The following is a 61,263-nucleotide window of genomic DNA, read 5'->3' on the forward strand; positions in this document are numbered from 1 at the left end:
GAAGAAATACTTAGATAATAATTATCTGATACTTGGTGACTTCAATCTAGCTCTTTCTACCCTCGATAGGTCTTCTAAGCACAACATCTCCAAAGAAACGAGAGCTTTAAATGATACACTGGACCAGATGGATTTCACAGATATATACAGAACCTTACATCCAAACTCAACTGAATACACATTCTTCTCAGGTGCACATGGAACTTTCTCCAGAATAGACCACATACTGGGTCACAAATAGGGTCTGAACCAATAACAAAGGATTGGGATCATCCCCTGCATATTCTCAGTCCATAATGCCTTGAAATTAGAACTAAATAACAACAAGAAGTTTGGAAGGACCTCAAACACTTCGAGGTGAAGGATCATCCTGCTAAAAGACGAAAGGGTCAACCAGGAAATTAAGGAAGAATTAAAAAGATTCATGGAAACTAATGAGAATGAACATACAAGCATTCAAAATCTTTGGGATCAGCAAAAGCAGCCTTAAGGTGGAAATACATCACAATACAAGCATCCATTCAAAAACGGGAAGCTACTCAAATACAAAAGCTAACGTTACACATAAAGGAGCTAGAGAAAATACAGCAGATAGATCCTACACCCAACAGAAGAATAGAGTTAATTAACATTCGAGCAGAACACAAAGAAATCAAGACCAGAGGAACTGTGGAACAGATCAACAGAACGAGGAGTTGGGTCTTTGAACGAATTAATAAGATAGATAAACCATTAGCCAACCTTATTAAAAAGAAGAGAGAGAATATTCAAATTAATAAAATCATGAATCAGAAAGGAGTGGTCACTACCAACACCAAGGAAATAGAACGATTTTTAAAACATACTATTGGCTATAATATTATTATATTATTGGCTATGATTATTATTATATTATTGGGTATACACCAATAAATTAGGCATTCTAGAAGAAATGGACACATTCCTGGAAAGCCAGAAACTACCAAAGAATGGAACAGGAAGAAAGAGAAAAAATGAACAGGCCAATAACCAGGGAGGAAATTGAAGCAATCATCCAAAACCTCCCAAGACACAAGAGTCCAGGGCCAAATGGCTTCCCAGGGGAATTCTATCAACCGTTTAAAGAAGAATTCATACCTATTCTACTAAAGCTGTTTGGAAAGATAGAAAGAGATGGAGTACTACCAAATTCATTCCATGAAGCCAGCATCACCTTCATTTCAAAACCAGACAAAGACCCTGCCAAAAAGGAGAATTACAGACCAATATCGCTGATGAATATGGATGCAAAAATTCTCAACAAGATCCTAGCCAATAGGATCCAACAATACATTAAGAAAATTATTCACCATGACCAAGTAGGACTTATCCCCAGGACACAAGGCTGGTTCAACACTCATAAAACAATCAATGTGATTCATCATATCGGCAAGAGAAAAACCAAGAACCATATGATCCTCTCATTAGATGTAGAGAAAGTATTTGACAAAATAGAGCATCCATTCCTGATCAAAATACTTCAGAGTGTAGGGATGGAGGGAACATTCCTCGACATCTTACAAGCCATCTACAACAAGCCCACAGCAAATATCATGCTCAATGGGGAAGCACTGGAAGCCTTTCCCCTAAGATGAGGAACAAGACAGGGATGTCCATTCTCACCACTGCTATTCAACATAGTACTGGAAGTCCTAGCCTCAGCAATCAGACAACAAAAAGACATTCAGGGCATTCAAATTGGCAAAGAAGAAGTCAAATTCTCCCTCTTCGCCGATGACATGATACTGTACCTAGAAAACCCAAAAGCCTCCACCCCAAGATTGCTACAACTCATACAGAATTTGGTAGCATTGCAGGATACAAAATCAATTGCCAGAAATCAATGGCATTTCTATACACTAACAATGAGACTGAAGAAAGAGAAATTAAGGAGTCAATCTCATTTACAATTGCACCCAAAAGCATAAGATACCTAGGAATAACTCTAACTAAGGAGGTAAATGATCTATACCCTAAAAACTATAGAACACTTCTGAAAGAAATTGAGGAAGACACAAAGAGATGGAAAAATATTCCATGCTCATGGAATGGCAGAATTAACATTGTGAAAATGTCAATGTTACCAAGGCAATGTACAGGTTTAATGCAAACCCTATCAAAATACCATGGACTTTCTTCAGAGATTTAGAACAAATTATTTTAAGATTTGTGAGGAATCGGGATCCCTGGGTGGTGCATCGGTTTGGCGCCTGCCTTTGGCCCAGGGCACGATCCTGGAGACCTGGGTTTGAATCCCATGTCAGGCTCCCGGTACATGGAGCCTGCTTCTCGCTTTGCTTGTGTCCCTGCCTCTCTCTCTCTCTCTCTCTCTCTGTGACTGTCATAAAAAAAAGACTTGTGTGGAATCAGAAAAGACCCTGAATAGCCAGGGAAATTTTAAAAAAGACAACCATATCTGGGGGCATCACAATGCCAGATTTCAGGGTGTACTACAAAGCTGTGGTTCAAGACAGTGTGGTACTGGCACAAAAACAGACAAATAGATGAGTGGAACAGAAAAAAGACCCCAGGATTGGACCCTGAACTTTATGGTCAACTAATATTCGATAAGGGGTAAAGACTATCCATTGGAAGAAAGACAGTCTCTTCAATACATGGTGCAGGGATAATGGACATCCACATGCAGAAGAATGAAACTAGACTACTCTCTTTCACCATAAACAAAGATAAACTCAAAATGGATGAAAGATCTAAATGTGAGACAAGAGTCCATCAAAATCCTAGAGGAGATCAGAGGCAACATCCTTTTTGAACTTGGCCACAGTAACTTCTTGCAAGATACATCCACGAAGGCAAAAGAAACAAAAGCAAAAATGAACTATTGTGATTTCATCAAGATAAGAAGCTTTTGCACAGCAAAGGATACAGTCAACCAAACTAAAAGACAACCTACAGAATGGGAGAAGATATTTGCAAATGACGTATCAGATAAAGGGCTAGTTTCAAAGATCTATAAAGAACATCTTAAAATCAACACCAAGAGACAAACAATGCAATCATGAAATGGGCAAAAGACATGAAGAGAAATCTCACAGAGGAAGACATTGACATGGCCAACATGAACATGGAAAAATGCTCTGCATTACTTGCCATCAGGGAAATACAAATCAAAACCACAATGAGAACCACCTCACACCACTGAATGGGGATAATTAACAAGGCAAGAAACAACAAATGTTGGAGAGGATGCGCAGAAAAGGGAAGACTCTTACACTGTTGGTGGGAATGTGAACTGGTGCAGCCACTGTGGAAAACTGTGTGGAGGTTCCTCAAAGAGTTAAAAATAGACCTGCCCTACGACCCAGCAATTGCACTGTTGGGGATTTACCTCAAAGATTCAGATGCAATAAAACGCTGGGACACCTGCACCCTGATGTGTATAGCAGCAATGTCCACAATAGCGAAACTGTGGACGGAGCCATGGTGTCCATCGAAAGATGAATGGATAAAGAAGATGTGGTTTATGTATACAATGGAATATTACTCAGCCATTAGAAACGACAAATACCCACCATTTGCTTCAATGTGGATGGAACTGGAGGGTATTATGCTGAGTGAAGTAAGTCAATCAGAGAAGGACAAACGTATGTTGTCATTCAATGCGTTAATATAAATAATAGTGAAAAGGAATATAAGGGAATGGAGAAGTAATGTGTGGGAAATATCAGAAATGGAGAAAGAACATAAAGACTCCTAACTCTGAGAAAGTAACTAGGGATGCTGGGAGGGGAGGAGGACAGGGAGTGTGGGTGAATGGGTGACGGGCACTGAGGGGGGCACTTGACGGGATGAGCACTGGGTGTTATTCTGTATGTTGGCGACATGAACACCAATAAAAAATAAAATTATTATTAAAAGAAGAAAGAAAGAAAGAAAGAAAGAAAAAAGAAAGAAGAAGAAGGAAGGAAGGAAGGAAGGAAGGAAGGAAGGAAGGAAGGAAGGAAGGAAGGAAGGAAAGAAGAGTGGCACCTGTGTGGCTCAGTTAGTTAAGCTTCTGGCTTAGGCTCAGATCATGATCCAGGTACCAAGGCTGGCTATCTGTCCAGCAGGAAACCTGTTTCTCCCTCTCCCTCTGCCCCTCTCACTCATGCTTCTTCTCTCCACTCTCTCTCAAATAAATAAAAAATATATTTGAAAAAGAAACAAACCCACAAGGAAGAGAAATCTCCCATGTAGAAGTATTTCAAACAATTTTTGCAGACATTCCACCATCAAGTTCATGAGCATAGCTTCCCACTCTTATGTGTGGAATACACATAGTAACTTCCTTCTACAAAATATAATGTGAAAAACTTAAAATAATATTGATAATATAATAATAATAATTAATAATAATAATAAAGGATCAGTTTACTGAGGAGAAAGGTGACAAAAACTACCTCAGCAAGATCATCAGATTGATACCAAGACTGATAAATCATGTTGATAGTATCTATCCTTTATATGATATAATGAAAATAGCAGTATATCTCTGTATATAATCCACCAAAACTGTTCAATCATGAGATAAATGAGACATGTCCCAACTGAGGGAAATTTTACAAAATACTCTACTTCTCAAAGTGTTCCAGTTCAACAACAACAAGGAAAGGCTGAAAGACTGTCACAATCCAGAGGAGCCTAAGAAAACAGGAGGACAAATGGAATGTGATATGAGGGATGGTAACTTAGCAAAAACTAAGGAAATCTGAATAAAGTATGGTCTTTAGTTATTGTGACTATTTTAATATTGATTCATTAGCTAATATTTGTACCGTACTAATATAAGATATCAATAATTGGAGAAATTGAGTGCAAGTGCATGTGAATGCACTGTAGTATCTTCTCAATTTCCCTATAAATCTTTGTTTTTTTCCTAATAAATAAGATTTATTTTGAAAATTGACTTAAATGAATCAGGCTCCAAGTGTGAAGACATTTTAAGAATAGTTGAATTAACTTTGCCTTATTCTTAAAGAGTTCCTTTGATGGAAACATAGTAAGAATTTTAGATCAGAAGGAAAGAAAAACACTTATGAACACGTATAATGCCTCCTCAACCTGAAAAGCAGTAAAGGATAATAAATAGCAAAAATCAGATAAAAATACTTCTAGTACAATAGACACCATATTGCAAGTGCATTTAAAATTAGCAATGCATAACATTTATTTCCTTGACATTTGTCTTCAAAAGAGTTCACAGTGTTTCAGTGTCAGTTGAAACAGGGGAAGAATCTCAGGGAAGAATCCTTCACATAATAATAGGACCATTGGTAATAATGTCTCTCAGTACTTTCCAAATCCATAAAGATGCATTTTCTAATGAGTGACTGAGCTGTGAAGAAAGAGATGAGAAACCCTCATCCCTCTGAACTACTTGTGTCAGAATATTTTAACCATAGTACTACGGATAGTAAATTATCCTTATTAACAGGAAATACGTCTCACATTGGAATCTGAGCAATCAGATGGGCAGAGAAAAAACACTTTGACCCGCTCCTCATCTTTTAAAGACAAAGGAGAGTTTTTCTATGTACGAAGTCAGTTGTCAAGATAGCCTTAGGGAATAAGAGTCAGCAGCATCGAATCCTGCTGCACAGCTGGGACACCCACACACCAGGTCTTCCTGATCACAATCACTGGGCCTGTCCCCCCAACACAGGATGCCATGCTGAGGTCATTTGCAATTGCTCTCTTAGGAGCTCTTGGGAAGGGGGAAGGAACTAGATAGGATGGGACAGGACACATGGAGGCCGAGAAAATTAAGGCCATTCCAATTTAAATTCAGCATTCGCACACGCCCAGCCATCCCAGGCCCCTGTGAAGAAGAGATGAAATTTACATTACTTCAGTTACAGGAAAAAAACAAAAGTTTACAGCTTAATGTCCTAGAAAGCCCCACAATAGAATCAAAACAGAGCCCAGGCCAAGGGCAGGAAGCCCCTATTAGAATGAGAGCAGAGCTCAATGCCCTTGAAGGCCCCATATCAAAATGTAAACAGAACTTGAGGAATTGCTCCAGCCCTTCTGGAGGTCCCTGAGACCAGCCCTTAAAACTAAGCTAAAACCCAACTCCGGGTCCTAGTCCCTGCTCCGCTGTGTTGGGTGTACTGGGACGCAAACTCGAGTTTGGAATTCAACCCTTGTGTGTTTGCATCGGTGTCAGCTCCTTAGTGGTTTCTCGGATACGCAATCTTGGGCACAATACCCCCATGTCCCCTCCCACCTTGGCTGAACCCCTATCCCCTCCCAACCAGGCTGACACTCCGTCACCTCCCCGCCCACAACAACTGGGCACAGGCCCTCACAAAGGTCCCACGGGCATGGTGGGGACTCCCCCCATCCCTGGCATCCCAGAGGAAGGAAGGAGGTTTTGGCAGGACACACTCCCATGGTGACCACAGGGCTCCCTGCCCAGCACGGCAGCTCGTGACAGGTCGGGGTCTGTCCCTGACGCCTGCTCCTCCTCCCCGGTTTTCCCACAGGAAATGAAGGAGGAGGCCCTGGTCTCCTCCAGGGACATCACGCAGGTAGACCTGGACGTCAACAGGACGTTCGGCAGCCACATCATATATTAGGACTGCTAGGGGTCGGGTGAGGCTGCTGGGCCAGGGGGCTTTGGGGCCCCGGGGGCTTCTGTGTAGGGAAAACGGGGCCTCTGACACCAGGGGGAGCAACAGCAGCCAACAACACACCACTCCATGGTAGGGTGATTGGGATGACCACCGTGCCCACCCCTCTGGGCCTCAGGGATGAGGAGGCCACTAGGATGGGGCCTCCAGGGGTTGCCATGGGAGCTGAACACCAAAGGGGAGAGGGACGGCCCCATGAGAAGCAGGGGATGGGGTGGGGGATGTGGGGGGCAGGAACCGGACCTGGGGGCCAGGTGGCATGGCCGCGGCTGGAGCAGGATACACATCGATCCCATGAGGGTTGGACGGGTCAGAGTGACACCCACTCTCGGTGCTTTATATATTTCTAAATTCTATGCATTTAATTTGAGACAATTTGCAATTTGAAAGCATGCATATTATGATGACCCCCAGATAATGCCCCCGGTCCAGCCACGGCCCTGCACTGACCACACCGCGCCCCAGGGGCAGGTGTCACAACAAACCCCAGACTGGGGTCGCCTTTAACTGTAGATGTCTCCTTGTGCATCTTAGGGGAAGGAGATACCCTGTGTGCGCAGGCCCCCCACGACATCCCCCTCATTCCCCACTCCCACTCCATCCCCCTACATCATCATCCCCAAAGGCATCCCACCTAAATGATCCCCCTCACACCCACACAGCCCCACACAATCCCCACCCACACTATACCCCAACACCATCCCCCCTACACCATCCCCCACACTCCACCACAATCATACCCCTGCTCCCACAGGATCCACCCCCACACCATTTATCCCTAACAACGACCTGGTGCAGATGCCCCCTGTGGGACATGCTCAGCCTCCCCGAGTTTCTCTGTATACCCTGATCCCATCAGAAGCCCGGGTGTCCCATAGAGTACCCAGGGGTTGCAGGGAGCTGGAAAGACAGGGAGCCCCCGACAGGGTGGGTGCAGGTGAGTGGTGCAGAGGATCCACCGTGTCCTGCCTCCGCCCACTGTCCCTCCTGGAGGGCGGCACACCCTGCACAGGACACCAGCCCCTAACCCATAGGAACCTGGGCTGACCTGGCCCCGGGCTCTGTGGGGGCTGAGTTGATTTGAGCCCCCCCAGGCCTAACACAAAGACTAATGGGATCCAGCCCCCCATGGCCCTGGCCAGCCCTGGATTCTGGCCCCGGGCTGAGCAAGCCGTCTCACAGCTGGATGTGGCCTCTTGGGCCCTGGGCGTACCCCACCGATCCAGGTCGCTGACCTAGGGCGCCCTTTGGATCCTGGGACACCCCAGGGTGGGGAGAGCAGGGGTAGGCCGGTGGGCCCCACCCATACTCACACCAGGAGGCAGGCTGCTCCAGGTGCTGGGGTACCTGGGAGCCCGAGGCCGGGGTCCAGCTGCCCTGCGGGGACCCAGCACAGGAGCCCATGAGCTGCAGGTCCAGGTCAGCTCTGCTCTCCTCAGAACCGTCTCTCAGGCTGAAACCTCAGGACACACGCCCCCACCCGGATTCCACACATGCTCCCAGGTGGGGGACTCCAGCACCCGCCCCCCCAACCCGTGTCATTCTTGCCCTCCCCTAAAGGACAGAAAGCTCTCCGTCCCTAGGGGAAGGCGTGCACCCTCGGCTCTGAGGCCATTTGCTGTAGAAAGTCAATAAAGTGTTGTGGTGCGAAAATGCACAGCCAGCCCTTTTCTGTGTCTCCCAGAACACTGCACGGGGCTTGGAGAGACCCCCAGGGAGGAGGAGGGGGCACCACCCAGGCCCCACCAGCCCCTGCAGGGGCGCCACCATCCACACCCAGCTGACCTCCCCATGTGACTTCCAGGGGCGGCCGGATGCCAGGTTCAGGACCTGACAGACTTTACTGGGACTCAGGCTGTGCCCCGCGGGCCAGGAGGGGCTGGGACAGAGTGACAGCCAGGAAGCCTCAGGTCACCAGTTTCTGTGCAAAGCCACCCAGATGTCTGTGCTCCCTCTGTCAAGGGGGCCGGGGCAGGCCGTGTTCCGGGGCCCCTCCTCCGCCCATCATCCCCGTGCCTGTATGCCTGGGGATCCCAGGACCGAGTCCCACATCGGCCTCCATTTGGGGAGCCTGCCTGTACTTCTGCCTATATTTCTGCCTCTGCTTCTCTGTGTATCTCTCATGAATAACTAAATAAAATATTTACATTTCAAAAAAGAAAGAACAAATACTGTAACAAGCGATGAAGAAGGGCATTATTTCATAATTAAAAAGACTCTCTATCAAGATCAAACAACTATATATTTATGCTGCCAAAATGGCAGTACCTAAATATAGAAACCAATTAACAACAAACTGTACAGGAACTCACTGATAATAATACAATGACAGCGGATTTTAACACCCACTTATGGCAATGGACCGATCGTCTATACAGAAAATCAACAAGGGAAAAATAGCCTTGACACACTGGACCACAGGGACTCAACAGATATAGTCTGAACATTTCTTCCTAAAGCAGAATACACATTCCTTTCAATTGCACATGGGAAATTCTCCAGAACAGGTCATATCATGGCCCACAAATCAGCCCTCAACAGGTACAACAGGTACAAGAAGGTTGATATCACACCCTGTACATTTTCGGACCACGACGCTATGAAACTCGAAGTCAACAGTAAGAAAAAATTTGGACAGACCAAAAATACGTGGAGATTATGAACATCCTACTAGAGAATGAATGGAGCAACCAGGAAATTAAAGAGGAAATTTAAAACAAATGAAAATGAAAACATGTTTCTCCAAACCTCTGGGATGTAGCAAAGGCAGTCGTACGAGGGAAGTACATAGCAATACAGGCCTACCTCAAGAAACAAGAAGTCTCCAATACACAGCCTAACCCTACACCTTAAGAAGCTGGAAAATGATTAGTAAACAAAGCCTAAAGCCTATAGAAGAGGGGGAAAATAAAGATGAGAGCACAAATAAACAATACATAAACAACAAAGCAGTAGAATGGAATAACGAAACAAAGAGATGGTTCTTCAAAATAATTAAGAAAATGGATCAAGCCCTAGCCAGCCTTATCAACGAGAAAAGAGAAAAGACCTAAATAAATAAAATCACAAATGAGAGAAGAGAGATCACAATCAACACCAGAAAAATAAGACAATTATAAGGGAATACTATGAAAGATTATACGCTAACATACTGGGAGACCTGGAGGAAATGGACAAATGCCTAGAAATGTGCAAACGAGCAAAACTGAAATAGGAAGAAATAAAAAATGTGAACAGACCCATAACTAGCAAAGGATTTGAATCAGCAAGGCACCTGGGTGCCTCAGTGGTTGAGCATCTGCTTTGGCTCATCCAGGGGTCTTAGGGAATCAAGTCCCACATCAGGCTCCCCTCATGGAGCCTCAATTTCCCTGTGTCTATGCCTCTGCCTCTCTGTGTCTCTCATGAAATCATAAATAAATCCTTAAAAAAGAAAAAAGATAAAAAGTTGAAAGGACCCAAATAAAATCTCAAATGAGAAAAGAGATATTACAACCAACACTAGAGAAATACAAACGATTATAAGAGAACATTATGAAAAATTATATGCCAGCAACCTAGAACCTGGAAGAAATAGATCAATTCCTGGAAATATATAACATAGCAAAAATGAAAAAGGAAGAAATAAGAAACTTGAACAGACAGATAACCAGCAAAGAAATTGAATCAGTAATCAAGGATCTCCCAACAGGAGATGCTTAGATCAATAGAACAGAATGGAAATCCGAAACAAGATACAAACCTGTAACTCTATGATCCATTAATCGACAACAAGGCAGGAAGGAATATCCAAAGCACAAAGACAGTCTCTTCAACAAACCCTAACCCTGACCCCAGGATAAGAACAAATGGTATTGGGAAAACCAGGCAGCCAAATGCAGAAGAATGAAACTGGACCACTTTCTTACACCATATATATAAAAAATAAATTCAAAATGGATGAAAGACCTAAATGTGAGACTTGAAACCATACAAAGAAGAAAAGATAGGCAGCAACGTCTTTGACATTGGCCATTGGATCTTCTTTATATATATATATATATATATATATATATATATATATATATATAAATTTGTTTTTTTAATTTTTATTTATTTATGATAGTCACACACACACAGAGAGAGAAAGAGACATAGGCAGAGACAGAAGCAGGCTCCATGCAGGGAGCCTGACGTGGGACTCGATCCCAGGTCTCCAGGATCGGGCCCTGGGCCAAAGGCAGGCGCTAAACCGCTGCGCCACCCAGAGATCCCTGGATCTTCTTTCTAGATATGCCTCTGAGGTGAGGAAACAAAAGCAAAAATACTGTTGGGAATTCATCAAATTGAAAAGCTTTCGCAAAGTGAAGGAAAAAAACCAAAGCTAAAAGGCAACATACAAAATGAAAGGAGTAATTGGTAAACAACACATCCAGTGAAGAGTTAGTATGCAAAACACATAAAGGAAATATAAATCTCAAGATCCTAAAAACAAATTATGCAACTGGAGATGGGCAGAAAAATGAATGGACTTTGTCTCTGACAAGACAGCCAGATGGCCACCAGACACACGGAAAGACACTAAGCGTCACCCATCATCAGGGAAATGCAAACCAAAGCCACAATTATATGTCACCTGACAACCGTCATAATGGCTAATATTAACAACACAAGAAACAACAGGTGTTGGTGAGGCTATGGAGAAGGGGTAGCACCCTTTACACTCCTGGTGGGCATGCAAAAAGATGTAGCCACTGTGGAAAACAGTGTGGATGGTCCTCGAGAAGTTAAAAAAAGGGGATCCCTGGGTGGTGCAGTGGTTTGGTGCCTGTCTTTGGCCCTGGGCGCGATCCTGGAGACCCGAGATGGAATCCCACTTCGGGCTCCCAGTGCATGGAGCCTGCTTCTCCCTCTGCCTGTGTCTCTGCCTCTCTCTTTGTGACTATCATAAAAAAATTTTTTAAAAAAGAAGTTAAAAATAGAGCTACCCTACGATTCCAAAATTGCAGAGCTAGGTATTTACCCCGTGGATACAAAAGTACTTTAGTAGATTCTAAACACGCAGCACAGTGTTTGTAGCAGCGTAATCAACAACAGCCAAACTGTGGATACAGCCCAGATGTCCATCGGCAGATGAATGGGCAGAAAGATGTGGTAAATATACACACTGCGACATCACTCGGTCATCAGAAGGGATGAAATGAAGCCATTTACAATGACGTGGAAGGAGTGGAAAGGATTTATGCTAAATGAACTCAGTCAGAGAAAGACAGATACCAAATACCATACAATTGCATTCACATGTGGATTTTAAGAAACCAAACAAACTGGCAAAGGGGCTCAGGGGGGATGAGAGAAGCAAACCAAGAGACACACTCTTAGTCACAGAGAATAAACTAATAAATACCAGAGGAAGGGGGGGGATGGGGAATCAGGGGATAGGGACAGTGGAGGGCACCTGTGACTAGTACCAGGCGTTGTATCCAAGGGTTGAATCACTATGTGGTAAACCGGAAGCTATATCATACTGTGTTTACAAACAGGAATTCAAGTAAAACTTTAAAATAATAATTGGTAGTATTGATGAAACATGGGCGCAGTAGAGATAATATCAGAAAGACAACTGAAAATCCAAATAAAGAGTCTTTAGACCCACAAATCCCCTCCTTAGCTCAGCTCGGGAGAAGCCTGCCATGTCTATTCTGACCCCAGCAGAAGCCTGTATTTTGATTCTCCGGGGAGGCCACTGACTTGGTGGAGTCATGCTATCTTTGAACCCAAAACCTAGAGTGCATAAAACTAAACTGCCCAATACTAGGAGTCCGAGTGCAGGCACATGCCAAGACCCAAACTCTAACCATACACAGACATAACCCTAACCCTATACTTAAGCCTAATGTTAACGTAACCCTTAAACAAAACCCATCACTAATCGAAAACCAAACACAAACCCCAAGACCAAAACACATTCACTGAACCTTTCTGCCAACCCTCACCCTAAATCCTAAACCTATTCTAAACCCTTAAGCCTGACCCCTACCTTAAATCTAACCCTAACCTCTAACCCTAACCTTAACTTAATATACTCAAATCCTATTCCTAACCTTAACCTGTACCCTAACCTTAACCCGCTAATACCAATCCTATCACATACCCCAAACTGTACTCTAACCTGTACCCTAAAACTAACTCCTAAACTACACCCTAAACCTATCTCTTACCCTTTTCCAAAACCATACCCTGACCCTGACCTGACCCTAATCCCTAACTAAACACTAACCCTAAACCTAGCACTAACCCCTATCCTAAACCTAACCCTCGCCCTAACCCTAAACATAGCCTTTTACCCTAACCCCTAACCCTTACCCCTAACCCTAACTCACACCCTAACCCCTAACCCTAAATGGAAACCTAAGCCCAACCCTAACTGTAACCATAACCCTAACCCCACCTCCAAACCTCCTGCCCTAATCCCTAAAGCCTAAACCCTAACCCTAACTCTAAATCCTATCGCTAACCCTAACCCCGTTCCCTAATCCCTAACACCCATCCTAACTCCTAACCACTGACCCTTACCCTTATCCCTCACCCTAACCTGTAATCCGTAACCATAAGCTTAATCACAAACACCTAACATCTAACCTAAGCCTAACCACCAACTGCCTCCCCTCCCCTGACCCTACCATTCATTCTACCCATTCACTTACCCTGTGGTTCTGAGTAGTCCCTTCTGATGTGGACGTGGCCCCCAACGGAGCCTCCAGAGTCCTCCAGGGGGTCCTGAGGAAGCAGGGCTCCTGTGAGTGCGGACGTGGCCCCACGTGTTCCTGAGTCATAGTCAGCGGGTCCTGAGGATGCTGGGTCTCCTGTCACTGTGGACTATGCCTCACATCCTCTGGAAGCCTCAAGCAGGTCCTCAGGTGGCCGGGGGCTCCTGTCAGCCTGGACATGGCCCCACATCCCCCAGAAAACTCACGGCGCATCCTGAGGAGGCTGTGGGCTCCTGTCAGCATAGACGCAGCCCCATATTTCCAGAAGCCAAAGTCCAGGTCCTGTCAGGATTGACGTGGCCCCACATTTTCCTCAGCCTCACCATAAGACCTGAGGAGGCTGGGGGCTCCTGTCAGCATAGATGTGGCCCCAAATCTTCCAAAAACTTCACAGTGGGTCCTGAGGAGGCTGGAGACTCCTGTCAGTGTGGATTGGCCACCCACATTTTTCTGAGGCCTCACCACAGGCCCTGACAAGGCTGGGGTCTTCTGTCCGCATGGACGTATCCCATATTTCCCCAAGTCAACACCGGGGGTCCTAAAGAAGTCAGCATCCTGTTGTGTAGATGTCACCCAACGTCCTCCCGAACATCACTGAGGGTTCTGAGGAGACCGGGGCTCCTGTCACCGTGAATGCGGACCCCAACTTCCAGAAGCCTCAACTTATGTCCTGAGGTGGCCCAGGGGCTCTTGTCAGCGTGGATGTGGGCCCATATCTTCCTGAAGACTCCCCGTGGGTCCTGAGTGGCCCAGGGGCTCCTTTCAGCCTGGATGCAAGCCCACAATTTCCTGAAGCTGCGGCTCATCAGCGTGGACGCTTCCCCACGTCCTCCTCAGGCCTACCCCAGCACAGGCTTGCTCCTGTTATTGCAGGCAGATTAGGCCTACTGCCCATTCATGCCCCCTGGGTGGGGCCTGGGCTCGGGCGCCCCCTGCGGGACGCTCAGGCGCTGTAGGAGGCTGTGCAGGAGGCAGCGGGCGCTTCAGGGACAGCACCTGCCTCCTTTCAGGCTCCAGCTGTGGCCTGTTAGCTTCGGAAACGTCTCACTGAAACGGAGCCCAACACCCGGCTTCCCCAGAAATACTAAAGGACAAGGAATTGGAGCCCACAGGACGCGAAATGAAATGTGGACCAGACTTTTACCACATCCCACAAAACTCACTCAACCCTCTTCCACTGTGGGCGGGACTGCGGGCTGGTGCAGCCACCCTGGAAACAGTGTGGAGGCTCCTCAGGAAGTTACAAATAGAGCCGCCCTGCGACCAGCAGGTGAAAGGCCTGAGCTCACTCCGAAGATACAGATGCAGTGAGAATCGGGACACCTGCATGTCCTGATGTTCACAGTATCCGGGTCAACAGTAGCCACACTGTGGGAGGAGCCTCGGTGCCCTCGGGCAGATGATGGATAAAAAGGATGGGAGATAAATGATGGTCATAGAGAGAGGAATGGTATTCAGCTATCAAAGAGAAAGAAATCTTGCCATTTGCAATGACGTGGATAGAACTAGAGGGATCATGTTAAGTGAAATAAGTCAGTCAGGAAAGAGAATGACCGTGTGGTGTCATTCATAGGTGGGATTAAAGAAGCAAAGCATATAACAACTGTGAAGGGAAGGAAAAACAAGATGAAAACAGTTGCAGGAAATACAGACTCTTAATGATAGGAAACAAACTGAGGGTCGTTGGAGGCGGGGGGGTGGGTTAACAGGAGACCGGCATGAAGGAGGGCATGTGATGTCATGAGCACTGCTGTTATCTCCAACTGGTGAATCCCTGAATTCTTCCTCTGAAAGTATAATACACTATCCGTTAATTAATTGGGTTTAAATTAAATTAAGTTAAAAAATCAGTTGTATCACAGCACATTTCCTTCTGGACTCTCTGTTTTGCTCATTCAGCTTATACTGGGACCACCCGCCGTGGGACTGGTTTGCCTACATAGGCTCCATGCCTCGTCCATGGCCCAGCCCAGGGCTAGAACTCACCACCCCTAATATCGGGACAGGAGGTGTGGTCAGGAGTCGGATGCTTAACCAACGGAGCCAGGTGGGGGCCCGAAAACCACACTGCTTTATCCTGTGTCTCTGTGACATCATTTGAAATCGGAAAGTGCTGCATCCCGCTCTGTCCTGCTTCTCAAATACTGATTTGCTGTCCCGGGTCATTTGTGGGGGCGGATGGATGTTATGGATTTTTTTTTCCTATTTCTAAGACCTGCCACCATGATTTTGATAGGAATGACATTGAAACTGAGGGTGCCTACAGGAACTGCAGACATTTTCACAAGATGAGGCTCCCACCCCACGAGCCCAGGACGGCCTCCCAGAGCCTGGTATGGCTCAGTGCACAAGTCTTGTGCTCCTTTGGTTCAGTCTCATTATTTATTCTCCTTGATGCTCCTGAGAAGGCCTTCACGTCCTTCCTTTCCTTCCTGAGTGCTCATTGTCGGGACACAGCAAGGCTACTCTGCTCTGTAGGGTCAGTTTGTGTCCGTGACTTTACTGAACTCACTCCTTAGTTCTAACACGTTTTGGTGGAGGCTCCCGGGTTTCCTGTTTCCAGTACCGCATTTTCAGCATATAGCAACAGTGTGACATACCCCTTCCAGGTGTGGAACCTTTGCTGTTTACAGCTTAATGTCCTAGAAAGCTCCACAATAGAATCAAAACTGAGCCCAGGCCAAGGGCAGGAAGCCCCTATTAGAATGAGAACAGAGCTCAATGCCCTTGAATGCCCCATATCAAAATGTAAACAGAACTCGAGGAATTCCTTTAGCCCTTCTGGAGGTCCCTGAGACAAGCCGTTAAAACTAAGCTAAAACCCACCTCGGGGTCCAAGTCCCTGCTCCGCTGTGTCGGGTATACTCGGACAACAGCTCGAGCTTATAAATAAACCGTTGTGTGTTTGCTTCGGTGTGGGCTTCTTGGTGGTTTCTCGGATTCGCAATCTGGGCACAACAGTCTGAGATTAAAAAAAACAAAACCAAAAGCAGCTCGGACATAGGCAGAGTGAAAGCAGGGTTCTGAGAAATGAGCTTGGGGGCTCTTCTGTGGAGGGCTTGCAGACTGGGGGTGGGATGCTCAGCCCCAGACCCAGAGGACCCAGCATCCCCACCAGCATCATGCCAAACAGCGCTGAGTCTCAGGAAGCAGCACAGTGCCACCCGCTGGAGGCAAGAGTCACTGAAACCCACCAGGTCCCTGACCCTGCAGGTGCATCACTTAGGCAGATGTGCACCTGACAATCAGCACCATGGGCCATCCCCAGACCCCGCACAGACCACTCACTGACAAGTTGTCGGACCACAGAGGCTGTAGAGATTCAGCACTGCCTGGAAAGTAGGGTCTAGCTTCCTTTGTAATTTGTGCTTTATTTTCATTTATTTTCTTTGATTCAATTTTATTAATTGCCTTATTTTAATTTTTATGTATGTACCATATATATTTCTTATTTTTACACTCATGGTACTTTAATTGTGTTTGTTATTTTGGGATTTAGAATCTTTTAACAAGGAGGCCAAAATAATCTGGTGTTTTTTTTTGGGGGGTGGTGAGGGAAGTTGTTATTGTTTTTCTTGGTTTTTCTTTTTCTTCCTTCTTTCTTTTCTGGAAAAAATAATGAGATGTAGAAATTCAACTCCATAAAATAACATGAGGTAGTACTCACAGCCAGGAAGTCCATCAATACAAATATATGATGTCTAACTACAGTTTAAAACAATGATTATAAAGATAGCATCTGGGCTAGAAATAGAGCACAAAAGAAAACTAGAGCATCCCTTACTGTAGAAATAAAAGAACTAAAATTTAGTCAGGCCAACGTTAAAAATGCTATAACTGAGATGTAGTCCCAAGTGGAAGCCTTAAAAACAACGAAAGTTATGGACCACAGAGACAGATTTAGGGAACTCAGCCACTTAATAAAACAATAACATTCATGTCATAGGAGACTCAGAAGATGAAGGGAGAGAAAAGGTGGGCCTTGCTCATCCATTAGAAACGACAAATACCCACCATTTGCTTCAACGTGGATGTAACTGGAAGGTATTATGCTGAGTGAAGTAAGTCAATTGGAGAAGGACAAACATTGTATGTTCTCATTCACTTGGGGAATATAAATAATAGTGAAAGGGAATATAGGGGAAGGGAGAAGAAATATGTGGGAAATATCAGAAAGGGAGACAGAACATAAAGACTCCTAACTCTGAGAAAAGAACTAGGGGTGATGGAACGGGAGGAGGGCAGGGGTGGGTGTGAATGTGTGACGGGCACTGAGGGGCGCACTTGACGGGATGAGCACAGAGTGTTATTCTGTATGTGGGCAAATTGAACACCAATAAAAAGTAAATTTATTATTTGAAAGAAAGAAAGAAAGAAAGAAAGAAAAGAAAGAAAGAAAGAAAGAAGAAAGAAAGAAAGAAAGAAAGAAAGAAAGAAAGAAAAAAAAGAAAGAAAGAAAAAAGGAAAGAAAGAAATAGGGGCACCTGGGTGGCTCAGTCAGTTAAGCTTCTGCCTTAAGTCAGATCATGATCCAGGTCCCAAGGAAGGCTTCCAGTTCAGCAGGGAACCTGCTTCTCCCTGTCCATCTGCCCCTCTCATTCATGGTTTTTCTCTCCTCTCTCTCTCTCTCAAATAAATAAATAACATCTTTGAAAAAGAAAAAAAAAACAAACACACAAGGAAGAAAATCTCCCATGTAGAAGAATTTCAAACAACTTGTGCAGACATTCCACCCTCAAGTTGGTGAGCATAGCTTCCCACTCTTACGTGTGGAATACACATAGTAACTACCCTCTACAAAATATATTATGAAAAACTTAAAATAATAATGATAATATAATGATAATAATAATAATAATAGGAAGAAGAAGAAGAAGAAGAAGAAGAAGAAGAAGAAGAAGAAGAAGAATCATCACTTAACTACGGAGAAAGATGACAAACACTACCTCAGCAAGATGATCAGATCGATACCAAGACTGATAAATCATGTTGATAGTATCTATTCTTTATATGATATAATAAAAATGGCAGTATATCTCTGTATATAATCCACAAAAACAGTTCAATCATGAGATAAACAACAGACATGTCTCAACTGAGGGAAATTTTACAAAATACTCTACTTCTCAAAGTGTTCCAGTGCAACAACAACAAGGAAAGGCTGAAAGACTGTCACAATCCAGAGGAGCCTAAGAAAACAGGAGGACAAATGGAATGTGATATGAGGGATGGTAACTTAGCAAAAACTAAGGAAATCTGAATAAAGTATCGTCTTTGGTTAATGCGAATATTTTAATATTGATTCATTAGCTAATATTTGTACCGTACTGATATAAGATATCAATCATTGCAGAAACTGAGTGCAAGTGCATGCAAATGCTCTGTACTATCTTCTCAATTTCCCTGTAAATCTTTGTTTTTTTCCTAATAAATAAGATTTATTTTGAAAATTGACTTAAATGAATCAGGCTCCAAGTGTGAAGACATTTTAAGAATAGTTGAATTAACTTTTGCCTTATTCTTAAAGAGTTCCTTTGATGGAAACAAAGTAAGAATTTTATATTAGAAGGAAAGAAAAACACTTATGAACACGTATAATGCCTCCTCAACCTGAAAAGCAGGAACGATTAATAAATAGCAAAAATCAGATAAAAATAATTCTAGTATAATAGACACCATATTGCAAGTGCATTTAAAATTAGCAATGCATAACATTTATTTCCTTGACATTTGTCTTCCAAAGAGTTCACAGTGTTTCAGTGTCAGTGGAAACAGGGGAAGAATCTCAGGGAAGGATCCTTCACATAATAATAGGACCATTGGTAATAATGTGTCTCAGTTCTTTCCAAATCCATAACGATGCATTTCCTGAGGAGTGACTAAGCTGTGAAGAAAGAGATGAGAAACCCTCATCCCTCTGAATTACTTGTGTCAGAATATTTTAACCATAGTACTACGGATAGTAAATTATCCTTATTAACAGGAAATACATCTCACATTGGAATCTGAGCAATCAGATGGGCAGAGAAAAAAGGCTTTGACTGGCTCTTCATCTTTTAAAGATAAAGGAGAGCTTTTCTATGTACAAAGTCAGTTGTCAAGATAGCCTTAGGGAATGAGTCTGCAGCATCAAATCCCGATGCACAGCCGGTATGCCCGCACCCCAGGTCTTCCTGATCCCAAATCCCTGGGCCTGTCCCCCAACAGACCCTGCCAAGCTGAGGTCATTTTCAATTGCTCTCTCAGGAGCTCTGGGGAAGGGGGAAAGAGCTAGATATGATGGGAGGGGACGCAAGGAGGCCGAGAAAATGAAGGTCTTTCCTCTTTAAGTTCAGGGTTCGAACAGGTCCATCCATCCCAGGCCCTGGTGAAGAAGAGGTAAAATTTACATTACTCCAGTTACAGGAAAAAAAACAAAAGTTTGCAGCTTAATGTCCTAGAAAGCCCCACAATAGAATAAGAACTGAGCCCACCCCAAGGGCTGGAAGCGCCTATTAGAATGAGAACAGAGCTCAATGCCCATGAAGGCCCCATATCAAAATGTATACAGAACTTGAGGAATTACTCCAGCCCTTCTGGAAATCCCTGAGACAAGTCCTAAAAACTAAGCAAAAACCCACCACGAGGTCCAAGTCCCTGCTCCTCTGTGTCGGGTGAACTTGGACGCAAACTCGAGTTTGGAAATCAACCCTTGTGGGTTTGCATCAGTGTCAGCTCCATAGTGGTTTCTCAGATTCACAATCTTGGGCACAACACCCCCATGTCCCCTCCCACCTGGGCTGAAACCTTATCCCCTCCCACCCAGGCTGACACTCAGTCACCTCCCCGCCCACAACAGCTGGGCTCAGGCCCTCACACAGGTGTCACGGGCACGGTGGGCACTCCCGCCATGCCCGGCATCCCAGAGGAAGGAAGGAGGTTTCGGCAGTACACACTCCCATGGTGGCCCCAGGGCTCCCTGCCCAGCACGGCAGCTCGTGAGAAGTCGGGGTCTGTTTCCCTGACGCCTGTTCCTCCTCCCCGGTTTTCCCACAGGAAATGAAGGAGGAGGCCCTGGTCTCCTCCAGGGACATCACGCAGGTAGACTTGGACATCAACAGGACGTTCGGCAGCCACACCATATTTTGGGATGGCTAGGGGGTCGGGTGAGGCTGCTGGGCCAGGGGGATTCGGGGCCCTGAGGGAGGCCCGGGTCCTTCTGGGTAGAGAAAATGGGGCTTCTGAGGCCGGGGGAGCAATAGAAGCCAAAAACACACTGCTCCATGGTAGGATGCTGGGGATGACTCCCGTGCCCACACTCCCGATGCCTCGGGGATGAGGAGGTCAGAAGGATGGGACCTTCAGGTGTTGCCATGGGAGCTGAACACCAAAGGGGAGAGGGAGGGCCCTCTGAGAAGCAGGGGATGGGGTGGGGGACGTGGGGGGAGGAACCGGACCTGGTGGCCAGGCTGCATGGCCGCTGCTGGAGCAGGACAAACATCAATCCCATGAGGGTCAGACGGGTCAGAGTGACACCCACTCTTGATGCTTTATATTATTCTAAATTCTATGCATTTAATTTGAGACAATTTGCAATTTGAAAACATACATAGTATAATGATCCCCAGATAATGCTGCTGGTCCAGCCAGGGCAGGGGCAGGTGTCACTGCAAACCCCAGACTAGTCACCTTTAATTGTAGACGTCTCCTTGTGCATCTTAGAGGTAGGAGATGCCCTGTGTCCGCAGGCCCCCCACGACATCCCCCTCATTCCCCACTCCCACACCATCCCCCTACATCATCATCCCCATTGGCATCCCACCTACACCATCCCCCTCAAACCCACACAGCCCCACACAATCCCCACTCACACTATACCCCAACACCATCACCCCTACACCATCCCCCACACTCCACCACCATCATAATCTTGCCCCCACACCATCCACTACCACACCATCGGCCCTCAGCAAGGACCCGGTGCAGGTGCCCCCTGTGGGACATGCTCAGCCTCCCCGGGTTTCTCTGGATACCCTGCTCCCATCAGAAGCCTGGGTGTCCCATAGAATACCCAGAGGTTACAGGGAGGCGGGAAGACAGGGAACCCCCAACAGGGTGAGTACAGGTGAGTGGTGCAGAGGACCCACTGTGCCCTGCCTCCGCCCACTGTCCCTCATTTAGCGTACACACCCTGCACAGGACACCAGCCCCTAACCCATGGGGATCTGGGCTGGCCTGGCCCTGGGCAATGTGAGGGTTGGTGTGATTTGAGCCTCTGCCCCAGGCCCAACACAAAGACTAATGGGATCCAGCCCTCATGGCCCTGGCCAGCCCTGGATTCTGGCCCTGGGCTGAGCAAGCCCTCTCACAGCTGAATGTTGACTCCTGGACCCTGGGGTAGGATGGTGGGCCCCACCCTCACCCACACCAGGAGGCAGACTCTCCAGGTGCTCGGGTGCCAGGGAGCCTGAGGCCGGGTTCCAGCTGCCCTGTTGGGACCCAGCACAGAAGCCCATGAGCTGCAGGTCCATGTCAGCTCTGCTGTCCTCAGAACCATCTCTCAGACTGAAACCTCAGGACACACGCCCCCACCCAGAGTCCACACATGCTCCCAGGTGGGGGACTCCAGCACCCGCCCCCCAACCCATGTCATTCTTGCCCTCCCCTAAAGGACAGAAAGGGCTCCATCCCCAGGGGAAGGCGTGCACCCTCAGCTCTGAGCCCTTTTGCTGTAGAAAGTCAATAAAGTGTTGTGGTGCAAAAATGCACAGCCAGCCCGTTTCTGTGTCTCCCAGAACACTGTTCACGGGGCATGGAGAGAACCCCAGAGAGGAGGACGGGGTACCACCTAGGTCCCACCAGCCCCTGCAGGGGCGCCGCCAGCAACACCCAGCTGACATCCCAACGTGCCTTCCAATGGACCAGATGTCGGGGTCAAGACGCAACAGACTTTACTGGGACTCAGGCTGCGCCCCGCGGGCCAAGAGGGCCTGGGACAGAGTGACAGCCAGGAAGCCTCAGGTCACCAGGGTCTGTGCAAAGCGACCCGGAGGTCTGTGCTCCCTCTGTCCAGGAGGCTGTGGCTGGCTGGGTGTGGGGCTCTTCCTCCCCTCACTGCATTCCCTTGACTGTGTGCCTGGGGCAGAGAGGGCCTGCAGGGTGGTCAGCATGGCCCTAGAAGGGATGTCAGGACAGTAGGCCTTTGTGTTGTGCCCAACATTGTGAATCTGAGAAACCACTGAGGAGCCAACACCATTGCAAACTCCCAAGGATTTCTTTACAAGCTGGAGCTTGTGTCCAGGTGCACCCGACACAGCAGAGCAGGGACTTGGACCCCGAGACTAAAAGGCGTAGCAGCTTTATAGGGGCCAGTGGCCCATGGGATACGCAGAAAGTTGCACTGTCATGTCAGTTCACACGCAGGTGGCCGATTGAATTACATCTTACCCTATAGTATCCATTTGAGCTGGCCTATTACTTTGGTCGAATCGGCGCACAGATTTGGCGGGCACAAAGCAGGGTTACATTGTTATGAGCTGATTTCTGATTAGGGTGTGTTGAGCAGCCTGACTAGGGTGGGGCAGCGCCTTAAGCAACAATCAGGTCATATCAGGGTCATAGGGGAAGTGGCCGTGTAGCACAAAATGGAATCAGTCCTGCTCTCTGTGCCCAGGAGTAGGAGATTTTTGTTAAATTTCCTGGGTCCCACACTTGCAGCTCATGCACCTGGGCCACCCGCACCAGGTGGACTCAGCCTGCACACCTTGTGGTGCTGGATAACTCACACCAGCATATGGAGGACATCCTCCTCACCCTAGTGAGTAGGGGCTGGGTGAGCATGGGTCTCGGCCTGAAGGCCAGGCAGCATAGCAGACTGAAGAACCCCAGCCCCAGCCCCACCCTGACTCTCACACACAGGCTGCCCCAGGGCTCCCGCAATGGGCAACCGGCTCCTCAGGAGCTCTCCCCAGAGCGGCCCGAAGGTCTGGCTCCCTGCTGGCGAGGCATCGGGGAGAATAGAAGCACCCGGCGCCTGGCGGGACCCACTGCAGGTCATGAGAATGTGGTTGAGCCGGAATTTCCAGCTCAGCTGACCCTCCAGCTGAAAGTCATTGCACCAGCGAGCACAGGGTCGGCCAGGAGACCCCAGCTAGCTGTCCAGATCCAGCACCAGAAATGATGTTGTGCCAACCATTTCGACATTTGGGTGACCCAGCCAGAGGATCCGATAGCTGCACATGATAGCTGCATGTGATAGACACACACACACTCCAAAACCAACAAAAGTCAGAATCCCCCCAATGTTGTCAAAAAGTAGCCGGTTGATTCCATACATGATGCTGTGGTCCCCAAAAGGATACATGGAAGATGCTCCAATCAAAAGATATAGGGTATCAGAGTGGCTTAAAACACAGGATCTGGGATGCCTGGGTGGCTCAAGGGGTTGAGCATCTGCCTTTGACTCAGGCTGTGATCCTGGAGTCTGGGATCGAGTCCCATATGGGGCTCCTGGTGGGGAGTCTGCTTCTCTCTCTCCCTAATTTTCGACCTCTCTCTCTCTCTCATAAATAAAATTGTTATTAAAAAAACAAGATCCACCTGTATGCTGCCTACAAGATGCTCACCTTAGACCTATAGACACCAGCAGATTGATAGTCAGGGGAGGGAAAATCATCTACCACGCTAATGGATATCAAACGAAAGCTGGAGGACCCATACTTATATCAGACAAACGAGATTTGAAACCAAACGCTGGGGGACACCTGGTGGCTCAGTGGTTGAGCATCTGTCTTCAGCTCAGGGTGTGATCCTGGGATCCCAGGATCGAGTCCCACCATCGGACTCCCTTAGGGGAGCATGCCTCTCGCTATGCCTATGTTTCTGCCTCTGCTTCTCTGTGTATCTCTCATGAAAAAATAAATAAAATATGTAAATCTCAAAAAGGAAGAACAAATACTGTAAGAAGAGATGAAGAAGAACATTATTTCATAATTAAAAAGACACTCTATCAAGATCAAACAACTAAATATTTATGCTGCCAACATGGGAGTACCTAAATATAGAAACCAATTAACAACAAACATACAGGAAATCACTGGTAATAATACACTGACAGGGGATTTCAACACCCACTTATGGCAATGGACCGATCGTCTAGCAGAATCAACAAGTGAACAATAGCCTTGACACACTGGACCACAGGAACTCAACAGATATAGTCAGAATATTCGATCCGAAAGCAGAATACACATTCCTTTCAAGTGCACATGGGACATTCTCCAGAACAGATAATATCAAGGCCCACAAAACAGCTCTCAACAGGTACAACAGTTACAAGAAGGTTGATATCACACCCTGTACATTTTTGGACCACAACGCTATGAAACTTGAAGTCGACAGTAAGAAAAAATTTGGACAGACCAAAAATATGTTGGGTTTATGATCATCCTACTAGAGAATGAATGGAGCAACCAGAAAATTAAAGAGGAAATATAAAACAAACGAAAATGAAAACATGTTTCTCCAAACCTCTGGGCTGTACCAAAGGCAGTCCTAAGAGGGAAGTACATAGCAATACAGGCCTACCTCAAGAAACAAGAAGTCTCCAATACACATCGTAACCCTACACCTGAAGGAGCTGAAAAAGAAATAGCAAACATAGCCTAAAGCCTACAGAAGAAGGGAAAAAATAAAAATGAGAGCAGAAATAAACAATATAGGAACAACAAAACAGTAGAATGGAAAAACAAAACTGAGAGGTGGTTCTTTAAAATAATTAATAAAATGGATCAAGCCCTAGCAAGCCTTATCAACGAGAAAAGAGAAAAGACCTAAAAAATAAAATCACAAATGAGAGAAGAGTGATCACAATCAACACCAGAAAAATAAGACAATTATAAGGGAATACTATGAAAGATTATACGCAAACAAACTGGGAGACCTGAAAGAAATGGACAAATCCCTAGAAATGAGCAAACGAGCAGAACTGAAATAGGAAGAAATAGAAAATGTGAACAGACCCATAACTAGCAAAGGAATTGAATCAGCAAGGCACCTGGGTGCCTCAGTGGTTGAGCATCTGCTTTGGCTCAGGTCATGATCCCGGGGTCCTGGGGCATCAAGTCCCACATCAGGCTCCCCGAATGGAGCCTCATTTTCCCTCTGCCTATAACTCTGCCTCTCTGTGTCTCGCATGAATACATAAATAAAATCTTTAAAAAAGAGAACAGATACAAAGATGTGAAAGGACCTAAATAAAATCACAAATGAGAAAAGAGAAATAACAACCAACACTAGAGAAATACAAACGATTATAAGAGAACATTATGAAAAATTATATGCCAGGAACCTAGAACCTGGAAGAAATAGATCAATTCCTGGAAATATATAACATAGCAAAAATGATAAAGGAAGAAATAAGAAACTTGGACAGACAGATAACCAGCTAAGAAATTGAATCTGTAATCAAGAATCTCCCAACAGGAGATGCTTAGATCAATAGAACAGAATGGAAAGCCGAAACAAGATACAAACCTGTAACTCTATGATCCATTAATGGACAACAAGGCAGCAAGGAATATCCAATGTCACAAAGACAGTATCTTCAACATACCCTAACCCTGACCCCAGGATAAGAACAAATGGTGTTGGGAAAACCAGGCAGCCAAATGCAGAAGAATGAAACTGGACCACTTTCTTACTCCATATATATAAAAAAAAATTCAAAATGGATGAAAGACCTAACTGTGAGACCTGAAACCATAGAAGAAGAAAAGATAGGCAGCAAAGTCTTTGACATTGGCCATTGGATGTTCTTTCTAGATATGCCTCTGAGGTGAGGGAAACAAAAGCAAAAATCCTATTGGGACTTTATCAAATTGAAAAGCTTCCGCAAAGTGAAGGAAACAACCAAAGCTAAAAGGCAACATACAAAATGAAAGGAGATATTGATAAACAACACATCCACTAAAGAGTTAGTATGCAAAACACATAAAGCAAATATAAATCTCAAGATCCTAAAAACAAATTATGCAACTGGAGATGGACAGAAAAATGAATGGACTTTCTCTCTGAAAGACTGCCAGATCGGGATCCCTGGGTGGCGCAGCGGTTTAGCGCCTGCCTTTGGCCCAGGGCGCGATCCTGGAGACCCGGGATCGAATCCCACGTCGGGCTCCCAGTGCATGGAGCCTGCTTCTCCCTCTGCCTGTGTCTCTGCCTCTCTCTCTCTCTGTGACTATAATAAATAAATAAAAAATTAAAAAAAAAAAGACTGCCAGATGGCCACCAGACACAAGAAAAGACACTAAGCATCACCCATCATCAAGGAAATGCAAATCAAAACCACAATGATAGTTCACCTGACAGCCGTCATAATGGCTAATATTAACAACACAAGAAAAAACAGGTTTTAGTGAGGCTATGGAGAAGGGGTCGCTCCCTTACACTCCTGGTGGGCATGCGAACAGAAGTAGCCACTGTGGAAAACAGTGTGGAGGGTCCTCTCCCTGGGTGGTGCAGTGGTTTGGTGCCTGTCTTTGGCCCAGGGCATGATCCTGGAGACCTGGGATCGAATCCCACATTGGGCTCCCGGTGCATGGAGCCTGCTTCTCCCTCTGCCTGTGTCTCTGCCTCTCTCTCTGTGACTATCATAAAAAAAATTTTTTAAAAAGTTAAAAATAGAGCTAACCTACGATTCCAAATTTGCAGAGCTAGGTATTTACCCTGAGGACACAAAAGTACTTTAGTAGATTCGAGGGGGACACGCAGCCCAAGGTTTCTAGCAGCGTTATCAACAACAGCCAAACTGTGGATACAGCCTTACATCCATCGGCAGATGAACGGACAGAGACAATGTGGTAAATATACACACTGCGACATCACTGGGTCATCAGAAGGGATGAAATGAAGCCATTTACAATGATGTGGAAGGAGTGGAAAGTAATTATGCTAAATGAACTCAGTCAGAGAAAGACAGATACCAAATACCATACAATTGCATTCACAGGTGAATTTTAAGAAACCAAACAAACTGGCAAAGGGGCTCAGGGGGGATGAGAGAAGCAAGCCAAGATACCCACTCTTAACCACAGAGAATAAACTAATAAATACCAGAGGAAGGTGGGGGGATGGGGAGTCAGGGGATGGGGACAGTGGAGGGCACCTGTGACCAGTACCAGGCGTTGTATCCAAGTGTTGAATCACTAAGTGGTAAACCTGAGACTATATCAGACTGTGTTTACAAACAGGAATTCAAGTAAAACTTTAAAATAATAATTGGTAGTATTGATGAAACATGTGCGCACTAGAGAAAAAATCAGAAAGGCAACTAAAAATCCAAATAAAGAGTATTTAGAGCCACAAATCCCCTCCTTAGCTCAGCTTGAAAGAAGCCTGTCATGTCTATTCTGACCCCATCAGAAGCCTGGATTTTGAGTCTCTGGGGAGGCCACTAATTTGGTGGAGTCAGGCTATCTTTGAACCCAAAACCTAAATAGAGTGCATAAAACTCAACGGCCCAAGATACTAGGAGTCCCAGTGCAGGCACATGCCAGGAACCAAACTCTAACCATACACAGACATAACCCTAACCCTACACTTAATCCTAATGTTAAACTAACCCTTAAACAAGACCCATCACTAATGGACAACCAAACACAAACCCCAAGACCAAAACACATTCAGTGAACCTTCCTGCCAACCCTCACCCTAACTCCTAAACCTATTCGAAACCCTTATCCCTGACCCCTGTCTTAAATCTAACCCTAACCTCTAACCCTAACCTTAACTTAATGTACTCAAATCCTATTCCCAACCTTAACCTGTACCCTAACCCTAACCCTCTAATACTAATCCTATCTCATACCCCAAATGGTACTCTAACCTGTACCCTAAAACTAACTCCTAAACCACTCCCTAAACCTATCTCTTACCCTTTTAAAAAACTGTAACCTGACTCTGACCTGACCCTAATCCCTAACTAAACACTAACCCTAACCCTAGCCCTAACACCTATCCTAAACCTAATCCTCGCCCTAACCCTAAACCTAGCCCTAACTTTTACCCTAACCCCGAACACTTACCCCTAACCCTAACTCACACCCTAAACCCTAACCCTAAATGCAAACCTAAGCCCGAACCCTAACTGTAACCATAACCCTAACCCCACCTCCAAACCTCCTGTCCTAAGCCCTAAAGCCTAAACCCTAAACCTAACTCTAAATCCTGTCACTAACCCTAACCCTGTTCCCTAATCCCTAACCCACATCCTAACTCCTAACCACTGACTCTTACCCTTATCCCTCACCCTAACCTGTAATCCTTAACCATAAGCTTAATCACAAACACCTAACATCTAACCTAAGCCTAACCACCAACTGCCTCCCCTCCCCTGACCCTACCATTCATTCTACCCATTCACTTACCCTGTGGTTCTGAGTAGTCCCTTCTGATGTGGACGTGACCCCCAACAATGCCTCCAGAGTCCTCCAGGGGGTCCTGAGGAAGCAGGGTTCCTGTGAGTGCGGACGTGGCCCCAATTGTTCCTGAGTCATAGTCAGCGGGTCCTGAGGACGTTGGGTCTCCTGTCACTGTGGACTATGCCTCACATCGTCTGGAAGCCTCACAGCAGGTCCTCAGGTGGCCCGGGGCTCCTGTCAACTTGGACATGGCCACACGTCTCCCAGAAAACCCACCACATGTCCTGAGGAGCTGTGGGCTCCTGTCAGCATAGACGCAGCCCCATATTTCCCGAAGCCAAAGTGCATGTCCTGAGGAGGACGGGGGTCCTGTCAGTGTTGAGGTGGCCCAACATTTTCCTCAAGCTTCACCATAAAACCTGAGGATGCTGGGGGCTCCTGTCAGCATAGATGTGGCCCCAAATCTCAAACCTTCACAGTGGGTCCTGAGGAGGCTGGAGACTCCTGTCAGTGTGGATGAGGCACCCACATTTTTCTTAGGCCTCACCACAGGCCCTGACAAGCCTGGGGTCTTCTGTCCGCATGGATGCATCCCATATTTCCCCAAATCAACACCAGGGGTCCTAAGGATTCAGCATCCTGTTGTGTCGATGTGACACAACGTCCTCCCGAAGCATCATCGAGGGTTCTGAGGAGGCCGGGGCTCCTGCCACCATTAATGCGGCCCGCAGCTTCCAGAAACCTCAACTTATGTCCTGAGGTGGCCCAGGGGCTCCTGTCAGTGTGGATGCGGGCCCACATCTTCCTGAAGCCGCCCCATGGGTCCTGAGGAGGCCCAGGGTCTCCTTTCAGCATGGATGTGAGCCCACAATTTCCTGAAGCTGCAGCTCATCAGCGTGGACGTGTCCCCACGTCCTCCTCAGGCCTTCCCAGCACAGGCTGGCTCCTATTAGTGCAGGCAGAGGAGGCCTACTGCACATTCATGTCTCCTGGGTGGGGCCTGGGCTCAGGCGCCCCCTGTGGGATGCTCGGGCGCTGCAGGAGGCGGTGCAGAAGGCAGCGGGCACTCCAGGGGCCACACCTGCCTCCTTCCAGGCTCCTGCTGGGGCCTGTTAGCTTTGGAAACATCTCACTGAAACGGAGCCCAACACCTGGCTTCCCCAGAAATACTTAAGTCAAGGAATTGGAGCCCACAGGACGCGAAATGAAATGTGGACCAGAGTTTTACCACGTCCTGCAAAACCCACTCAACCCTCTTCCACTGTGGGCGGGATTGAGGACTGATTGCAGCCACCCTGGAAACAGTGTGGAGGCTCTGCAGGGTAACTCTATTTGTAACATCCTGAGAACAGCAGGTGAAAGGCCTGAGCTCACTCCGAAGATACAGATGCAGTGCGACTTGGGACACCTGCACCCCAATGTCCACAGCAGCCGGGTCCACAGTAGCCACACTGTGGGAGGAGCCTCGGTGCCCTGTGGCAGATGATGGATAAAAAGGATGGGAGATAGATGATGATCATAGAGAGAGGAATGGAACTCAGCTATCAAAGAGAAGGAAATATTGCCATTTGCAATGACGTGGATAGAACTAGAGGGATCATGTTAAATGAAATAAGTCAGTCAGGAAAGAGAATGACCGTGTGGTGTCACTCATAGGTGGAATTAAAGAAGCAAAGCAGATGAACAACTGTGAAGGGAAGGAAAAACAAATAAGATGAAAACAGTTGCAGGAAATACAGACTCTTAATGATAGGAAACAAACTGATGGTCGTTGGAGGCGGGGAGGTTAACAGGGGCACCTGCATGAAGGAGGTCACGTGATGTCACGAGCACTGCTGTTATCTCCAACTGGTGAATCCCTGATTCTTCCTCTGAAAGTATAATACACTATCCGTTAATTAATTGGGTTTAAATTAAATTAAGTTAAAAAATCAGTTGTATCACAGCACATTTCCTTCTGGACTCTTTGTTTTGCTCCTTCAGCTTATGCCGGAACCACCCCCCATGAGACTGGTTTGCCTAAGGAGGCTCCACGCACCGTCCATGGCCAAGCCCAGGGCTAAAACTCACGACCCCTGAGATCAGTACCGGAGGTGAGGTCAGGAGTCAGATGCTTAACCAACGGAGCCAGCTGGGGGCCCGAGAACCACACTGCTTTATCCTTTGTGTCTGTGACATCGTTTGAAATAGGAAAGTGCTGCGTCCCACTCTCTCCTGCTCCTCCAGTACTGATTTGCTGTCCGGGGTCATTTGTGGGGGCAGATGGATGTTATGGGTTTTTTTTTTTTTGCTACTTCTAAGATATGCCACCATGATTTTGATAGGAATGACTTTGAAACTGAAGGTAGCTTCAGGAACTGTGGACATTTTCACAAGATGAGGCTCCCACCCCTCGAACCCAGGACGGCCTCCCAGAACAGAGCCTTGTATGGCTCAGTGAACAAGTCTTGTGCTCCTATGGTTCAGTCTCACTATTTATTCTCCTTGATGCTCCTGAGAAGGGAGTCACGTCCTTCCTTTCCTTCCTGAGTGCTCATTGTCAGGACACAGCAAGGCTACTCTGCTCTGTAGGGTCAGTTTGTGTCCCGTGACTTTACTGAACTCACTCCTTAGTTCTAACAGGTTTTGGTGGAGGCTCCCGGGTTTCCTGTTTCCAGTACCGCATCTTCAACATATAGGGACAGTGTGACGTCCCCCTTCCAGGTGTGGAACCTTTTCTGTTTACAGCTTAATGTCCTAGAAAGCCCCACAATAGAATCAAAACTGAGCCCAGGCCAAGGGCAAGAAGCCTCTATTAGAATGAGAACAGAGCTCAATGCCCTTGAATGCCCCATATCAAAATGTACACAGAACTTCAGGAATTCCTCTAGCCCTTCTGGAGGTCCCCGAGACAAGCCCTTAAACCTACGCAAAAACTCACCTCGGGGTCGAAGTCCCTGCTCCGCACTGTCAGGTATACTTGGACACAAGCTCGAGCTTGTAAATAAACCCTCATGTGTTTGCTTCGGTGTGGGCTTCTCCATGGTTTTTCGGATTCGCAATCTTGGGCACAACAGTCTGAGATAAAAAAACAAAACCAAAAGCAGCTCGGACGCGGGCAAAGTGAAAGCAGGTTTCTGAGAGATGCGCTTGGGGGGCTCCTCTGTGAAGGGCTTGCAGACTGGGGGGTAGGATGCTTAGCCCCAGGACCAGAGGACCCAGTGTCCCCTCCCAAATCACACCAAACAGCGCCAATCTCAGGGAGCACCAGTGCGCCACCTGCTGGAGGCCAGAGGCGCTGAAGACCACCCCACCCCTGACCCCGCAGGTTCATCTCCCAGGCAGATGTGCACCTGACAATCAGCACCATGGGCCATCCCCAGACCACACACAGACCATTCGCTGCCACCAAGTTGTCAGACCCAAGAGGCTGCAGAGCTTCAGCGCTGCCTGGAAAGAAGGGTCTAGCTTCCTTTGTATTTTGTGCTTTATTTTCATTTATTTTCTTTGATTCTATTTTATTAATTGCCTTATTTTATTTTTTATGTATGTACCTTATATATTTTTTATTTTTACTTTCATGGAACATTAATTGTGTTTGTTATTTTGGGATTTAGAATCTTTTTACAAGGAGGCCAAAATAATCTACTGGTTTTATTGGGGGAGGGCAGTTGTTATTGTTTTTCTTGGTTTTTCTTTTTCTTCGTACTTTCTTTTCTGGAAAATAAATGAGATCGAGAAATTCACCTCTATAAAATAACATGAGGTAGTATTCACAGCCAGGAAGTCCATCACAACAAATATATGATGTCTAAATACAGTTTAAAACAATGATTATAAAGATAGCAGCTGGGCTAGAAAAGAGCACAGAGGAAAACTAGAGAATCCCTTACTGTAGAAATAAAAGAACTAAAATTTAGTCAGGCCTATGTTAAAAATGGTATAACTGAGATGCAGTCCCAAGTGGAAGCCTTAAAAACAACGAAAGTTATGGATCACAGAGGCAGATTTAGGGAACTCAGTCACTTATTAAAACAATAACATTCATATCATAGGAGAATCAGAAGATGAAGGGAGAGAAAAAGTGGGCCTTACTCATCCAATAGAAACAACAAATACTCACCATTGCTTCAATGTGGATGTAACTGGAAGGTATTATGCTGAGTGAAGTAAGTCAATCAGAGAAGGACAAACATTGTATGTTCTCATTCACTTGGGGAATATAAATAATAGTGAAAGGGAATATAGGAGAAGGGAGAAGAAATGTGTGGGAAATATCAGAAAGGGAGACAGAACATAAAGACTCCTAACTCTAGGAAACTAACTAGGGGTGATGGAAGGGAAGGAGGTCAGGGATCTGTATGAATGGATGACGGGCACTGAGGGGGGCACTTGACGGGATGAGCACTGAGTGTTATTCTGTATGTTGTCAAATTGAACACCAATAAAAAGTGAATATATTATTTAAAAAAAAAGAAAGAGGGAAAGAAAGAAATAGTGGCACCTTGGTGGCTCAGTCAGTTAAGCTTCTGCCTTAAGTCAGATCATGATCCAGGTCCTAAGGAAGGCTCCCTGTTTAGCAGGGAACCTGCTTCTCCCTCTCCCTCTGCCCCTATCACTCATGGTTTTTCTCTCCTCTCTCTCTCAAATAAATAAATAACATCTTTGAAAAAGAAACTAAAAAAAACAAAGCCACAAGAAGAGAAATCTCCCATGTAGGAGAATTTCAAACAATTTGAGCCGACATTCCACCCTCAAGTTTATGAGCATAGCTTCCCACTCTTATGTGTGGAATACATATAGTAACTTCCTTCTACAAAATATATTATGAAAAACTTAAAATAGTAATGATAATATAATAAAATAATAATAATAATAATAATAATAAGAAGAAGAAGAAGAAGAAGAAGAAGAAGAAGGAGAAGAAGAAGAATCACTTAACTACGGAGAAAGATGAAAACACTACGTCAGCAAGATGATCAGATCGATACCAAGACTGATAAATCATGTTGATAGTATCTATCCTTTATATGATATAATGAAAATGGCAGTATATCTCTGTATATAATCCACAAAAACAGTTCAATCATGAGATAAACGACAGACATGTTTCAACTGAGGGAAATTTTCAAAATACTCTACTTCTCAAAGTATTCCAGTGCAACAACAAGGAAAGGCTGAAAGACTGTCACAATCCAGAGGAGCCTAAGAAAACAGGAGGACAAATGGAATGTGATATGAGGGATGGTAACTTAGCAAAAACTAAGGAAATCTGAATAAAGTATGGTCCTTGGTTAATGCGAATATTTTAATATTGATTCATTAGCTAATATTTGTACCATACTGATATAAGATATCAATAATTGGAGAAATTGAGTGCAAGTGCATGCGAATGCTCTGTACTATCTTCTCAATTTCCCTATAAATCTTTCTCTTTTTTCCTAATAAATAAGATTTATTTTGAAAATTGACTTAAATGAATCAGGCTCCAAGTGTGAAGACATTTTAAGAATAGTTAAATTAACTTTTGCCTTATTCTTAGACTTCCTTCGATGGGAAGAAAGTAATAATTTTGTATCAGAAGGAAAGAAAAACACTTATGAACACGTATAATGCCTCCTCAACCTGAAAAGCAGGAATGATTAATAAATAGCAAAAATCAGATAAAAAATACTTCTATTATAATAGACACCATATTGCAAGGGCATTTAAAATTAGGAGTGCATAACACTTATTTCCTCGACATTTGTCTTCCAAAGAGTTCAAAGTGTTTCAGTGTCAGTTGAAACAGGGGAAGAATCTCAGGGAAGAATCCTTCACATAATAATAGGACCACTGGTAATAATATATCTCAGTTCTTTCCAAATCCATAAAGATGCAATTCCTGAGGAGTGACTGAGCTGTGAAGAAAGAGATGAGAAACCCTCATCCCTCTGAATTACTTGTGTCAGAATATTTTAACCATAGTACTACAGATAGTAGTAAATTATCCTTATTAACAGGAAATACGTCTCAGATTGGAATCTGAGCAATCAGAAGGGTAGAGAAATAACACTTTGAATCACTCTTCATCTTATAAAGAGAAAGGACAGCTTTTTTATGTACAAAGTCAGTTGTCAAGATACCCTTAGGGAAAAAGAGTCTGCAGCATGGAATCCTGCTGCACAGCTGGGACGCCCGTGCCCCAGTCTTCCTGATCCCAAATCCCTGGTCCTGTCCCCCACACATGCTGCCAGGCTGAGGTCATTAACAATTGCTCTCTTAGGAGCTCCGGGGAAGGGGGAAGGAGCTAGATAGGATGGGAAGGGACACAAGGAGGCCAAGAAAATGAAGGCCTTTCCACTTTAAGTTCAGCGTTCGAACACGTCCAGCCATCCCAGGCCCCCGTGAAGAAGAGATGAAATTTACATTACTTCAGTTACAGGAAAAAAACAAAAGTTTACAGCTTAATGCCTTGGAAAGCCCCACAGTAGAATAAGAACAGAGCCCATGCCAAGGGCTGGAAGCGCCTATTAGAATGAGAACAGAGCTCAATGCCCTTGAAGGCCCCATATCAAAATGTAAACACAACTTGAGGAATTGCTCCAGCCCTTTTGGAGGTCCCCGAGGCAAGCCCTTAAAAGCAAACCACCTTGGGGTCCAAGTCCCTGCTCTGCTGTGTCGGGTGTACTTGGACGCAGGCTCGAGTTTGGAAACCAACCCTTGTGTGTTTGCATTAGTGTCAGCTCCATAGTGGTTTCTCGGATTCACAATCTTGGGCACAACACACGCATGTCCCCTCCCACCTGGGCTGAACCACTATCCCCTCCCATCCAGGCTGACACTCAGTCACCTCCCCACCCACAACAGCTGGGCACAGGCCCTCACACAGGTGTCACGGGCACGGTGGACACTTTCGCCATGCCTGGCCTCCCAGAGGAAGGAAAGAGGTTTCAGCAGGACACACTCCCATGGTGGCCCCAGGGCTCTCTGCCCAGCACAGCAGCTCGTGACAGGTTGGGGTCTGTGTCCCTGACGCCTGCTCCTCCTCCCTGGGTTTCCCACAGGAAATGAAGGAGGAGGCCCTGGTCTCCGCCAGGGACATCTTGGAGGTAGACTTGGACGTCAACAGGATGTTCGGCAGCCGCACCATATTTTGGGATGGCTAGGGGGTCGGGTGAGGCTGCTGGGCCAGGGGTCTTCGGGACACCAAGGGTGGCCCGGGGCCTTCTGGGTAGGGAAAACGGGGCTACTGAGGCCGGGGGAGCAATAGCAGCCAACAACACACTGCTCCATGGTAGGATACTGGGGCTGACACCCGTGCCCACACTCCCGGTGCCTCGGGGATGAGGAAGCCACTAGGATGGGGCCTCCAGGGGTAGCCATGAGAGCTGAAGACCAAAGAGGAGAGGGACGGCTCCCTGAGAAGCAGGGGATGGGGTTGGGGATGTGGGGGGCAGGAACCGGACCTGGGAGCCAGGCTGCATAGCCGCGGCTGGAGCAGGACCACATCGATCCCATGAGGGTCTGACGGGTCAGAGTGACACCCACTCTCGGTGCTTTATGTTATTCTAAATTTTATGCATTTAATTTGAGACAATTTGCAATTTGAAAGCATATATAGTAAAATGACCCCGAGATAATGCCCCCGGTCCAGCCAGGGCCCTGCACTGACCACACGGAGCCCCAGGGGCAGGTGTCACTGCAAACCCCAGACTAGTCGCCTTTAACTGTAGATGTCTCCTTAGCATCATAGAGGAAGGAGATTTCCTGTGTCCACAGGCCCCCCACGACATCCCCCACATTCCCCACTCTCACACCATCCTCCTACATCATCATCCCCAATGGTATCCCACCTATACATCCCCTCACACTCACACAGCCCCACACAATCCGCACTCACACTATACCCCAACACCATCACCCCTACACAATCCCCCACAATCCACCACAATCATACCCCTGCCCCCACACCATCCACCACCACACCATTGGCCCCCAGCAATGACCCGATGCAGGTACCCCCTGTGGGACAAGCTCAGCCTCCCAGGGGTTCTCTGGACACCCTAATCCCATCAGAAGCCCGGGTGTCCCATAGAGTACTCAGGGGTTGCAGGCAGGAGGGAAGACAGGAAGCCCCCGACAGGGTGGGTGCAGGTGAGTGGTGCAGAGGACCCACTGTGCCCTGACTACGCCCACTGTCCCTCAATTAGGGCGGCAAACACTGCACAGGACACCAGCTCCTAACCCATGGGGATCTGTGCCGGCCTGGCCCTGGGCTCTGTGAGGGGTGGGTGATTTGAGCCCCCACCATAGGCCCAACACAAAGACTAATGGGATCCAGCCCACACAGCCCTGGCTAGCCCTGGATTCTGGCCCCGGGCTGAGCCAGCCCTCTCACAGCTGGATGTTGCCTCCTGGGGCCTAGGGTAGGATGGTGGGCCCCCCCTGCACCCACACTAGGAGGCTGGCTCCTACAGGTGCTGGGGCCCCAGGGAGCCCGAGGCTGGGGTCCAGCTGCCCTGCTGAGACCCAGCGCAGAAGCCCATGAGCTGCAGGTCCAGGTCAGCTCTACTGTCCTCAGAACCGTCTCTCAGACTGAAACCTCAGGACACACGCCCCCACCCAGAGTGCACACATGCTTCCAGGTGGGGGACTCCAGCATCCGTCCCCAACCCATGTCATTCTTGCCCTTCCCTAAAGGACAGAAAGGGCTCCATCCCCAGGGGAAGGCGTGCACCCTCGGCTCTGAGCCCATTTACTGTAGAAAGTCAATAAAGTCTTGTGGTGTGAAAATGCACAGCCAGCCCGCTTCTGTGTCTCCCAGAACACTGTTCACGGGGCATGGAGAGACCCCCAGAGAGGAGGAGGGGGTACCACCTAGGCCCCACCAGCCCCTGCAGGGGCGCCGCCAGGAACACCCAGCTGACGTCCCCACGTGCCTTCCACGGGTGGCCAGATGCCGGGGTCAGGACCCAACAGACTTTACTGGGACTCAGGCTGTGCCCCGCGGGCCAGGAGGGCCTGGGACAGAGTGACACCAGGAAGCCTCAGGTCACCAGGGTCTATGCAAAGCGACCCAGAGGTCTGTGCTCCCTCTTTCCAGGAGGCCGTGGCTGGCCGGGTACGGGGCACTTCCTCCCCTCCCCGCATCCCTGTGCCTGTGTGCCTGGGGCAGAGAGGGCCTGCTGGGCAGTCAGCATGGTCCTAGAAGGGATGTTAGGACAGTAGGCCTTTGAGTTGTGCCCAAGATTGTGAATCCGAGAAACCACTGAGGAGCCAACACCGATGCAAACTCCCAAGGGTTCCTTACAATCTGGAGCTTGTGTCCTAGTGCACCCGACACAGCGGAGCAGGGATTTGGACCCTGAGACTAAGAGGCGTAGCAGCTTTATAGGGGCCATTGGCCCATGGGATACACAGAAAGTTGCACAGTCGTGTCGGTCCACATGCAGGTGGCCGATTGAATTACACCTTACCCTATAGGATCCACTTGACCTGGCCTATTTCTTTGGTCAGAATCGGCGTGCAGTTTTGGCGGGCACAAAGCAGGGTTACATTGTTATGAGCCGATTTATGATTACGGTGTGCCCAGCGGCTTGACTGGGTTGGGGCAACGCCTTAAGACATAAGCAGGTCATGTGGGGGTCATAGGGGAGGTGGCGGTTGTAGCACAAAATGGAATCAGTCCTGCTCTGCTTGTCCAGGGGTAGGGGATTTTTGATAAATTTCCTGGGCCCCACACTTGCAGATCATGCACCTGGGCCACCCTCACCAGGTGGACTCACTGTGCACACCTTGTGGTGCTGGATCTCTCACACCAGTGTGTAGAGGGCACCCTCCTCACCCTAGTGAGTAGGGGCTGGGTGAGCATGGGGCTTGGCCTGAAGGCCAGGCAGCACAGAGGACCGAGGAACACCAGCCCCATCACCACCCCTACTCCCACACACAGGCTGCCCCATGGCTCCCCGTAATGGGCACCCGGCACCTCTGGAGATCCCCCCAGGGTGGCCCCGAGGTCCGGCTCCCTGCTGGAGAGGCATCGGGGAGAAGAGAAGCAGGCGGCACTCGGGGAGACCCACTGCCGGACATGGGATTGTGGCCGAGCCAGACCTTCCACCTCAGCTGACCCTCTGGCTGAAATTCACCTCAGGAGCGAGCCCTGGGTCAGCCAGGAGAGCCCAGCTAGCCACCCAGCATCAGCACCAGAAATGATGTTGTACCAACCATTTCGGCATTTGGGTGACCCAGCCGGAAGATCTGATAGCTGCATGTGATAGCTTCATGTGATAGACACACACACACCCCACAACCAACAAAAGTCAGAATCCCCCCAATGTTGTCAAACAGCAGCTGGATGGTTACATACACGACGCCGTGGTCCCCAATAGGATACCTGGAAGATGCTATAAACCATGACTGCAGAGGTGCTGGAGGCACGGAGATGTGCCTGCTGTGTTCCAAAAAGGAGCGCAGAGGGGCAGGAAGCATCCTACGGGGGGGGGGGGCCCTCCTAGGAAAGGACACCAGGTCCCTGTGAAGGCCATGGATGGTGAAATCATTCCTCTTCTATTTCAGCTTCTGCTTTTCCTACTAAATGCCATTTTCCACAATCATAATAGCAAAAATTTATTTTATGTTTTTATATTTCTTTTTATTGGAGTCCAATTTGTATGAATTCTTGCTTCAGCAAGGGTGTCATTCAGGATAGAAAGAGAGAGAAAGATTTTCCCAGACAGGCAAAGTATAAAGGAGTTCATGACCACTAAATCAGTCCAGTAAGGAATTTTCAGAGGGACCATTCTAGTGGGGGAAAAAAGAGACCAAAAGCAACAAAGACTAGAAAGGACCAGAGAACGTCACCAGAAACACCAACTCTACTGGTAACACAAAGGCACAAAGTTCATATTTTGAATAAGCACTCTGAATGCTGATACTAAATGCTCCAATCAAAAGATATAGGGTATCAGAGTGCCTTAAAAAACAGGATCCGGGATGCCTGGGTGGCTCAGGGTTTGAGCCTCTGCCTTTGAATCAGGATGTGATCCTAGAGTCTGGGATCGAGTCCCATATTGGGCTCCTGGTGGGAAGCCTGCTTCTCTCTTGGCCTAATTTTCTGCCCTCTCTCTCTCTCTCTCTCTCTCTCTCTCATGCTCTCAAAAATAAAATCGTTATTAAAAAAACAAGGTCCATAGGTATGCTGCCTACTAGATGCTCACCTTAGACCTATAGACACCAGCAGATTGAAAGTCAGGGATGGAAAATCATCTATCACGCTAATGGTTATGAAAAGAAAGCTGGAGGACCAATGCTTATATTAGAAAAACTAGATTTGAAACCAAACCCTGGGGGACACCTGGTGGCTCAGTGGTTGAGCATCTGCCTTCGGCTCAGGGTGTGTTCCTGGGATCCCAGGATCGAGTCCCACATCGGCATCCCTTTGGGGAGCCTTTCTCTCCCTCTGCCTATGTTTCTGCCTCTGCTTCTCTGTGTATCTCTCATGAATAAATAAATTAAATATTCAATCTCAAAAAAGAAAGAACAAATACTGTAAGAAGTGATGAAGAAGGGCATTATTTCATAGTTAAAAAGACTCTCTATCAGGATCAAACAACTAAATATTTATGCTGCCAACATGGGAGTACCTAAATATGGAAAACAATTACCAACAAACGTACAGGAACTCACTGATAATAATACAATGACAGGGGATTTTAACACCCACCCACTTATGGCAATGGACCGATTGTCTATGCAGGAAATCAACAGGGGAACAATAGCCTTGACACACTGGACCACAGGGACCCAACAGATATAGTCTGAACATTTCTTCCTAAAGCAGAATACACATTCCTTTCAAGTGCACATGGGACATTCTCCAGAACAGATCATATCATAGGCCACAAATCAGCCCTCAACAGGTACAACAGGTTCAAGAAGGTTGATATCACACCCTGTATATTTTTGACCACGATGCTATGAAACTCGAAGTCGACAGTAAGAAAAAATTTGGACAGACCAAAAATACGTGGAGATTATGAACATCCTACTAGAGAATGAATGGAGCAACCAGGAAATTAAAGAGGAAATTTAAAACAAATGAAAATGAAAACATGTTTCTCCAAACCTCTGGGATGTAGCAAAGGCAGTCCAAAGAGGGAAGTACATAGCAATACAGGCTTACCTCAGGAAACAAGAAGTCTGGGATCCCTGGATGGCGCAGCGGTTTGGCGCCTGCCTTTGGCCCAGGGCGCGATCCTGGAGACCCGGGAACGAATCCCACATCGGGCTCTTGGTGCATGTAGCCTCCTTCTCCCTCTGCCTATGTCTCTGCCTCTCTCTCTCTCTGTGACTATCATAAATAAATAAAAATTAAATAAAATGTTTTAAAAAAAAGGAAACAAGAAGTCTCTAATACACAACCTAACCCTACACCTAAAGGAGCTGGAAAAGGCATAGCAAACAAAGCCTAAAGCCTACAGAAGAAGGGAAAAAATTAAGATGAGAGCAGAAATAAACAATACAGAAATAAAAAAAACAGTAGAATGGAATAACGAAACTAAGAACCGGTTCTTCAAAATAATTAATAAAATGGATCAAGCCCTATCCAGCCTTATGAACGAGAAAAGAGAAAAGACCTAAATAAATAAAATCACAAATGAGAGAAGAGTGATCACAATCAACACCAGAAAAATAAGACAATTATAAGGGAATACTATGAAAGAATATACGTTAACAAACTGGGAGACCTGGAAGAAATGGACAAATCCCTAGAAATGTGCAAATGAGCAAAACTGAAATAGGAAGAAATAGAAAATGTGAACATACCCATAACTAGCAAAGGAATTGAATCAGCAAGGCACCTGGGTGCCTCAGTGGTTGAGCATGTGCTTTGGCTCAGGTCATGATCCCGGGGTCCTGGGGAATCAAGTCCCACATCAGGCTCCCCGCATGGAGCCTCATGTTCCCTGTGCCTATACCTCTGCATCTCTGTGTCTCGCATGAATACATAAATAAAATCTTTAAAAAAGAAAAAAGATAAAAAGATGAGAAAGGACCCAAATAAAATCAGAAATGAGAAAAGAGAAATAAAAACCAACACTAGAGAAATACAAAAGATTATAAGAGAATATGATGAAAAATTATATGCCAGCAACCTAGAACCTGGAAGAAATAGATCAATTCCTAGAAATATATAACATAGCAAAAATTAAAAATGAAGAAATAAGAAATTTGAACAGACAGTTAACCAGCAAAGAAATTGAATCAGCAATCAGGGTTCTCCCAACAGGAGATGCTTAGATCAATAGAACAGAATGGAAAGCCAAAACAAGATACAAACATGTATCTATGACCCATAATGGACAACAAGGCAGGAAGGAATATCCAATGGCAGAAAGACAGTCTCTTCAACAAACCCTAACCCTGACTGCAGGATAAGAACAAATGGTGTTGGGAAAACCAGGCAGCCACATGCAGAAGAATGAAACTGGACCACTTTCTTACACCATATATATAAAAAATAAATTCAAAATGGATGAAAGACCTAAATGTGAGACCAAAAAACATATAAAGAAGAAAAGATAGGCAGCAATGACTTTGACATTGGCCATTGGATCTTCTTTCTAGATATGCCTCTGAGGTGAGGGAAACAAAAGCAAAAATCCTATTGGGACTTCATCAAATTGAAAAGCTTCTGCAAAGTGAAGGAAACAACCAAAGCTAAAAGGCAACATACAGGAGGAGGGGCAAGATGGCGGAAGAGTAGGGTCCCCAAGTCACCTGTCCCCTCCAAATTACCTAGATAACCTTCAAATCATCCTGAAAATCTTCGAATTCTGCCTGAGATTTAAAGACAGACCAGCTGGAATGCTACAGTGAGAAAAGTTCGCGCTTCTATCAAAGGTAGGATGACTGGGGGAAAAAGAAATAAAGAAACAAAAGGCATCCAAGGGGAGGGGCCCCACGAGGAGCCGGGCTAAGGCCAGGCGGTGTGCCCCCTGGTCAGGAGAGCTTTGTTCCAGAGAAGCAGGATCTGCACCAATCTTCCTGGGCAGAATGGCGCCCACAGGGATTCAGAGCAGGACCCCAGGAGGGCGGGGATACCCACGGGCTCCCTGGGACACTAAGAGACACCTGCACTCCCAGGAGAGTGCACCAAGCTCCCTAAGTGCTGCAGGGCACGTGCACTGACTTGGGAGCAGCTCAGAGGGGTTCGGGCAGGGCTCTGCGTGGAGCAGGTTGCATGCCCCGGGAGCAGCTTGGTGGCAGTGCCTCAAGCAGAGGAAGTGGCTCCGTGCAGAGGGGGCTGTGCGGCTCCGGAAGCAACTCGGAGGTGCTCAGGCGGCGGCTCCCTGAGGGGGCTGCCCGACCAGGAGCAGCTCAGAGGGGCTGGGCGGCAGCTCCGGGGAGAGGCGGCTGCACAGACAGGAGCGTGAATCCAACAGCGCAGGCCCCAGAGCACAGGGCGCCAGGACACAGCCCAGGATTAGGCCTCCCCGGGGACAGGCAGAGGCCCGGATGGCCCAGGACAGCAAGGACGCTCCTGCCCAGAGCTGAGCAGATCAGCGGTCCCGCCCCAGAGCCTCCAGGCCCTGCAGATGGACTGCTCTGGAGTTACTGTGGGTGCTGAATACAGGTATCCAGAGCTGGCCGCTGCCACTGGGGTTGTTCCTCCTGAGGCCTCACGGGGTAAACTACGCCCACTGAGCCCTGCACCAGGCAGTGGACAGAGCAGCTCCCCCAAGTGCTAACATCTGAAAATCAGCACAACAGGCCCCGCCCCAGAAGTCCAGCTAGACGGACAAGTTCCAGGGGAAGTCAAGGGACTTAAAGTATACAGAATCAGAAGATACTCCCCCATGTTTTATTTTTTTATTTCTGATTGCTTCGCCCTCCCTTTTTCCCCCTTCTTTCTTTTTCTTTCTCTTTTTATTCTCTTTTTTCCTTCTATCTTCCTTTATTCTTTTTTCTTTTTCTCTTTTCTTTCCTTCTTTCTCTCCTCTCTTTTTCTCCTTTTCCCAATACAATTTGTTTTTGGCCACTGCACTGAGCAAAATGACTAGAAGGAGAAGCTCACCTCAAAAGAAAGAATCAGAAACAGTCCTCTCTCACACAGAGTTACAAAATCTGGATTACAATTCAATGTCAGAAAGCCAATTCAGAAGCACTATTATACAGCTACTGGTGGCTCTAGAATAAAGCATAAAGGACTCAAGAGACTTCATGACTGCAGAATTTAAATCCAATCAGGCAGAAAGTAAAAATCAATTGAATGAGATGCAATCCAAACTAGAAGTCCTAACGACGAGGGTTAACAAGGTAGAAGAACGAGGGAGTGACATAGAAGACAAGTTGATGGCAAAGAGGGAAACTGAGGAAAAAAGAGACAGACAATTAAAAGACCAGGAAGACAGATTAAGGGAAATAAACGACAGCCTGAGGAAGAAAACCTACGTGTAATTGGGGTTCCCGAGGGCGCCAAAATGGACAGAGGGCCAGAATAAGTATTTGAACAAATCCTAGCTGAAAACTTTCCTAATCTGGGAAGGGAAACAGGCATTCAGATCCAGGAAATAGAGAGATTCCCCCCTAAAATCAATAAAAACCATCCAACACCTCGACATTTAATAGTGAAGCTTGCAAATTCCAAAGATAAAGAGAAGATCCTTAAAGCAGAAAGAGACAAGAAATCCCTGACCTTTATGGGGAGGAGCATTAGGGTAACAGCAGACGTCTCCACAGCGACCTGGCACCCCAGAAAGGGCTGGCAGGATATATTCAGGGTCCTCAATGAGAAGAACATGCAACCAAGAATACTTTATCCAGCAAGGCTCTCATTCAAAATGGAAGGAGAGATAAAGAGCTTCCAAGACAGGCAGGAACTGAAAGAATATGTGACCTCCAAACCAGCTCTGCAAGAAATTTTAAGGGGGACTCTTAAAATTCCCCTTTAAGAAGAAGTTCAGTGGAACAATCCACAAAAACAAGAACTGAATAGATATCATGATGACACTAAACTCATATCTATCGATAGTAACTCTGAACATGAACGGGCTTAATGACCGCATCAAAAGGCCCAGGGTTTCAGACTGGATAAAAAAGCAGGACCCATCTATTTGCTGCCTACGAGAGACTCATTTTAGACAGAAGGACACCTACAATCTGAAAATTAAATGTTGGAGAACCATTTACCATTCAAATGTTCCTCAAAAGAAAGCAGGGGTAGCCATCCTTATATCAGATAAACTAAAATTTACCCCGAAGAATGTAGTGAGAGATGAAGAGGAACACTAAATCATACTTAAGGGATCTATCCAACAAGAGGACTTAACAATCCTCAATATATGCCCCGAATATGGGAGCTGCCAAATACTTAAACCAATTAATAACCAAAGTAAAGAAATACTTAGATAATAATTATCTTATACTTGGTGACTTCAATCTAGCTCTTTCTACCCTCGATAGGTCTTCTAAGCACAACATCTCCAAAGAAACGAGAGCTTTAAATGATACACTGGACCAGATGGATTTCACAGAAATCTACAGAACTTTACATCCAAACTCAACTGAATGCACATTCTTCTCAAGTGCACATGGAGCTTTCTCCAGAATAGACCACATACTGGGTCACAAATAGGGTCTGAACCGATACCAAACGATTGGGATCGTCCCCTGCATATTCTCAGACCATAATGCCTTGGAATTAGAACTAAATCATAACAAGAAGTTTGGAAGGAGCTCAAACACGTGGAGGTGAAGGATCATCCTGCTAAAAGATGAAAGGGTCAACCAGGAAATTAAGGAAGTATTAAAAAGATTCATGGAAACTAATGAGAATGAACATACAACCATTAAAATCTTTGGCATGCAGCAAAAGCAGTCCTAAGGGGGAAATACATCACAATATAAGCATCTATTCCAAAACGGGAAACTACTCAAATACAAAAGCTAACCTTACACATAAAGAGGCTAGAGCAAAAAAAAAGCAGATAGATCCTACACCCAACAGAAGAATAGAGTTAATTAACATTCGAGCAGAACTCAAGGAAATCGAGACCAGAAGAACTGTGGAACAGATCAACGGAAGGAGGAGTTGGTTCGTTGAACGAATTAATAAGATAGATAAACCATTAGCCAACCTTATTAAAAAGAAGAGAGAGAATATTCAAATTAATAAAATCATGAATGAGAAAGGAGAGGTCACTACCAACACCAAGGAAATACAAACGATTTTAAAAACATATTATGAACAGCCATACACCAATAAATTAGGCAATCTAGAAGAAATGGACGCATTCCTGGAAAGCCAGAAACTGCCAGAACTGGAACAGGAAGAAATACAAAACCTGAACAGGCCAAAAACCAGGGAGGAAATTGAAGCAGTCTTCCAAAACCTCCCAGGACACAAACGTCCAGGGCCAGATGGCTTCCCAGGGGAATTCTATCAAACGTTTAAAGAAGAAACCATACCTATCCTACTAAAGATGTTTGGAAAGTTAGAAAGAGATAGAGTACTTCCAAATTCGTTCCATGAGGCCAGCATCACCTTAACTCCAAAACCAGACAAAGACCCCACCAAAAAGGAGAATTACAGACCAATAGCCATGATGAACATGGATGCAAAAATTCTCAACAAGATACTAGCCAATAGGATCCAAAAGTACATTAAGAAAATTATTCACCATGACCAAGTAGGATTTATCCTCGGAACACAGGCTGGTTCAACACTCGTCAAACAATCAATGTGATTCATCATATCAGCAAGAGACAAACCAAGAACCATATGATCCTCTCATTAGATGCAGAGAAAGCATTTGACAAAATAGAGCATCCATTCCTGATCAAAACACTTCAGAGCATAGGGAGAGAAGGAACATTTCTCATCATCTTAAAAGCAATCTAGGAAAAGCCCACAGCAAATATCATTCTCAGTGGGGCCGCACTGGAGGCCTTTCCCCAAAGATCAGGAACAAGACAGGGATGTCCACTCTCCCACTGCTATTCAACATAGTACTGGAAGTCCCAGCCTCAGCAGACAGCAAAAAGACATCAAAGGCATTCAAATTGGCAAAGAAGTAGTCAAACACTCCCTCTTCTCAGATGACATAATACTTTACCTAGAAAACCCAAAAGCCCCCACCCCAAGATTGCTAGAACACATACAGCAATTTGGTAGCGTTGCAAGATAAAAAATCAATGCCCAGAAATCAATGGCATTTCTATACACTGACAATGAGACTGAAGAAAGAGAAATTAAGGAGTCAATTTCATTTACAATTGCACCAAAAAGCTTAAGATACCTAGGAATAAACCTAACCAAGGAGGTAAAGGATATACCCTAAAAACAATAGAACACTTCTGAAAGAAATTGAGGAAGACACAAAGAGATGGAAAAATATTCCATGCTCATGGATTGGCAGAATTATCATTGTGAAAATGTCAATGGTACCCAGGCAATGAACACGTTTAATGCAAACCCTATCAAAATACCATGGACTTTCTTCAGAGAGTTAGAACAAATTATTTAAGATTTGTGTGGAATCAGAAAAGACCCCGAATAGCCAGGGGAATTTAAAAAAGACAACCTTATATGGGGGCATCACAATGCCAGATTTCAGGGTGTACTACAAAGCTGTGGTCATCAAGACAGTGTGGTACTGGCACAAAAACAGACAAATAGATCAATGGAACAGAATAGAGAACCCAGAAGTGGACCTTGAACTTTATGGTCAACTAATATTCGATAAAGGAGGAAAGACTATCCATTGGAAGAAAGACAGTCTCTTCAATAAATGGGGCTGGGAAAATGGACATCCACATGCAGAAGAATGAAATGAGACCACTCTCTTTCACCATACACAAAGATAATCTGAAAATGGATGAAAGATCTAAATGTGAGACAAGAGTCCATCAAAATCCTAGAGGAGAACACAGGCAACACCCTTTTTGAACTTGGCCACAGTAACTTCTTGCAAGATACATCCACGAAGGCAAAAGAAAAAAAAGCAAAAATGAACTGTTGTGATTTCATCAAGATAAGAAGCTTTTGCACAGCAAAGGATACAGTCAACAAAACTAAAAGACAACCTACAGAATGGGAGAAGATATTTGCAAATGATGTATCAGATAAAGGGCTAGTTTCAAAGACCTATAAAGAACTTCTTAAAATCAACACTAAAGAGACAAAGAATCCAATCATGAAATGGGCAAAAGACATGAAGAGAAATCTCACAGAGGGAGACACTGACATGGCCAACATGCACATGAGAAAATGCTCTGCATCACTTGCCTCAGGGAAATAGAAATCAAAACTACAATGAGATACCACCTCACACCAGTGAGAATGGGGAAAATTAACAAGGCCGGAAACCACAAATGTTGGAGAGGATGCGGAGAAAAGGGAACCCTCTTACACTGTTGGTGGGAATGTGAACTGGTGCAGCCACTCCGGAAAACTGTGTGGAGGTTCCTCAAAGTGTTAAAAATAGACCTGCCCTATGACCCAGAAATTGCACTCTTCCCTATTTACCCAAAATATTCAGATGCAATGAAATGCCGGGACACCTGCACCCCGATGTTTTTACCAGGAATGTCCACAATAGCGACACTGTGGACGGAGCCATGGTGTCCATTGAAAGATGAATGAATAAAGAAGATGTGGTTTATGTATACAATGGAATATTCCTCAGCCATTAGAAACGACAAACACCCACCATTTGCTTCAACGTGGATGGAACTGGAGGGTATTATGCTGAGTGAAGTAAGTCAATCGGAGAAGGACAATGTATGTTGTCATTCAATGCGTTAATATAAATAATAGTGAAAAGGAATATAAGGGAATGGAGAAGAATGTGTGGGAAATATCAGAAATGGAGACAGAACATAAAGACTCCTAACTCTGAGAAGTACTAGGGATGCTGGGAGTGGGAGGGAGGGCAGGGGGTGCGGGTGAATGGGTGACAGTACTGAGGGGGGCACTTGACGGAATGAGCACTGGGTGTTATTCTGTATGTTTGGCGACATGAACACCAATAAAAATAAAATTATCATTAAAGAAGAAGAAAGAAAGAAAGAAGAAAGAAGAAAGAAAGAAAAAGAAAGAAAGAAAGAAAAAAGAAAGAGAAGAAGGAAGGAAGGAAGGAAGGAAGGAAGGAAGGAAGGAAGGAAGGAATGAAGGAAAAGAGGAAGAAGAGTGGCACCTGTGTGGCTCAGTTAGTTAAGCTTCTGCCTTAGGCTCAGATCATGATCCAGGTCCCAAGGCAGGCTATCTGTTCAGCAGGAAACCTGTTTCTCCGACTCCCTCTGCCCTCTCACTCATGCTTTTTCTATCCACTCTCTCTCAAATAAATAAAAAATATATTTGAAAAAGAAACAAACCCACAAGGAAGAGAAATCTCCCATGTAGAAATATTTCAAACAATTTTTGCAGACATTCCACCGTCAAGTTCATGAGCATAGCTTCCCACTCTTATGTGTGGAATAAACATAGTAACTTCCTTCTACAAAATATAATGTGAAAACTTAAAATAATATTGATAATATAATAATAATAATTAATAATAATAAAGGATCAGTTTACTGCAGAAAGGTGACAAACACTACCTCAGCAAGATCATCAGATTGATACCAAGACTGACAAATCATGTTGATAGTATCTATCCTTTATATGATATAATGAAAATGGCAGTATATCTCTGTATATAATCCACCAAAAACTGTTCAATCATGAGATAAATGAGACATGTCCCAACTGAGGGAAATTTTACAAAATACTCTACTTCTCAAAGTGTTCCAGTTCAACAACAACAAGGAAAGGCTGAAAGACTGTCACAATCCAGAGGAGCCTAAGAAAACATGAGGACAAATGGAATGTGATATGATTTCCTTAGCAAAAACTAAGGAAATCTGAATAAAGTTGGTCTTTAGTTATTGTGACTATTTTAATATTGATTCATTAGCTAATATTTGTGCCGTACTAATTAAGATATCAATAATTGGAGAAATTGAGTGCAAGTGCATGTGAATGCACTGTAGTATCTTCTCAATTTCCCTATAAATCTTTGTTTTTTTCCTAAGAAATAAGATTTATTTTGAAAATTGACTTAAATGAATCAGGCTTCAAGTATGAAGACATTTTAAGAATAGTTGAATTAACTTTGCCTTATTCTTAAGAGTTCCTTTGATGGAAACAGAGTAAGAATTTTTATCAGAAGGAAAGAAAACACTTATGAATACGTATAATGCCTCCTCAACCTGAAAAGCAGTAAAGGAAAATAAATAGCAAATCAGATAAAAATACTTCTAGTACAATAGACACCATATTGCAAGTGCATTTTTTAAATTTTTTTTTATTTATTGTGATAGTCACAGAGAGAGAGAGAGAAGGCAGACACAGGCAGAGGGAGAAGCAGGCTCCCTGCACCGGGAGCCTGATGTGGGATTCGATCCCGGCTCTCCAGGGTCGCGCCCTGGGCCAAAGGCAGGCGCCAAACCGCTGCGCCACCCAGGGATCCCTGCAAGTGCATTTAAAATTAGCAATGCATAACATTTATTTCCTTGACATTTGTCTTCAAAGAGTTCACAGTGTTTCAGTGTCAGTTGAAACAGGGGAAGAATCTCAGGGAAGAATCCTTCACATAATAATAGGACCATTGGTAATAATGTCTCTCAGTACTTTCTAAATCCATAAAGATGCATTTTCTAATGAGTGACTGAACTGTGAAGAAAGAGATGAGAAACCCTCATCCCTCTGAACTACTTGTGTCAGAATATTTTAACCATAGTACTACGGATAGTAAATTATCCTTATTAACAGGAAATACGTCTCACATTGGAATCTGAGCAATCAATGGCAGAGAAAAAACACTTTGACCCGCTCCTCATCTTTTAAAGACTAAGAGAGTTTTTCTATGTACGAAGTCAGTTGTCAAGATAGCCTTAGGGAATAAGAGTCAGCAGCATCGAATCCTGCTGCACAGCTGGGACACCCACACACCAGGTCTTCCTGATCACAATCACTGGGCCTGTCCCCCCAACACAGGATGCCACGTTGAGGTCATTTGCAATTGCTCTCTTAGGAGCTCTTGGGAAGGGGGAAGGAACTAGATAGGATGGGACAGGACACATGGAGGCCGAGAAAATTAAGGCCATTCCAATTTAAATTCAGCATTCGTACATGCCCAGCCATCCCAGGCCCCTGTGAAGAAGAGATGAAATTTACATTACTTCAGTTACAGGAAAAAAACAGAAGTTTACAGCTTAATGTCCTAGAAAGCCCCACAATAGAATCAAAACAGAGCCCAGGCCAAGGGCAGGAAGCCCCTATTAGAATGACAGCAGAGCTCAATGCCCTTGAAGGCTCATATCAAAATGTAAACAGAACTTAAGGAATTGCTCCAGCCCTTCTGGAGTCGCTGAGACCAGCCCTTAAAACTAAGCTAAAACCCAACTCCGGGTCCTAGTCCTTGCTCCGCTGTGTTGGGTGTACTGGGACGCAAACTCGAGTTTGGAATTCAACCCTTGTGGTTTGCATTGATGTCAGCTCCTTAGTGGTTTCTCGGATACGCAATCTTGGGCACAATACCCCCATGTCCCCTCCCACCTTGGCTGAACCCCTATCCCCTCCCAACCAGGCTGACACTCCGTCACCTCCCCGCCCACAACAAGTGGGCACAGGTCCTCACAAAGGTCCCACGGGCATGGTGGGGACTCCCCCCATCCCTGGCATCCCAGAGGAAGGAAGGAGGTTTGGCAGGACACACTCCCATGGTGACCACAGGGCTCCCTGCCCAGCATGGCAGCTCGTGACAGGTCGGGGTCTGTCCCTGACCCTGCTCCTCCCCCCCAGTTTTCCCACAGGAAATGAAGGAGGAGGCCCTGGTCTCCTCCAGGGACATAACGCAGGTAGACTTGGACGTCAACAGGACGTTCGGTTAGCCACATCATATATTAGGACTGCTAGGGTCGGGTGAGGCTGCTGGGCCAGGGGCTTTGGGGCCCCGGGGCTTCTGTGTAGGGAAAACGGAGCCTCTGACACCAGGGGGAGCAACAGCAGCCAACAACACACCACTCCATGGTAGGGTGATTGGGATGACCACCGTGCCCACCCCTCTGGGCCTCAGGGATGAGGAGCCACTAGGATGGGGCTTCCAGGGGTTGCCATGGGAGCTGAACACCAAAGGGGAGAGGGTCGGCCCCATGAGAAGCAGGGATGGGGTGGGGGATGTGGGGGGCAGGAACCAGACCTGGGGGCGAGGTGGCATGGCCGTGGCTGGAGCAGGATACACATCGATCCCATGAGGGTTGGACGGGTCAGAGTGACACCCATCTCGGTGCTTTATATATTTCTAAATTCTATGCATTTAATTTGAGACAATTTGCAATTTGAAAGCATGCATATTATGATGACCCCCAGATAATGCCCCCGGTCCAGCCACGGCCCTGCACTGACCACACGGCCCCAGGGGCAGGTGTCACAACAAACCCCAGACTGGGGTCGCCTTGAACTGTAGATGTCTCCTTGTGCATCTTAGGGGAAGAGATACCCTGTGTGCGCAGGCCCCACACGACATCCCCCTCATTCCCCACTCCCACTCCATCCCCCTACATCATCCCCAAAGGCATCCCACCTAAATGATCCCCCTCACACCCTCACAGCCCCACACAATCTCCACCCACACTATACCCCAACACCATCCCCCTACAACATCCCCCACACTCCACCACAATCATAACCCCTCCCACAGGATCCACCCCCACACCATTTATCCCTAGCAACGACCTGGTGCAGATGCCCCCTGTGGGACATGCTCACCCTCCCCGAGTTTCCCTGTATACCCTGATCCCATCAGAAGCCTGGGTCCCATAGAGTACCCAGTGGTTGCAGGGAGCTGGAAAGACAGGGAGCCCCCGACTGGGTGGGTGCAGGTGAGTGGTGCAGACGATCCACCGTGTCCTGCTTCCACCCACTGTCCCTCCTGGAGGGCGGCACACCCTGCACAGGACACCAGCACCTAACCCATAGGAACCTGGGTGACCTGGCCCCGGGCTCTGTGGGGGCTGAGTTGATTTGAGCCCCCCCAGGCCTAACAAAAAGACTAATGGGATCCAGCCCCCCATGGCCCTGGCCATCCCTGGATTCTGGCCCCGGGCTGAGCAAGCTGTATCACAGCTGGATGTGGCCTCTTGGGCCCTGGGTACCCCACCGATCCAGGTCGCTGACCTAGGGCGCCCTTTGGATCCTGGGACACCCCAGGGTGGGGAGAGCAGGGGTAGGCTGGTGGGCCCCACCCATACTCACACCAGGAGGCAGGCTACTCCAGGTGCTGGGGTACCTGGGAGCCCGAGGCCGGGGTCCAGCTGCCCTGCGGGGATCCAGCAGGAGCCCATGAACTGCAGGTCCAGGTCAGCTCTGCTCTCCTCAGAACCGTCTCTCAGGCTGAAACCTCAGGACACACGCCCCCCCCCGGATTCCACACATGCTCCCAGGTGGGGGACTCCAAAACCCCCGCACCCCCACCCCGTGTCATTCTTGCCCTCCCCTAAAGGACAGAAAGCTCTCCGTCCCTAGGGGAAGGTGTGCACCCTCGGCTCTGAGCCCGTTTGCTGTAGAAAGTCAATAAAGTGTTGTGGTGCGAAAATGCACAGGCAGCCCTTTTCTGTGTCTCCCAGAACACTGCATGGGGCTTGGAGAGACCCCCAGGGAGGAGGGGGGGCACCACCCAGGCCCCACCAGCCCCTGCAGGGGCGCCACCATCCATACCCAGCTGACCTCTCCATGTGACTTCCAGGGGCGGCCGGATGCCAGGTTCAGGACCTTACAGACTTTACTGGGACTCAGGCTGTGCCCCTTGGGCCAGGAGGGGCTGGGACAGAGTGCCAGCCAGGAAGCCTCAGGTCACCAGTTTCTGTGCAAAGCCACCCGATGTCTGTGCTCTCTCTGTGAAGGGGGCCGGGGCAGGCCGTGTTCTGGGGCCCCTCCTCCACCCATCATCCCCGTACCTGTATGCCTGGGGATCCCAGGACCGAGTCCCACAGCGGCCTCCAATTGGGGAGCCTGCCTCCTTCTGCCTATGTTTCTGCCTCTGCTGCTCTCTCTGTGTCTCTCATGAATAACTAAATAAAATATTTACATTTCAAAAAAGAAAGAATACTGTAACAAGCGATGAAGAAGGGCATTATTTCATAATTAAAAAGACTCTCTATCAAGATCAAACTATATATTTATGCTGCGAAAATGGCAGACCTAAATATAGAAACCAATTAACAACAAACTACAGGAACTCACTGATAATAATACAATGACAGCGGATTTTAACACCCAATTATGGCAATGGACCGATCGTCTATACAGAAAATCAACAAGGGAAAAATAGCCTTGACACACTGGACCACAGGGACTCAACAGATATAGTCTGAACATTTCTTCCTAAAGCAGAATACACATTCCTTTCAATTGCACATGGGACATTCTCCAGAACAGGTCATATCATGGCCCAGAAATCAGCCCTCAACAGGTACAACAGGTACAAGAATGTTGATATCACACCCTGTACATTTTCGGACCACGACGCTATGAAACTCGAAGTCAACAGTAAGAAAAAATTTGGACAGACCAAAAATACGTGGAGATTATGAACATCCTACTAGAGAATGAATGGAGCAACCAGGAAATTAAAGAGGAAATTTAAAACAAATGAAAATGAAAACATGTTTCTCCAAACCTCTGGGATGTAGCAAAGGCAGTCATACAAGGGAAGTACATAGCAATACAGGCCTACCTCAAGAAACAAGAAGTCTCCAATACACAGCCTAACCCTACACCTTAAGAAGCTGGAAAATGATTAGTAAAACAAAGCCTAAAGCCTATAGAAGACGGGGAAAATAAGATGAGAGCACAAATAAACAATACATAAACAACAAAGCAGTAGAATGGAATAACGAAACAAAGAGCTGGTTCTTCAAATAAAAGAATTAAAAATGATCAAGCCCTAGCCAGCCTTATCAACGAGAAAAGAGAAAAGACCTAAATAAATAAAATCACAAACGAGAGAGAGATCAAATCAACACCAGAAAAATAAGACAATTATAAGGGAATACTATGAAAGATTATACGCTATCAGGGATCCCTGGGTGGCGCAGTAGTTTGGCACCTGACTTTGGCCCAGGGCGCGATCCTGGAGACCCGGGATCGAATCCCACGTCGGGCTCCCGGTGCTTGGAGCCTGCTTCTCCCCTGCCTGTGTCTCTACCTCTCTCTCTCTCTCTCCGTGTGACTATCATGAATAATAAATAAATTTAAAAAGAAAAAAATTAAAAAAAAAGATTATACGCTAACATACTGGGAGACCTGGAGGAAATGGACAAATGCCTAGAAATGTGCAAACGAGCAAAACTGAAATAGGAAGAAATAAAAAATGTGAACAGACCCATAACTAGCAAAGGATTTGAATCAGCAAGGCACCTGGGTGCCTCAGTGGTTGAGCATCTGCTTTGGCTCAGGTCATCATCCAGGGTCTTGGGGGAATCAAGTCCCACATCAGACTCCCCGCATGGAGCCTCAATTTCCCTGTGTCTATACCTCTGCCTCTCTGTGTCTCTCATGAATCCATAAATAATCCTTAAAAAAGAAAAAAGATAAAAAATGAAAGGACCCAAATAAAATCTCAAATGAGAAAAGAGATATTACATCCAACACTAGAGAAACAGAAACGATTATAAGAGAACATTATGAAAAATTATATGCCAGCAACCTAGAACCTGGAAGAAATAGATCAATTCCTGGAAATATATAACATAGCAAAAATGAAAAGGAAGAAATAAGAAACTTGAACAGACAGATAACCAGCAAAGAAATTGAATCAGTAATCAAGGATCTCCCACAGGAGATGCTTAGATCAATAGAACAGAATGGAAATCCGAAACGATAGAAACCTGTAACTCTATGATCCATTAATCGACAACAAGGCAGGACGGAATATCCAACACAAAGACAGTCTCTTCAACAAACCCTAACCCTGACCCCAGGAAAGAACAATGGTATTGGGAAAACCAGGCAGCCAAATGCAGAAGAATGAAACTGGACCACTTTCTTATACGATATATATAAAAAATAATTCAAAATAGATGAAAGACCTAAATGTGAGATCTGAAACCATACAAAGAAGGAAGATAGGCAGCACGTCTTTGACATTAGCCAGGGATCTTATATATATAAAATATATTATATATATATATTTTTTTAATTTTATTTTCTATATTATATTATTAAAATATATATATATTTGTTTTTTTAATTTTTATTTATTTATGATAGTCACACACAGAGGGAGAGAGAAAGAGACATAGGCAGAGACAGAAGCAGGCTCTATGCAGGGAGCCTGACGTGGAACTCGATCCCAGGTCTCCAGGATCGGGCCCTGGGCCAAAGGCAGGCGTTAAACCGCTGCGCCACCCAGAGATCCCTGGATCTTCTTTCTAGATATGCCTCTGAGGTGAGGAACAAAAGCAAAATACTATTGGGAATTCATCAAATTTAAAAGCTTCCGCAAGTGAAGGAAAAAACCAAAGCTAAAAGTCAACATACAAAATGAAAGGCGTAATTGGTAAACAACACATCCAGTGAGAGTTAGTATGTAAAACACATAAAGGAAATATAAATCTCAAGATCCTAAAAACAAATTATGCAACTGGAGATGGGCAGAAAATGATGGACTTTGTCTCTGACAAGACAGCCAGATGGCCACCAGACCACGGAAAGACACTAAGCGTTACCCCATCAGGGAAATGCAAACCAAAGCCACAATTATATGTCCCTGACAACCGTCATAATGGAATATTAACACACAAAAAACAACAGGTGTTGGTGAGGCTATGGAGAAGGGGTAGCACCCTTACACTCCTGGTGGCATGCAAAAAGATGTAGCCACTGTGGAAAACAGTGTGGATGGTCCTCGAGAAGTTAAAAAAAGGGGATCCCTGGGTGGGTGCAGTGGTTTGGTGCCTGTCTTTGGCCCTGGGCGCGATCCTGGAAACCCGAGATGAATCCCACTTCGGGCTCCCAGTGCATGGAGCCTGCTTCTCCCCTTGCCTGTGTCTCTGCCTCTCTCTTTGTGACTATCATAAAAAAATTTTTGGGGATCCCTGGGTGGCTCAGCGGTTGGCACCTGCCTTTGGCCCAGGGCGCGATCCTGAACCCAGGATTGAATCCCACGTCGGGCTCCCGGTGCATGGAGCCTGCTTCTCCCTCTGCCTGTGTCTCTGCCTATCTCTCTCTCTCTCTCTCTCTCTCTCTCTCTGTGACTATCATAAATAAAAAAAAGGGATCCCTGGGTGGCGCAGCGGTTTAGCGCCTGCCTTTGGCCCAGGGCGCGATCCTGGAGACCCGGGATCGAATCCCATGTCGGGCTCCTGGTGCATGGAGCCTGCTTCTCCCTCTGCCTGTGTCTCAACCTCTCTCTCTCTCTGTGACCATCATAAATAAATAAATTAAAAAAATATATATTAAAAAAAAAATTTAAAAAAAAAGAAAAAAAAATTTTTTAAAAAAGAAGTTAAAAGAGCTACTACCCACGATTCCAAAATTGCAGAGCTAGGTATTTACCCCGTGGATACAAAAGTCTTTAGTAGATTCTAAACACGCAGCACAGTGTTTGTAGCAGTGTAAACAACAGCCAAACTGTGGATACAGCCCAGATGTCCATCGGCAGATGAATGGGCAGAAAGATGTGGTAAATATACACACTGCGACATCACTCGGTCTCAGAAGGGATGAAATGAAGCCATTTACAATGACGTGGAAGGATGGAAAGGATTTTGCTAAATGAACTCAGTCAGAGAAAACAGATACCAAATACCATACAATTGCATCACATGTGTTTTAAGAAACCAAACAAACTGGCAAAGGGGCTCAGGGGGGATGAGAGAAGCAACCAAGAGACACACTCTTAGTCACAGAGAAAACTATAATACCAGAGGAAGGGGGAATTGGGGAATCAGGGGATAGGGACAGTGGAGGGCACCATACCAGTACCAGGCGTTGTTCCAAGGGTTGAATCACTATGTGGTAAACTGGAAGCTATCATACTGTGTTTACAAACAGGAATTCAAGTAAAACTTTAAAATAATAATTGGTATTTGATGAAACATGGGCGCAGTAGAGATTATCAGAAAGACAACTAAAATCCAAATAAAGGGTCTCTAACCCACAAATCCCCTCCCTTAGCTCAGCTCGGGAGAAGCCTGCCATGTCTATTCTGACCCCAGCAGAAGCCTGTATTTTGATTCTCCGGGGAGGACACTGACTTGGTGAGTCATGCTATCTTTGATCCAAAACCTAGAGTGCACAAAACTAAACTGCCCATTACTACGAGTCCCAGTGCAGGCACATGCCAAACCCAAACTCTAACCATACACAGACATAACCCTAACCCCTATACTTAATCCTAATGTTAACATAACCCTTAAACAAAACCCATCACTAATCGAAAACCAAACACAAACCCCAAGACCAAAACACATTCACTGAAACTTTCTGCCAACCCTCACCCTAAATCCAAACCTATTCTAAACCCTTAAGCCTGACCCCTACATTAAATCTAACCCTAACCTCTAACCCTAACCTTAATATACTCAATCCTATTCCTAACCTTAACCTGTACCCTAACCTTAACCCAATACCATCCTATCACATACCCCAAACTGTACTCTACCTGTACCCTAAAACTAACTCTTAACTACTACCCAAACCTATCTCTTACCTCTTACCTTTTTCCAAACCATAACCCTGACCCTGACCTGACCCTAATCCCTAACTAAACTAACCCTAACCTAGCACTACCCCTATCCTAAACCTAACCCTCGCCCTAACCCTAAACATAGCCATTTACCCTAACCTCTAACCCTTACCCCTAACCCTAACTCACACCACCCTAAACCAACCCTAAATGGAAACCAAAACCATCCCTAACTGTAACCATAACCCTAACCCCCACCCCACACCTCCTGCCCTAATCCCTAAAGCCTAAACCCTAACCCTAACTCTAAATCCTATCGCTAACCCTAACCCCGTTCCCTAATCCCTAATACCCACCCTAACTCCTACTACTGACCCTTACCCTTATCCCTCACCCTACCTCTAATCCGTACCATACATAATCACTAACACCTAACATCTACCTAAGGCTAAGCACCAACTGCCTCCCCTCCCCTACCCTACCATTCATTCTACCCATCTCACTTACCCTGTGGTTCTGAGGAGTCCCTTCTGATGTGGACGTGGCCCCCAACGGAGCCTCCAGAGTCCTCCAGGGGTCCTGAGGAAGCAGGGCTCCTTGAGTGCGGACGTGCCCCACGTGTTCCTGAGTCATAGTCAGCGGGTCCTGAGGATGCTGGGTCTCCTTCACTGTGGACTATGCCTCACATCCTCTGGAAGCCTTAAGCGGTCCTCAGGTGGCCGGGGGCTCCTGTCAGCCTGGACATGGCCCCACATCCCCCAGAAAACTCATGGCGCATCCTGAGGAGGCTGTGGGCTCCTGTCAGCATAGACGCAGCCCATATTTCCAGAAGCCAAAGTCCAGGCCAGGTCCTGTCGATTACGTGGCCCCCACATTTTCCTCAGCCTCACCATAAGACCTGAGGAGGCTGGCGGCTCCTGTCAGCATAGATGTGGCCCCAAATCTTCCAAAAACTTCACAGTGGGTCCTGAGGAGGCTGGAGACTCCTGTCAGTGTGGATTGGCCACCCACATTTTTCTGAGGCCTCACCACAGGCCCTGACAAGCTGGGGTCTTCTGTCCACATGGACGTATCCCATATTTCCCCAAGCCACACTGGGGGTCCTAAAGAAGTCACATCCTGGTGTGGTAGATGTCACCCAACGTCCTCCCGAACATCACTGAGGGTTCTGAGGAGACCGGGGCTTCCTGTCCCGTGAATGCGGACCCCAACTTCCGAAGCCTCACTTATGTCCTGAGGTGGCCCAGGGGCTCTTGTCAGCGTGGATGTGGCCCATAGCTTCCTGAAGACTCCCCGTGGGTCCTGAGTGGCCCAGGGGCTCCTTTCAGCCTGGATGCAAGCCCACAATTCCCCTAAGCTGCAGCTCATCACGTGACCTTCCCCACGTCCTCCTCAGCCTATCCTAGCACAGGCTTGCTCCTGTTATTGCAGGCAGATTAGGCCTCCTGCCCATTCAGGCCCCCTGGTGGGGGCCTGGGCGGGCGCCCCCTGCGGGACCTCAGGCGCTATAGGAGCTGTGCAGGAGGCAGCGGGCGCATCAGGGACAACACCTGCCTCCTTTCAGGCTCCAGCTGTGGCCTGTTCCTTCGGAAACGTCTCACTGAAAGGAGCCTAACACCCCTTCCCCAGAAATACTAAAGGACAAGGAATTGGAGCCCACAGGACGCGAAATGAATGTGGACAGACTTTTACCACATCCCACAAAACTCACTCAACCCTCTTCCACTGTGGGCGGACTGCGGCTGGTGCAGCCACCCTGGAAACAGTTTGGAGGCTCCTCAGGAAGTTACAAATAGAGCCGCCCTGCGACCAGCAGGTGAAAGGCCTGAGCTCACTCCGAAGATACAGATGCGTGAGAATCGGGACACCTGCATGTCCTGATGTTCACAGTATCCGGTCAACAGTAGCCACATTGTGGGAGGAGCCTCGTGCCCTCGGGCAGATGATGGATTAAAAGATGGGAGATAAATGATGGTCATAGAGAGAGGAATGGTATTCAGCTTTCAAAGAGAAAGAAATCTTGCCATTTGCAATGACGTGGATAGAACTAAGGATCATGTTAAGTGAAATAAGTCAGTCAGGAAGAGAATGACCGTGTGGTGTCATTCATAGGGTGATTAAAGAAGCGAAGCATATAACAACTGTGAAGGGAAGAAAAACAAAATGAAAACAGTTGCAGAAATGCAGACTGCTTAATGATAGGAAACAAACTGAGGGTCGTTGGAGGCGGGGGGTGGGTTAACAGAGACCGGCATGAAGGAGCATGTGATGTCATGAGCACTGCTGTTATCTCCAACTGTGAATCCGTGAATTCTTCCTCTGAAGTATAATACACTATCGTTAATTAATTGGGTTTAAATTAATTAAGTTAAAAAATCGTTGTTCAAAGCACATTTCCTTCTGAACTCTCTGTTTGCTCATTCAGCTTATACTGGGACCACCCGCCGTGGGACTGGTTTGCCCTTTAGGCTCCATGCCTCGTCCATGGCCCAGCCCAGGGCTAGAACTCACCACCCCTAATATCGGGACAGGAGGTGTGGGTCAGGAGTCGGATGCTTAGCCCACGGAGCCAGGTGGGGCCCGAAAACCACACTGCTTTATCCTGTGTCTCTGTGACGTCATTTGAAATCGGAAAGTGCTACAATCCCGCTCTGTCCTGCTTCTCAATTACTGATTGCTATCCCGGTCATTTGTGGAGGCGATGGATGTTATGGATTTTTTTTTCCTATTTCTAAGACCTGCCCCATGATTTGATAGAATGACATTGAAACTG

The 61,263-nt window shown here is 46.3% G+C and overlaps 1 long non-coding RNA gene across 2 annotated transcripts; it reads right to left on the reverse strand.

Moving 5' to 3' along the window:
- Positions 1-19,154: 19,154 nt before the first annotated feature.
- On the reverse strand, positions 19,155-59,044 carry LOC119878409. 2 transcript variants are annotated; one of them, XR_005386839.1, is made up of 5 exons: positions 58,998-59,044; positions 31,718-31,854; positions 30,597-30,668; positions 28,804-30,270; positions 19,155-19,763 (listed from the first exon to the last, which is right to left on the reverse strand). It is a non-coding gene; the product is annotated as an uncharacterized LOC119878409 (long non-coding RNA). The 2 variants fall into 2 exon arrangements; XR_005386840.1 differs by lacking the exon at positions 58,998-59,044 and adding an exon at positions 40,940-40,954.
- Between the last annotated feature and the right edge of the window lie 2,219 nt (positions 59,045-61,263).

The sequence above is a fragment of the Canis lupus genome, unplaced genomic scaffold, assembly GCF_011100685.1.
Source record: "Canis lupus familiaris isolate Mischka breed German Shepherd unplaced genomic scaffold, alternate assembly UU_Cfam_GSD_1.0 chrUn_S1591H1781, whole genome shotgun sequence".
NCBI classification, from domain to species: Eukaryota; Metazoa; Chordata; class Mammalia; order Carnivora; family Canidae; genus Canis; species Canis lupus.